This window comes from Cherax quadricarinatus, unplaced genomic scaffold (genome assembly GCF_038502225.1).
Source record: "Cherax quadricarinatus isolate ZL_2023a unplaced genomic scaffold, ASM3850222v1 Contig880, whole genome shotgun sequence".
In the NCBI taxonomy this organism is placed as follows: Eukaryota; Metazoa; Arthropoda; class Malacostraca; order Decapoda; family Parastacidae; genus Cherax; species Cherax quadricarinatus.
The window spans coordinates 43,015-115,103 of record NW_027195906.1 but is presented as its reverse complement, the minus strand read 5'-3'; the positions used below and the strand labels follow the sequence as shown (position 1 = coordinate 115,103).

The window sequence follows — 72,089 nt, the reverse complement described above, 5'->3', positions numbered from 1 at the left end:
TAGGTGTTTGAGGTAGAGGCAGGCCCCACTTATACAGCAGGTCAGGTGTTTGAGGTAGAGGCAGGCCCCACTTATACAGCAGGTTAGGTGTTTGAGGTAGAGGCAGGCCCCACTTATACAGCAGGTTAGGTGTTTGAGGTAGAGGCAGGCCCCACTTATACAGCAGGTTAGGTGTTTGAGGTAGAGGCAGGCCCCACTTATACAGCAGGTTAGGTGTTTGAGGTAGAGGCAGGCCCCACTTATACAGCAGGTTAGGTGTTTGAGGTAGAGGCAGGCCCCACTTATACAGCAGGTTAGGTGTTTGAGGTAGAGGCAGGCCCCACTTATACAGCAGGTTAGGTGTTTGAGGTAGAGGCAGGCCCCACTTATACAGCAGGTTAGGTGTTTGAGGTAGAGGCAGGCCCCACTTATACAGCAGGTTAGGTGTTTGAGGTAGAGGCAGGCCCCACTTATACAGCAGGTTAGGTGTTTGAGGTAGAGGCAGGCCCCACTTATACAGCAGGTTAGGTGTTTGAGGTAGAGGCAGGCCCCACTTATACAGCAGGTTAGGTGTTTGAGGTAGAGGCAGGCCCCACTTATACAGCAGGTTAGGTGTTTGAGGTAGAGGCAGGCCCCACTTATACAGCAGGTTAGGTGTTTGAGGTAGAGGCAGGCCCCACTTATACAGCAGGTTAGGTGTTTGAGGTAGAGGCAGGCCCCACTTATACAGCAGGTTAGGTGTTTGAGGTAGAGGCAGGCCCCACTTATACAGCAGGTTAGGTGTTTGAGGTAGAGGCAGGCCCCACTTATACAGCAGGTTAGGTGTTTGAGGTAGAGGCAGGCCCCACTTATACAGCAGGTTAGGTGTTTGAGGTAGAGGCAGGCCCCACTTATACAGCAGGTTAGGTGTTTGAGGTAGAGGCAGGCCCCACTTATACAGCAGGTTAGGTGTTTGAGGTAGAGGCAGGCCCCACTTATACAGCAGGTTAGGTGTTTGAGGTAGAGGCAGGCCCCACTTATACAGCAGGTTAGGTGTTTGAGGTAGAGGCAGGCCCCACTTATACAGCAGGTTAGGTGTTTGAGGTAGAGGCAGGCCCCACTTATACAGCAGGTTAGGTGTTTGAGGTAGAGGCAGGCCCCACTTATACAGCAGGTTAGGTGTTTGAGGTAGAGGCAGGCCCCACTTATACAGCAGGTTAGGTGTTTGAGGTAGAGGCAGGCCCCACTTATACAGCAGGTTAGGTGTTTGAGGTAGAGGCAGGCCCCACTTATACAGCAGGTTAGGTGTTTGAGGTAGAGGCAGGCCCCACTTATACAGCAGGTTAGGTGTTTGAGGTAGAGGCAGGCCCCACTTATACAGCAGGTTAGGTGTTTGAGGTAGAGGCAGGCCCCACTTATACAGCAGGTTAGGTGTTTGAGGTAGAGGCAGGCCCCACTTATACAGCAGGTTAGGTGTTTGAGGTAGAGGCAGGCCCCACTTATACAGCAGGTTAGGTGTTTGAGGTAGAGGCAGGCCCCACTTATACAGCAGGTTTGGTGTTTGAGGTAGAGGCAGGCCCCACTTATACAGCAGGTTAGGTGTTTGAGGTAGAGGCAGGCCCCACTTATACAGCAGGTTAGGTGTTTGAGGTAGAGGCAGGCCCCACTTATACAGCAGGTTAGGTGTTTGAGGTAGAGGCAGGCCCCACTTATACAGCAGGTTAGGTGTTTGAGGTAGAGGCAGGCCCCACTTATACAGCAGGTTAGGTGTTTGAGGTAGAGGCAGGCCCCACTTATACAGCAGGTTAGGTGTTTGAGGTAGAGGCAGGCCCCACTTATACAGCAGGTTAGGTGTTTGAGGTAGAGGCAGGCCCCACTTATACAGCAGGTTAGGTGTTTGAGGTAGAGGCAGGCCCCACTTATACAGCAGGTTAGGTGTTTGAGGTAGAGGCAGGCCCCACTTATACAGCAGGTTAGGTGTTTGAGGTAGAGGCAGGCCCCACTTATACAGCAGGTTAGGTGTTTGAGGTAGAGGCAGGCCCCACTTATACAGCAGGTTAGGTGTTTGAGGTAGAGGCAGGCCCCACTTATACAGCAGGTTAGGTGTTTGAGGTAGAGGCAGGCCCCACTTATACAGCAGGTTAGGTGTTTGAGGTAGAGGCAGGCCCCACTTATACAGCAGGTTAGGTGTTTGAGGTAGAGGCAGGCCCCACTTATACAGCAGGTTAGGTGTTTGAGGTAGAGGCAGGCCCCACTTATACAGCAGGTTAGGTGTTTGAGGTAGAGGCAGGCCCCACTTATACAGCAGGTTAGGTGTTTGAGGTAGAGGCAGGCCCCACTTATACAGCAGGTTAGGTGTTTGAGGTAGAGGCAGGCCCCACTTATACAGCAGGTTAGGTGTTTGAGGTAGAGGCAGGCCCCACTTATACAGCAGGTTAGGTGTTTGAGGTAGAGGCAGGCCCCACTTATACAGCAGGTTAGGTGTTTGAGGTAGAGGCAGGCCCCACTTATACAGCAGGTTAGGTGTTTGAGGTAGAGGCAGGCCCCACTTATACAGCAGGTTAGGTGTTTGAGGTAGAGGCAGGCCCCACTTATACAGCAGGTTAGGTGTTTGAGGTAGAGGCAGGCCCCACTTATACAGCAGGTTAGGTGTTTGAGGTAGAGGCAGGCCCCACTTATACAGCAGGTTAGGTGTTTGAGGTAGAGGCAGGCCCCACTTATACAGCAGGTTAGGTGTTTGAGGTAGAGGCAGGCCCCACTTATACAGCAGGTTAGGTGTTTGAGGTAGAGGCAGGCCCCACTTATACAGCAGGTTAGGTGTTTGAGGTAGAGGCAGGCCCCACTTATACAGCAGGTTAGGTGTTTGAGGTAGAGGCAGGCCCCACTTATACAGCAGGTTAGGTGTTTGAGGTAGAGGCAGGCCCCACTTATACAGCAGGTTAGGTGTTTGAGGTAGAGGCAGGCCCCACTTATACAGCAGGTTAGGTGTTTGAGGTAGAGGCAGGCCCCACTTATACAGCAGGTTAGGTGTTTGAGGTAGAGGCAGGCCCCACTTATACAGCAGGTTAGGTGTTTGAGGTAGAGGCAGGCCCCACTTATACAGCAGGTTAGGTGTTTGAGGTAGAGGCAGGCCCCACTTATACAGCAGGTTAGGTGTTTGAGGTAGAGGCAGGCCCCACTTATACAGCAGGTTAGGTGTTTGAGGTAGAGGCAGGCCCCACTTATACAGCAGGTTAGGTGTTTGAGGTAGAGGCAGGCCCCACTTATACAGCAGGTTAGGTGTTTGAGGTAGAGGCAGGCCCCACTTATACAGCAGGTTAGGTGTTTGAGGTAGAGGCAGGCCCCACTTATACAGCAGGTTAGGTGTTTGAGGTAGAGGCAGGCCCCACTTATACAGCAGGTTAGGTGTTTGAGGTAGAGGCAGGCCCCACTTATACAGCAGGTTAGGTGTTTGAGGTAGAGGCAGGCCCCACTTATACAGCAGGTTAGGTGTTTGAGGTAGAGGCAGGCCCCACTTATACAGCAGGTTAGGTGTTTGAGGTAGAGGCAGGCCCCACTTATACAGCAGGTTAGGTGTTTGAGGTAGAGGCAGGCCCCACTTATACAGCAGGTTAGGTGTTTGAGGTAGAGGCAGGCCCCACTTATACAGCAGGTTAGGTGTTTGAGGTAGAGGCAGGCCCCACTTATACAGCAGGTTAGGTGTTTGAGGTAGAGGCAGGCCCCACTTATACAGCAGGTTAGGTGTTTGAGGTAGAGGCAGGCCCCACTTATACAGCAGGTTAGGTGTTTGAGGTAGAGGCAGGCCCCACTTATACAGCAGGTTAGGTGTTTGAGGTAGAGGCAGGCCCCACTTATACAGCAGGTTAGGTGTTTGAGGTAGAGGCAGGCCCCACTTATACAGCAGGTTAGGTGTTTGAGGTAGAGGCAGGCCCCACTTATACAGCAGGTTAGGTGTTTGAGGTAGAGGCAGGCCCCACTTATACAGCAGGTTAGGTGTTTGAGGTAGAGGCAGGCCCCACTTATACAGCAGGTTAGGTGTTTGAGGTAGAGGCAGGCCCCACTTATACAGCAGGTTAGGTGTTTGAGGTAGAGGCAGGCCCCACTTATACAGCAGGTTAGGTGTTTGAGGTAGAGGCAGGCCCCACTTATACAGCAGGTTAGGTGTTTGAGGTAGAGGCAGGCCCCACTTATACAGCAGGTTAGGTGTTTGAGGTAGAGGCAGGCCCCACTTATACAGCAGGTTAGGTGTTTGAGGTAGAGGCAGGCCCCACTTATACAGCAGGTTAGGTGTTTGAGGTAGAGGCAGGCCCCACTTATACAGCAGGTTAGGTGTTTGAGGTAGAGGCAGGCCCCACTTATACAGCAGGTTAGGTGTTTGAGGTAGAGGCAGGCCCCACTTATACAGCAGGTTAGGTGTTTGAGGTAGAGGCAGGCCCCACTTATACAGCAGGTTAGGTGTTTGAGGTAGAGGCAGGCCCCACTTATACAGCAGGTTAGGTGTTTGAGGTAGAGGCAGGCCCCACTTATACAGCAGGTCAGGTGTTTGAGGTAGAGGCAGGCCCCACTTATACAGCAGGTTAGGTGTTTGAGGTAGAGGCAGGCCCCACTTATACAGCAGGTTAGGTGTTTGAGGTAGAGGCAGGCCCCACTTATACAGCAGGTTAGGTGTTTGAGGTAGAGGCAGGCCCCACTTATACAGCAGGTTAGGTGTTTGAGGTAGAGGCAGGCCCCACTTATACAGCAGGTTAGGTGTTTGAGGTAGAGGCAGGCCCCACTTATACAGCAGGTTAGGTGTTTGAGGTAGAGGCAGGCCCCACTTATACAGCAGGTTAGGTGTTTGAGGTAGAGGCAGGCCCCACTTATACAGCAGGTTAGGTGTTTGAGGTAGAGGCAGGCCCCACTTATACAGCAGGTTAGGTGTTTGAGGTAGAGGCAGGCCCCACTTATACAGCAGGTTAGGTGTTTGAGGTAGAGGCAGGCCCCACTTATACAGCAGGTTAGGTGTTTGAGGTAGAGGCAGGCCCCACTTATACAGCAGGTTAGGTGTTTGAGGTAGAGGCAGGCCCCACTTATACAGCAGGTTAGGTGTTTGAGGTAGAGGCAGGCCCCACTTATACAGCAGGTTAGGTGTTTGAGGTAGAGGCAGGCCCCACTTATACAGCAGGTTAGGTGTTTGAGGTAGAGGCAGGCCCCACTTATACAGCAGGTTAGGTGTTTGAGGTAGAGGCAGGCCCCACTTATACAGCAGGTTAGGTGTTTGAGGTAGAGGCAGGCCCCACTTATACAGCAGGTTAGGTGTTTGAGGTAGAGGCAGGCCCCACTTATACAGCAGGTTAGGTGTTTGAGGTAGAGGCAGGCCCCACTTATACAGCAGGTTAGGTGTTTGAGGTAGAGGCAGGCCCCACTTATACAGCAGGTTAGGTGTTTGAGGTAGAGGCAGGCCCCACTTATACAGCAGGTTAGGTGTTTGAGGTAGAGGCAGGCCCCACTTATACAGCAGGTTAGGTGTTTGAGGTAGAGGCAGGCCCCACTTATACAGCAGGTTAGGTGTTTGAGGTAGAGGCAGGCCCCACTTATACAGCAGGTTAGGTGTTTGAGGTAGAGGCAGGCCCCACTTATACAGCAGGTTAGGTGTTTGAGGTAGAGGCAGGCCCCACTTATACAGCAGGTTAGGTGTTTGAGGTAGAGGCAGGCCCCACTTATACAGCAGGTTAGGTGTTTGAGGTAGAGGCAGGCCCCACTTATACAGCAGGTTAGGTGTTTGAGGTAGAGGCAGGCCCCACTTATACAGCAGGTTAGGTGTTTGAGGTAGAGGCAGGCCCCACTTATACAGCAGGTTAGGTGTTTGAGGTAGAGGCAGGCCCCACTTATACAGCAGGTTAGGTGTTTGAGGTAGAGGCAGGCCCCACTTATACAGCAGGTTAGGTGTTTGAGGTAGAGGCAGGCCCCACTTATACAGCAGGTTAGGTGTTTGAGGTAGAGGCAGGCCCCACTTATACAGCAGGTTAGGTGTTTGAGGTAGAGGCAGGCCCCACTTATACAGCAGGTTAGGTGTTTGAGGTAGAGGCAGGCCCCACTTATACAGCAGGCCCCACTTATACAGCAGGTTAGGTGTTTGAGGTAGAGGCAGGCCCCACTTATACAGCAGGTCAGGTGTTTGAGGTAGAGGCAGGCCCCACTTATACAGCAGGTTAGGTGTTTGAGGTAGAGGCAGGCCCCACTTATACAGCAGGTTAGGTGTTTGAGGTAGAGGCAGGCCCCACTTATACAGCAGGTTAGGTGTTTGAGGTAGAGGCAGGCCCCACTTATACAGCAGGTTAGGTGTTTGAGGTAGAGGCAGGCCCCACTTATACAGCAGGTTAGGTGTTTGAGGTAGAGGCAGGCCCCACTTATACAGCAGGTTAGGTGTTTGAGGTAGAGGCAGGCCCCACTTATACAGCAGGTTAGGTGTTTGAGGTAGAGGCAGGCCCCACTTATACAGCAGGTTAGGTGTTTGAGGTAGAGGCAGGCCCCACTTATACAGCAGGTTAGGTGTTTGAGGTAGAGGCAGGCCCCACTTATACAGCAGGTTAGGTGTTTGAGGTAGAGGCAGGCCCCACTTATACAGCAGGTTAGGTGTTTGAGGTAGAGGCAGGCCCCACTTATACAGCAGGTTAGGTGTTTGAGGTAGAGGCAGGCCCCACTTATACAGCAGGTTAGGTGTTTGAGGTAGAGGCAGGCCCCACTTATACAGCAGGTTAGGTGTTTGAGGTAGAGGCAGGCCCCACTTATACAGCAGGTTAGGTGTTTGAGGTAGAGGCAGGCCCCACTTATACAGCAGGTTAGGTGTTTGAGGTAGAGGCAGGCCCCACTTATACAGCAGGTTAGGTGTTTGAGGTAGAGGCAGGCCCCACTTATACAGCAGGTTAGGTGTTTGAGGTAGAGGCAGGCCCCACTTATACAGCAGGTTAGGTGTTTGAGGTAGAGGCAGGCCCCACTTATACAGCAGGTTAGGTGTTTGAGGTAGAGGCAGGCCCCACTTATACAGCAGGTTAGGTGTTTGAGGTAGAGGCAGGCCCCACTTATACAGCAGGTTAGGTGTTTGAGGTAGAGGCAGGCCCCACTTATACAGCAGGTTAGGTGTTTGAGGTAGAGGCAGGCCCCACTTATACAGCAGGTTAGGTGTTTGAGGTAGAGGCAGGCCCCACTTATACAGCAGGTTAGGTGTTTGAGGTAGAGGCAGGCCCCACTTATACAGCAGGTTAGGTGTTTGAGGTAGAGGCAGGCCCCACTTATACAGCAGGTTAGGTGTTTGAGGTAGAGGCAGGCCCCACTTATACAGCAGGTTAGGTGTTTGAGGTAGAGGCAGGCCCCACTTATACAGCAGGTTAGGTGTTTGAGGTAGAGGCAGGCCCCACTTATACAGCAGGTTAGGTGTTTGAGGTAGAGGCAGGCCCCACTTATACAGCAGGTTAGGTGTTTGAGGTAGAGGCAGGCCCCACTTATACAGCAGGTTAGGTGTTTGAGGTAGAGGCAGGCCCCACTTATACAGCAGGTTAGGTGTTTGAGGTAGAGGCAGGCCCCACTTATACAGCAGGTTAGGTGTTTGAGGTAGAGGCAGGCCCCACTTATACAGCAGGTTAGGTGTTTGAGGTAGAGGCAGGCCCCACTTATACAGCAGGTTAGGTGTTTGAGGTAGAGGCAGGCCCCACTTATACAGCAGGTTAGGTGTTTGAGGTAGAGGCAGGCCCCACTTATACAGCAGGTTAGGTGTTTGAGGTAGAGGCAGGCCCCACTTATACAGCAGGTTAGGTGTTTGAGGTAGAGGCAGGCCCCACTTATACAGCAGGTTAGGTGTTTGAGGTAGAGGCAGGCCCCACTTATACAGCAGGTTAGGTGTTTGAGGTAGAGGCAGGCCCCACTTATACAGCAGGTTAGGTGTTTGAGGTAGAGGCAGGCCCCACTTATACAGCAGGTTAGGTGTTTGAGGTAGAGGCAGGCCCCACTTATACAGCAGGCCCCACTTATACAGCAGGTGAGGTGTTTGAGGTAGAGGCAGGCCCCACTTATACAGCAGGGTAGGTGTTTGAGGTAGAGGCAGGCCCCACTTATACAGCAGGTTAGGTGTTTGAGGTAGAGGCAGGCCCCACTTATACAGCAGGTTAGGTGTTTGAGGTAGAGGCAGGCCCCACTTATACAGCAGGTTAGGTGTTTGAGGTAGAGGCAGGCCCCACTTATACAGCAGGTTAGGTGTTTGAGGTAGAGGCAGGCCCCACTTATACAGCAGGTTAGGTGTTTGAGGTAGAGGCAGGCCCCACTTATACAGCAGGTTAGGTGTTTGAGGTAGAGGCAGGCCCCACTTATACAGCAGGTTAGGTGTTTGAGGTAGAGGCAGGCCCCACTTATACAGCAGGTTAGGTGTTTGAGGTAGAGGCAGGCCCCACTTATACAGCAGGTTAGGTGTTTGAGGTAGAGGCAGGCCCCACTTATACAGCAGGTTAGGTGTTTGAGGTAGAGGCAGGCCCCACTTATACAGCAGGTTAGGTGTTTGAGGTAGAGGCAGGCCCCACTTATACAGCAGGTTAGGTGTTTGAGGTAGAGGCAGGCCCCACTTATACAGCAGGTTAGGTGTTTGAGGTAGAGGCAGGCCCCACTTATACAGCAGGTTAGGTGTTTGAGGTAGAGGCAGGCCCCACTTATACAGCAGGTTAGGTGTTTGAGGTAGAGGCAGGCCCCACTTATACAGCAGGTTAGGTGTTTGAGGTAGAGGCAGGCCCCACTTATACAGCAGGTTAGGTGTTTGAGGTAGAGGCAGGCCCCACTTATACAGCAGGTTAGGTGTTTGAGGTAGAGGCAGGCCCCACTTATACAGCAGGTTAGGTGTTTGAGGTAGAGGCAGGCCCCACTTATACAGCAGGTTAGGTGTTTGAGGTAGAGGCAGGCCCCACTTATACAGCAGGTTAGGTGTTTGAGGTAGAGGCAGGCCCCACTTATACAGCAGGTTAGGTGTTTGAGGTAGAGGCAGGCCCCACTTATACAGCAGGTTAGGTGTTTGAGGTAGAGGCAGGCCCCACTTATACAGCAGGTTAGGTGTTTGAGGTAGAGGCAGGCCCCACTTATACAGCAGGTTAGGTGTTTGAGGTAGAGGCAGGCCCCACTTATACAGCAGGTTAGGTGTTTGAGGTAGAGGCAGGCCCCACTTATACAGCAGGTTAGGTGTTTGAGGTAGAGGCAGGCCCCACTTATACAGCAGGTTAGGTGTTTGAGGTTATACAGCAGGTTAGGTGTTTGAGGTAGAGGCAGGCCCCACTTATACAGCAGGTTAGGTGTTTGAGGTAGAGGCAGGCCCCACTTATACAGCAGGTTAGGTGTTTGAGGTAGAGGCAGGCCCCACTTATACAGCAGGTTAGGTGTTTGAGGTAGAGGCAGGCCCCACTTATACAGCAGGTTAGGTGTTTGAGGTAGAGGCAGGCCCCACTTATACAGCAGGTTAGGTGTTTGAGGTAGAGGCAGGCCCCACTTATACAGCAGGTTAGGTGTTTGAGGTAGAGGCAGGCCCCACTTATACAGCAGGTTAGGTGTTTGAGGTAGAGGCAGGCCCCACTTATACAGCAGGTTAGGTGTTTGAGGTAGAGGCAGGCCCCACTTATACAGCAGGTTAGGTGTTTGAGGTAGAGGCAGGCCCCACTTATACAGCAGGTTAGGTGTTTGAGGTAGAGGCAGGCCCCACTTATACAGCAGGTTAGGTGTTTGAGGTAGAGGCAGGCCCCACTTATACAGCAGGTTAGGTGTTTGAGGTAGAGGCAGGCCCCACTTATACAGCAGGTTAGGTGTTTGAGGTAGAGGCAGGCCCCACTTATACAGCAGGTTAGGTGTTTGAGGTAGAGGCAGGCCCCACTTATACAGCAGGTTAGGTGTTTGAGGTAGAGGCAGGCCCCACTTATACAGCAGGTTAGGTGTTTGAGGTAGAGGCAGGCCCCACTTATACAGCAGGTTAGGTGTTTGAGGTAGAGGCAGGCCCCACTTATACAGCAGGTTAGGTGTTTGAGGTAGAGGCAGGCCCCACTTATACAGCAGGTTAGGTGTTTGAGGTAGAGGCAGGCCCCACTTATACAGCAGGTTAGGTGTTTGAGGTAGAGGCAGGCCCCACTTATACAGCAGGTTAGGTGTTTGAGGTAGAGGCAGGCCCCACTTATACAGCAGGTTAGGTGTTTGAGGTAGAGGCAGGCCCCACTTATACAGCAGGTTAGGTGTTTGAGGTAGAGGCAGGCCCCACTTATACAGCAGGTTAGGTGTTTGAGGTAGAGGCAGGCCCCACTTATACAGCAGGTTAGGTGTTTGAGGTAGAGGCAGGCCCCACTTATACAGCAGGTTAGGTGTTTGAGGTAGAGGCAGGCCCCACTTATACAGCAGGTTAGGTGTTTGAGGTAGAGGCAGGCCCCACTTATACAGCAGGTTAGGTGTTTGAGGTAGAGGCAGGCCCCACTTATACAGCAGGTTAGGTGTTTGAGGTAGAGGCAGGCCCCACTTATACAGCAGGTTAGGTGTTTGAGGTAGAGGCAGGCCCCACTTATACAGCAGGTTAGGTGTTTGAGGTAGAGGCAGGCCCCACTTATACAGCAGGTTAGGTGTTTGAGGTAGAGGCAGGCCCCACTTATACAGCAGGTTAGGTGTTTGAGGTAGAGGCAGGCCCCACTTATACAGCAGGTTAGGTGTTTGAGGTAGAGGCAGGCCCCACTTATACAGCAGGTTAGGTGTTTGAGGTAGAGGCAGGCCCCACTTATACAGCAGGTTAGGTGTTTGAGGTAGAGGCAGGCCCCACTTATACAGCAGGTTAGGTGTTTGAGGTAGAGGCAGGCCCCACTTATACAGCAGGTTAGGTGTTTGAGGTAGAGGCAGGCCCCACTTATACAGCAGGTTAGGTGTTTGAGGTAGAGGCAGGCCCCACTTATACAGCAGGTTAGGTGTTTGAGGTAGAGGCAGGCCCCACTTATACAGCAGGTTAGGTGTTTGAGGTAGAGGCAGGCCCCACTTATACAGCAGGTTAGGTGTTTGAGGTAGAGGCAGGCCCCACTTATACAGCAGGTTAGGTGTTTGAGGTAGAGGCAGGCCCCACTTATACAGCAGGTTAGGTGTTTGAGGTAGAGGCAGGCCCCACTTATACAGCAGGTTAGGTGTTTGAGGTAGAGGCAGGCCCCACTTATACAGCAGGTTAGGTGTTTGAGGTAGAGGCAGGCCCCACTTATACAGCAGGTTAGGTGTTTGAGGTAGAGGCAGGCCCCACTTATACAGCAGGTCAGGTGTTTGAGGTAGAGGCAGGCCCCACTTATACAGCAGGTTAGGTGTTTGAGGTAGAGGCAGGCCCCACTTATACAGCAGGTTAGGTGTTTGAGGTAGAGGCAGGCCCCACTTATACAGCAGGTTAGGTGTTTGAGGTAGAGGCAGGCCCCACTTATACAGCAGGTTAGGTGTTTGAGGTAGAGGCAGGCCCCACTTATACAGCAGGTTAGGTGTTTGAGGTAGAGGCAGGCCCCACTTATACAGCAGGTTAGGTGTTTGAGGTAGAGGCAGGCCCCACTTATACAGCAGGTTAGGTGTTTGAGGTAGAGGCAGGCCCCACTTATACAGCAGGTTAGGTGTTTGAGGTAGAGGCAGGCCCCACTTATACAGCAGGTTAGGTGTTTGAGGTAGAGGCAGGCCCCACTTATACAGCAGGTTAGGTGTTTGAGGTAGAGGCAGGCCCCACTTATACAGCAGGTTAGGTGTTTGAGGTAGAGGCAGGCCCCACTTATACAGCAGGTTAGGTGTTTGAGGTAGAGGCAGGCCCCACTTATACAGCAGGTTAGGTGTTTGAGGTAGAGGCAGGCCCCACTTATACAGCAGGTTAGGTGTTTGAGGTAGAGGCAGGCCCCACTTATACAGCAGGTTAGGTGTTTGAGGTAGAGGCAGGCCCCACTTATACAGCAGGTTAGGTGTTTGAGGTAGAGGCAGGCCCCACTTATACAGCAGGTTAGGTGTTTGAGGTAGAGGCAGGCCCCACTTATACAGCAGGTTAGGTGTTTGAGGTAGAGGCAGGCCCCACTTATACAGCAGGTTAGGTGTTTGAGGTAGAGGCAGGCCCCACTTATACAGCAGGTTAGGTGTTTGAGGTAGAGGCAGGCCCCACTTATACAGCAGGTTAGGTGTTTGAGGTAGAGGCAGGCCCCACTTATACAGCAGGTTAGGTGTTTGAGGTAGAGGCAGGCCCCACTTATACAGCAGGTTAGGTGTTTGAGGTAGAGGCAGGCCCCACTTATACAGCAGGTTAGGTGTTTGAGGTAGAGGCAGGCCCCACTTATACAGCAGGTTAGGTGTTTGAGGTAGAGGCAGGCCCCACTTATACAGCAGGTTAGGTGTTTGAGGTAGAGGCAGGCCCCACTTATACAGCAGGTTAGGTGTTTGAGGTAGAGGCAGGCCCCACTTATACAGCAGGTCAGGTGTTTGAGGTAGAGGCAGGCCCCACTTATACAGCAGGTTAGGTGTTTGAGGTAGAGGCAGGCCCCACTTATACAGCAGGTTAGGTGTTTGAGGTAGAGGCAGGCCCCACTTATACAGCAGGTTAGGTGTTTGAGGTAGAGGCAGGCCCCACTTATACAGCAGGTTAGGTGTTTGAGGTAGAGGCAGGCCCCACTTATACAGCAGGTGAGGAGGTAGAGGCAGGCCCCACTTATACAGCAGGTTAGGTGTTTGAGGTAGAGGCAGGCCCCACTTATACAGCAGGTTAGGTGTTTGAGGTAGAGGCAGGCCCCACTTATACAGCAGGTTAGGTGTTTGAGGTAGAGGCAGGCCCCACTTATACAGCAGGTTAGGTGTTTGAGGTAGAGGCAGGCCCCACTTATACAGCAGGTTAGGTGTTTGAGGTAGAGGCAGGCCCCACTTATACAGCAGGTTAGGTGTTTGAGGTAGAGGCAGGCCCCACTTATACAGCAGGTTAGGTGTTTGAGGTAGAGGCAGGCCCCACTTATACAGCAGGTTAGGTGTTTGAGGTAGAGGCAGGCCCCACTTATACAGCAGGTTAGGTGTTTGAGGTAGAGGCAGGCCCCACTTATACAGCAGGTTAGGTGTTTGAGGTAGAGGCAGGCCCCACTTATACAGCAGGTTAGGTGTTTGAGGTAGAGGCAGGCCCCACTTATACAGCAGGTTAGGTGTTTGAGGTAGAGGCAGGCCCCACTTATACAGCAGGTTAGGTGTTTGAGGTAGAGGCAGGCCCCACTTATACAGCAGGTTAGGTGTTTGAGGTAGAGGCAGGCCCCACTTATACAGCAGGTTAGGTGTTTGAGGTAGAGGCAGGCCCCACTTATACAGCAGGTTTGAGGTAGAGGCAGGCCCCACTTATACAGCAGGTCAGGTGTTTGAGGTAGAGGCAGGCCCCACTTATACAGCAGGTTAGGTGTTTGAGGTAGAGGCAGGCCCCACTTATACAGCAGGTTAGGTGTTTGAGGTAGAGGCAGGCCCCACTTATACAGCAGGTTAGGTGTTTGAGGTAGAGGCAGGCCCCACTTATACAGCAGGTTAGGTGTTTGAGGTAGAGGCAGGCCCCACTTATACAGCAGGTTAGGTGTTTGAGGTAGAGGCAGGCCCCACTTATACAGCAGGTTAGGTGTTTGAGGTAGAGGCAGGCCCCACTTATACAGCAGGTTAGGTGTTTGAGGTAGAGGCAGGCCCCACTTATACAGCAGGTTAGGTGTTTGAGGTAGAGGCAGGCCCCACTTATACAGCAGGTTAGGTGTTTGAGGTAGAGGCAGGCCCCACTTATACAGCAGGTTAGGTGTTTGAGGTAGAGGCAGGCCCCACTTATACAGCAGGTTAGGTGTTTGAGGTAGAGGCAGGCCCCACTTATACAGCAGGTTAGGTGTTTGAGGTAGAGGCAGGCCCCACTTATACAGCAGGTTAGGTGTTTGAGGTAGAGGCAGGCCCCACTTATACAGCAGGTTAGGTGTTTGAGGTAGAGGCAGGCCCCACTTATACAGCAGGTTAGGTGTTTGAGGTAGAGGCAGGCCCCACTTATACAGCAGGTTAGGTGTTTGAGGTAGAGGCAGGCCCCACTTATACAGCAGGTTAGGTGTTTGAGGTAGAGGCAGGCCCCACTTATACAGCAGGTTAGGTGTTTGAGGTAGAGGCAGGCCCCACTTATACAGCAGGTTAGGTGTTTGAGGTAGAGGCAGGCCCCACTTATACAGCAGGTTAGGTGTTTGAGGTAGAGGCAGGCCCCACTTATACAGCAGGTTAGGTGTTTGAGGTAGAGGCAGGCCCCACTTATACAGCAGGTTAGGTGTTTGAGGTAGAGGCAGGCCCCACTTATACAGCAGGTTAGGTGTTTGAGGTAGAGGCAGGCCCCACTTATACAGCAGGTTAGGTGTTTGAGGTAGAGGCAGGCCCCACTTATACAGCAGGTTAGGTGTTTGAGGTAGAGGCAGGCCCCACTTATACAGCAGGTTAGGTGTTTGAGGTAGAGGCAGGCCCCACTTATACAGCAGGTTAGGTGTTTGAGGTAGAGGCAGGCCCCACTTATACAGCAGGTTAGGTGTTTGAGGTAGAGGCAGGCCCCACTTATACAGCAGGTTAGGTGTTTGAGGTAGAGGCAGGCCCCACTTATACAGCAGGTTAGGTGTTTGAGGTAGAGGCAGGCCCCACTTATACAGCAGGTTAGGTGTTTGAGGTAGAGGCAGGCCCCACTTATACAGCAGGTTAGGTGTTTGAGGTAGAGGCAGGCCCCACTTATACAGCAGGTTAGGTGTTTGAGGTAGAGGCAGGCCCCACTTATACAGCAGGTTAGGTGTTTGAGGTAGAGGCAGGCCCCACTTATACAGCAGGTTAGGTGTTTGAGGTAGAGGCAGGCCCCACTTATACAGCAGGTTAGGTGTTTGAGGTAGAGGCAGGCCCCACTTATACAGCAGGTTAGGTGTTTGAGGTAGAGGCAGGCCCCACTTATACAGCAGGTTAGGTGTTTGAGGTAGAGGCAGGCCCCACTTATACAGCAGGTTAGGTGTTTGAGGTAGAGGCAGGCCCCACTTATACAGCAGGTTAGGTGTTTGAGGTAGAGGCAGGCCCCACTTATACAGCAGGTCAGGTGTTTGAGGTAGAGGCAGGCCCCACTTATACAGCAGGCCCCACTTATACAGCAGGTTAGGTGTTTGAGGTAGAGGCAGGCCCCACTTATACAGCAGGTTAGGTGTTTGAGGTAGAGGCAGGCCCCACTTATACAGCAGGTTAGGTGTTTGAGGTAGAGGCAGGCCCCACTTATACAGCAGGTTAGGTGTTTGAGGTAGAGGCAGGCCCCACTTATACAGCAGGTTAGGTGTTTGAGGTAGAGGCAGGCCCCCTTCTTATACAGCAGGTCAGGTGTTTGAGGTAGAGACAGGCCCCACCATAGAAGGCACAGAAAAGCATAATTTATGTCGATTGCATTTATCAAACTTCCACTCTGTTGATAAGACCTTGTACATAATGTTTAAGAATAGCTAAAAAATTTCATATGAAGTCAAACAATGCATCAATCAAAAGGCAGGACAAGGGTAAATTCTTGGGACTACACCTGGACAGTAAACTAAAAATCACTGCACACCCAGAACATTTCTAAAAAAAAAAAAAAGTGGCATTCTTTTAAATATAGTGTTGTGTATCTTGGACATCCTGTTAAGTATCTCAACCATCCCTACTTGCCTTGTACTATTCTAATCTATTCCTACCTCACTTATGTTATTTGCATGGGGATCACCAACAGCTGATCACTTGAAACCTGTTGTTACTCAGCAGAAATCAGCTCTTAATATAATATTTATTTACCACAAGTACATGTATAAAGCTAGTTTGTCAGTTTTATCCCAGGATGCTACCCACACCAGTCTACTAACACTCAGGTTCCCATTTTACTGATTGGGAACATAAACAACCGGTGTAGAGAAACGTGCCCAAGGTTTCTACCCTCACTTGCTGTGGAAGAAAGAGTTTTAATTACCAGGCCATGGAGCACCCAAAGAATAATTACATTCAGGTTGCATCAGTGTACCCCTCCCCTATTTGAAGTTTAAATTTGCTTAATATTCAAAATATTTACTTTATACAGTACATGCTATGTATATAGGTCACTCAATACACTCTGGATAACTGCAACAGAACACATGAACATTACAAGAAACAAATATCTCTTCAACTATATACCACATGTAGAACTCGACCTGTTCAGTAACCCCATGCCAGTAAAAGGCCCTAAAATATGGAGCTCTTTGCCTGAAAATGCCAGTTCCCTATTTGTCCGTGGTTTTAATATTACTTAAATATATCCACTATATAATGATTGTAAATGCTGATGCCTTGTTGTCACCAGTTTAATTCAAATACTCCATAAAAAGCATCACATTGATCTGGTGTAACTCCATTTTGATTATTTAAAATTGTCCAGTCTTTCACATATAACCTGTCTCATTATACTTATGATCAGAATGAATTACTCGTGATGTACTGATATCCAGTGCCTAAAATAATATTCTAGGATTACAATTAGTACTTTATATCAAATTGTACTTGTAACAAAACTGTAACCAAACTGTAACCAAATGAAATGTTAATCTTAAGTAGCAGGATGACATCACAATAGAGATGGCCTTCCAAACTGCAACATCACCTACAATGAAGGAGGGGTGGAGATGTTGCAGTTCGGAAGGTATCAGACCTGTGATGTCGGAACACTTCTGGCAAGACACTAATTTAATGAGTGATGGTGAAATCGTTAATCTTTTTTTGGTCAGCCTACTTTAGTGGGAGATGGTTGTTGTACCAAAACAGAGAGAGATATAACATGGGCACTTTAAAAAGACAAGATGGTTGTTGAAGGGAGGGAGGGTAACGTGTAAGAGAATTATGATATATTATTTTATTTTGCACAAAAGTGGGAGGGTTTAGTGGGGATGTAAAGAAAGAAAAGATTTGATATTTTAATTTCTTAAATTGTCTTAGATACTGGGATGAGAGACCATATACCTTTGTATTAATTGCCCTAATGTGGGATACGGTATGTAATATTGATTTTCTTTCAGAATTTCATTTTAATGTACATATTAATTAATACTGTTTTTATTGCAGGTTCAGATTTGTATCCTGGAAAGAAGTTAGTACCTACAACCTACTGCATTCAGCAAAGTGCTGGCTACGATCTGCTCTCCCAGCAGCCATTTACTCCCAGTGTACTGAGTAGTTGAGTAACTCTCTTGGTGCTTGTTGTGACCGCAATGGGTTGGTGAATCAACTCCCTACCTAGCACTGCTGTTCCTTTCAACGGGTGAAAGCACCCAAGGGCTGTCCAAGCAGAAATTTAATCCCAGTTTATTGAGTAACTCTCGGTGCAGGTTGTAACCGCATTGAGTTAGTGAATCAACTCCCAAGCACCTTTGCTTCTTTCAACGTGTGAAGGCATACATGAGCTAAGCCAAAGTTTCCTCCCAGATCAATTAACTCGACTAGTTGCAGTGTTCGTAAAGATTTTGCTAAAATGGTTGCTTCATATGAAATTGGAGATGTTATGTGTTCCTTTGTTCGTGTCCGAGGAAGTGGAGCAGACAAAGCTGCAAAGCTTATTTGCTGGGACCTTGCTCGCTCTTCAACAGTTGCTGGAGCAGTACCTGTTCAGCCAACAATCCCATCAGCCATCCCAATAACTACATTGTTCAAGCCAGCAAAATCTGATGAAGAAAATAACAGACCTAACAGTGAAGAGCAAGGAGCTGTAGCTCAGGTTGATGAGCAAACGGAGGAAAGAGCATCAGCAAAATCCATCAGTAAGAATGCCTCTGCAAGCAAGCAGGAAAGCTCTGTGGCACAGGCAGCAAGACCAACTGAAGAACCATGTCCAAATATATCAAACTGTACACCTCTGAAGCCTGATGGTGGAGGACAATCTGCAGGTGCACGCAAAAGAAAGCACATCATTGAGTCTGGAAGATTAGAACAAGAGAGTGGACCTTCACTCACAAAGGTTCAGTGCGTGTCACAGGAAATGGAAGAAGACGGTAAAATTGCTACTACTATTGGTGCATTATCACAAGTACAGGAGGAAGTATCCAAACTGACTAAAGAACGTGATCAACTACGTAAAGAAAATGAAGAGCTCCGAAACAGGTTGACCCTGTTCCATGATCTCTTCAGGAACAAGAAGCGCCTTTCATTGCTTGTTAGGCGCATGGGCATAACAAACTAACTGTTGCACTCAGACGCAAGTGCCATTGAGTCTGGAAGATTAGAAGGCAGGGAACCTGTAAAAGTGTGTGTTACTTCTGTTACTGGCAGAATCATAACACGGATGAATTATCTAAACTCCAAGAGCAAGAAGTACCCAACATTTTTGAGTTGCTTTGGCATAAATTTAATTGCTGCATGCAAACATAAATGAAATTCAACATGGATGGCTAAAAAAGTGAGCTCATGTTCAGTATTATAAATCATATAACCTCAAATTATTAGTTCCATTTGTTTTAAATGTTACAAACATTCCTTTGCCGGTTTATAAGCAAAATTAATTTTTATATATTTTTAAATTATTTTGGCATATAGTTTATTGTACCTACATACAGAATTACACAAAGTAATTTTGTAGAAAAAAGATTAGATTGTGAGAGGTGTTATCTGGTCATTGAGAAACTGCACCATATATAGTTAAAGAAAAATTAAATAAAAACTTAGGTTTAAGTGCACTAATCTGAATGCCACTTTTGAAATAGTTTTGATAGTTCATGTTAAATAGTTTTGATAGTTCATGTTAAATAGTTTTGATAGTTCATGTTAAATAGTTTTGATAGTTCATGTTAAATAGTTTTGATAGTTCATGTTAAATAATGTCATAATTCTACCTTTTGATTCAGTGCCAGTTTATCTCAAGTGAATTTTTTTTCTCCGAATTGTAATTCTTGTTGCTCCAGTTATTCCTTGTGGCTAGGTGCCAGTTTATGGCTGGAGTGACTTGTTCCTCCAGTTATTCCTTGTGGCTAGGTGCCAGTTTATGGCTGGAGTGACTTGTTCCTCCAGTTATTCCTTGTGGCTAGGTGCCAGTTTATGGCTGGAGTGACTTGTTGCTCCAGTTATTCCTTGTGGCTAGGTGCCAGTTTATGGCTGGAGTGACTTGTTGCTCCAGTTATTCCTTGTGGCTAGGTGCCAGTTTATGGCTGGAGTGACTTTTGTTCCTCCAGTTATTCAATATGGCTAAGTGCCATTCCATATAAATAAAAAAATTTGTATACTGCTTCCTATGTTTAAAAATGGAAGCTTAAGTTACTTAACTAATGTGTGTTAAGCAAAGGAAATCTCTTCATTAAAAGTAGGCATACACTGAGGCCCATTATATTATAGTTTAATATCTGCATCTGAAAAATTTTATTTTGTATGATTTGTTCAGGAACGTTCTTTGTTTAACTTTCTCGTGAAGTACCCTTTTTTGATGCAGATTTTATAGCTGGGTCTTTGTATATTGCTAATTTGTGAAACTGACCCAATTGCTACAGTTGCTGGCAAGACTTTATGCTTCACTCCTCGGATGTGTTCTCTTCTGTCAAGTAATGTTGAAAGATTGTTGCAAGTTTTAGCTTGTGCTAATATTGTTACACTTAATGGAAAGTACATTGTTAAGTATATGTGTTATTTAATATATGGTTGGTATTAAATAACAGTGAATTGAGTATAATTATGTATGTAAGGGAAACATTGTATTTAACAAATATGGAATCTTTGATGACATCCGCCTAATTCTAAATACATGTATAGTAATAATTTGAAACTAACCCAAGAATTGAAAATGGAAGAGTTGTTTTTCACCGTGATAGTGGTTCTGGATGGATAAAAATATTTTCCAGACTAGTTTCCAGTTTTTGTCTTAAAAAAGTTTAGATATCAGTATTGTTGCTAGACTTATTCAAAATAGATACATGAATTGCACATATTAGAGGAGTTTTGTCCTTTTACTAGTCTCAAGTTAGAAGAATAGGATCAAATTAAATGTTAAGTAAGATTGCGTCAGGTAAAGTCGTGTGTGTTTTGAGAATAATTGAGAGGCATGCATCCACACACAAAAAGTAAAAAATTATGATTCCTCTTAGAATTGTTTTATATGAGGGAAAAGTTATCAAAATTGTATCTGATGGCATAAGTGAAAGAATTTTGGAAGAGAACCTCTTTTTTGCCATTGAATTATATGAGGGAAAGTTATCAAAATTGTATCTGATGGCATAAGTGAAAGAATTTTGGAAGAGAACCTCTTTTTTGCCATTGAATTAGGGTTAAATTTCAGTTTATTGTAAATAGTTATCTTCTATATTTGATCTTGTTTGTGTGTACAAGGTTTTTGTTGGTGGATCTTACTTTCAACATTGATTGAAAAACTGACCTTTGCTTTGTTTTTTCCGAAACTTTGTCAGTTCTATGTTAAAATAGATTATTCTGGTCAAGTTTCAATGTCTGAATGTCACTTAGCAATTGACTTTGGACTTTAAGGTATTAAAAGCATTTCACACATATTTTGCTTCGTAACAACATTTTTAATTAGTTAAATAAAATTTAATTGTTAATATGACGTCATTCAGCATTGAAACTGTCTAATTTTTTTTTAAAAATCGTTACATGGAATGTTGTAAGCAGTTTATCATGGCAGTTGCCTCGCCTCTCAATAGTTACATGGAATGTTGTAAGCAGTTTATCATGGCAGTTGCCTCGCCTCTCAATACAGGGGGTTTCCTACCTTCAATATTTTTGTTGTCATAGGATAATTAACCTATGATTCATTTAATTCTTATGCGTTCTCATTTGTTACCACCCTGTAATGGATTAACTCAGTTTTTTGCTTGACTCTGTAGATTAGTTACATTTCAAGAGTTCTCAAGATATTTATTACCCTGTAAAGGACTTTGTAAATCATATGGTTCTGCCGATATTATTACATGCTAAATAACCAACTTATTATAATCAAACAGCATTGTTTTTCAGTCTTTTACATTGTGGTAATATGTATTTTAAACAAAGTTTGAATATTTAGTTGCAAATGTTAATTCAAATCTATCATTTGTAAAAAAAAAAAAAAAACAAAGCCTGAGTGTCATTCAGTGATTCTTAGGCTTTATTAAAAGGCCACCAAAAAAAAAAAAAAAAAAAATTTTGAACGTTTGATAGTGTAGGGTTACAATATATTTTCTTAAGCGTGTGTTAAGAGTATATTCATGAATTAATAATTGAATACATTTTGTAGTACAATAATTAAGCAGCTTTTACCGTTACTGCTCCAGCATTTACAAAAGCTCTTTACAAAAATTATTTTGAAGTTGTCTGGTTAGTAGCTCCTAGATTTCAGATTATTAATTTATGATTGTTTTCAGTTAAGATATTATAAAGGATCATATAATGCTTTTTTTGATGTAATAAACAACAGTCTCCATTATTTCTGTCTGTTATTTCATCCTTTGTTTAGCTAGGTTAATACTGGAAAAATAAGCTATAATTGGAATTTAATAATGACTATGTAGGTTATAATTGGAATTTATACATACATGTTGACCCTTTTGGGTTAAACGCTTGGTTATGATTATAATAATCAGGTATAATTTAAAATTGCTTAAATGTTACTTAAAGGGAAGTTCATCGACAACTGTAACTGGCTTTGGTACAAGAAATTGGACCTAATTTCAATATTCTTGGATGGAACCAGTTTGCTACCCATACACTTCCCTTATTACAGGTGCTGTATGACATCTTGGGATGGGTTTAGCGCTTACTCCTATTTATTATGCGTAAATGTAATATTTGAAAGATAATTCTTACCTGAATTTAAGCATAAATACTCTTCGAGGCGCATTTGGCCACTGAGGGTTCTTGATCCAAACAATGGGAGCTACCCTTTTCTTAGATTCAGCGCTGTATGACCCTTTTGGGCTTAGTACTTAGTTATGATTATTTTTCTTGCACTGAATCTGATTGCTTCAAATTTTCCAGGTAGTGTATGACCCTTGTGGTTTTACCTGGTGGATCAGGGCCTGATCAACCAGGCTGTTACTGTTGGCCGCACGTAATCCAACGTACGACCCACAGCCCAGCTGGTGAGGTACTAACTTCAGGTACCTATCCAGTGCCTGCTTGAAGACAGCCTGATGTATGCTGGGAGACAGTTGAACAGTCTTGGGCCTCTGATACTTAGTGTTGTCTCTTATGCTAGTTGCACCCCTGCTTTTCATTGAGGGGATGTTGCATCGTCTGCCGAGTCTTTTTTTCTTAGGGAGTGATTTTCATGTACAAATTTGACACTGGTATTGTAATTTGTAGAGACGCGAGAAGTAATTAGGACTTTTTTCAGTGTCTTCGTTTCCCCCCAGTGGATTATGAACCATTTTCTGTTGGCTTTTTTTTCTCCTAAATAATTTACATAAGTTACTCTGTATGATAGTTGTTCTTATGTTTACCTGTGTTTAAATAAACTTAACTTCCTGTACCATCAAGGACCTAGGTGGAAATAAGTGGCTGACTTTTTTGTCTTATCTTAGGCTGCCCGAAATACAGTATGCTAGTGACTTTCTTTTGTGTTTAACGATATTTGATTACATGTAAACTACATTTTTATATACCACCTGTAAACTGCTATTGAGCCAGCAGCCATACTAGGACCACCAGTGATGTATTAATAAGGCTTGAGCATAATGTATATATTATTATTAGCCTACAGAAATAAGTACAATAGGTATGTCTGGTAATATAAATTAATGTTTGAAATTGAATTTTTAACAGTGCCGAGGTGACTGGGCACTACACTATACAGCAGCGCTATATATTATTATTATTATTATAATCAAAAAGAAGCGCTAAGCCACAAGGGCTATACAGCGCTGCAGGGTAGGGAAGGAAGCAAGGGAATTGGATGGCAGAAGGGAGGGGGGATGATCAGCAGGTTACAGAAAACAGCGGGGCAGGGGATAGTACGGGGGTAGAGGGTAGCAAGAGATTGAAGTAGAAAGGGCTGAAGGTATCAGAATTTGTGAAGTAAGTCAGTCGTTGTCAAAAAGTCAATGAGAGAGTCCGGATGAAAGGTGGGTCCATCAGCGAGAAGGGAAGGTAAAGAGAGAGCAGCGGAGCGAAGACGACGACAGAGGTAAATTCTGCGTGCTCGTTGATAAAGTGGGCAGTCTAACAGAATGTGGCTGACTGATAATGGAGCTTGGCAATTCTCACAGAGAGGAGCAAGACGCCTCTCCATGAGATATCCATGAGTAAGACGAGTATGGCCAATGCGAAGACGGGAGAGAGTAGTCTCCCAACCTCGACACTGGTGATAAGAAGACGGCCAGTAACCTATACTCGGTTTAATAGACTGAAGTTTGTTGCCGAGCATAGTAGACCAACGTTGTTGCCAACGGGTGTGAAGGTGGGAAGATATTGCAGCAAAATAGTCCGTAAATGGAATACCTCTATAAGAAACTGGTAGGTCATGTACTGCTGACCGCGCAGCAGTGTCTGCCTGTTCATTGCCCTGTACGTCAACATGACTAGGGACCCAACAAAAAACAATATCTTTATGCTTGGTAAAGATGCGGCGTAGCCAAAGTTGGATACGGAGGACTAAGGGGTGAGGTGTATCAAATTTTTGTATAGCCTGTAAAGCACTAAGGGAGTCTGAGACAACCACAAATGATGACACAGGCATAGATGCAATATGGATAAGTGCTGTAAGGATGGCATATAATTCAGCAGTAAAAATACTAGCCGAAGATAGTAAATGCCCTTGTACGACGCTGTCCGGAAACACTGCTGCGAATCCTACGCCGTCAGAAGACTTAGAGCCATCTGTGTACACAGCAATGGCATGAGAATGAGAGTGAAAGTGGTCAAGAAAAAGAGAGCGGGAAGCGACCGTAGACAGTTGGGCTTTCGAGCAAGGGAGGGAGAAAGAACAGACTCGAACAGCTGGAACTTCCCAGGGGGGTAGGGAAAAGTGAGATGCTACATGTACATAGAAAGGTGGTAGTTGAAGAGAAGACAAGAGCGAATGAAGGCGAAGAGAGAAGGGATGGAGTAAACAGGGGCGGCGAACAAATAAAGAATGTCTACTAATATCAGTGACCATTCTATAAATGGAAGGATTGCGGAGATCATGAGAGCGTACATAGTAGCGCAGGCAATGGGCATCATGGCGATCGGATAAGGATGGAACTTTCGCTTCTGCATAGAGGCTCTCGACAGGGGAAGAGCGGAAAGCACCAAGGCATAAACGTAATCCTTGGTGATGAATGGGGTTAAGGCTAGAGAGAGTAGCAGGAGATGCCGCTGAATAGATCTGGTCACCATAATCAAGTTTCGATAAAATAAGGGTGGAATGTAGGCGAAGGAGGGTTCGACGATCAGCTCCCCACGAAAGATGAGCAAGGGTTTTAAGAAGGTTCAGCCGGCTGTGACAAGTTGCCTTCAGAGAGGTAATGTGAGGTTTCCAGGATAACCTACGATCAAAGAGGAGGCCCAGAAACTTGACTGTATCACGTTCAGCAGCGCTATATAGCCCTTGTGGTTTAGCGCTTCTTTTTGATTATAATTTACACTATGCATCAGATATGAAGTAGTGAGCATACAGGTCTCCTATGCATCAACTAATTGTGTATGTTGGCATTCTGAGCACATCCTTGGACTTTTTTGTTTGTATTGTTCATAGAAAACTCAGTTAAAATTTTCACAAGTTTGGTGAAGCCAAAGGGTACACTTCCCACACCGAATAATTTTTCGTTCCCATTGTTAGGTAGTCTGCATCTTCAACTTGACCTTAGATTCATAAATTAATTTCTTAATCTACTCACTGAGTAGACCCTTGTCCCTTAACCTAGATAGGGACAGGATAAAAGGTTCATTAAGCTAATAATTCATTAAGAATGACTCAGGAAATCGTAATGCTTATTAAGCAAATTGCATTTTTCCCATAGAAGTCTGTTATAACTTTAGATGTGAACAGAGACAATGTCTAATGCCTATTATTTTTTTAATGGTAGAATTTTAACACATACTGCAGTATATTCAAATTCATAAGACATAAATAGCATAAGATGTTTAACTTTCAATATTGGTTGTTTTCCCTTAATACTTACTACTCAAAATGCTCATCATGAATTAGCAATAATATCATGAATTAACGATAATCCAACCAGCCAAACCCAACCTTAATGGCGTTTTTAAAGAAGTTGCAGGAATAATAAATATGTAGAGCCAACACCTGTGGCGGCTCATAGCTAAAATTAGTGGAGGTGCTTCTGTGAAGCTCACAGCTCCATACAAGGATTTTTGTAATTTTTTCATGTACTGACATTAAGCCCAAGGATTATATAATGTACAAGTATAAAGAAAGAATTTAAAGAAAAAACTCATTATATTGAATGTTATTGATAATATCGAGTGAAAATAGAGGGCGCTACAGTTAGGCAGTGCCTATACCCGAGCCACCACTGGCCAACACACAACTTGACCTGCAACTGAGTGCCTAAAAGTGCCTGATACTCAGTTAAATTGTATGAGATGGTACTCTTATATTACACACTATAACTTCTTTACTAAACATATTCCTTTTTTCTTCACTGATTTTTTTTCAGTTTGATGGAGGTTTGGCATTAGATGACGAGGCTGCCATCTCAAATAATCACTTACAAGGTGATGGTCAACAGGATGAAGCAAGGCAGAGCAATAGAGGAAGTGAAGGTAGAGTGTGTGGCGAACAAGAGCAGGTTACTCGTGGGCATGGTGGCAGGAGAGGGCACACTCACGTACCGGTGAGTATAGTTTAAATTTTATTTTGTGATTATGTATGATATGCGTATTAGGGTTGAAATGTTATTCACAAGTTTTTCAGACTTCCAGGCTTATAGTATCCCTGTGACTAGGGACGGAATGATACCAAATTTTACCAGTACCAGTACTCGCTTTTAGCCCAGTACCAATACCATCGATATTACTTGATGACAAAATTTGCTGATACATGCTAATATTAAGTTTTAAGCTGGTTACAGATACATGTACCTGCAAAATTAGCTGGTACTTGCCCATATCTATACATTGGCACACTCATAATTGTGACATAATTTGTCAAGATTTGTGCAATACAGATGTTTAGAAAGCCTCTTGAGGTGAAGATTTTTAGAAGCCAGGAATATTTATTCTTCTCCTTTAAAATCTGGCCCCAGTTATAGTATACGGTACCACCCATTAGACGTGACCCACATCAATTTATTAACACCTGGATAGTACCTGTTTACTGCTAAATGGATATTTTCAGTATATGCAAGGAGATATGCCTGTGTATCATGCTTTGCCCAGGAATCTTGCCTAAGATGTTTTGGTTGTGATGCAATCACTTTGACCACTGAACTACAGGTCAACGTTAGTTAGTAGCTGTTCACAGAAGGGGTATGCTTTAAAAATAAAATTGGCTTTATTTTGTGAAGGAATGTTATTGGGGTGTACCAAAGTATTGGTATAGGTTAATTTTGATGGTATCAGTTTCAGCCTAAAATTATCGGTATCTGCTTAAATTTTGGAAACGCAGTAGTCTGGAAAGTCGACACTTTTTCACGTGATTTTCACCATATCTAAATTAGATCCTAACCTTATGAAAAAGATGTTATAGGATGAGTTACAGTGAACCCTCTCATTAACAGGAATAGGGGGAAGGGGGTATATTGCTAATTATCTGAATCTTCTGAATTATGAAATTAATTTTTCATGATCGTCCAGTTGTCCTTTGCGCTAACAGTTTTGGTCCATTGACGCAAAAGGCAGCTGAAGATTAAGAATATGAGCATTATAACCTGTAGTATTACAGTATTGTGCTGTATAGTAATTTTATAGTACAGTACTGTATGTAATTTACAGTTATTTTACTTCTTTCTTTGGTGGAGAAACGAGGTGTAAACTGCCATGATTGACAGTGGAGACTCAGAATAACTTTTATTCTGAGTCAGGAGAGCTGTAAAACTCCACTAACATCTATGCCAATTTTAAGAGCATAGTCTGAAAGTTTGTCCTCGCTTCACTGCATGTCAGCATAGTCTGAAAGTTTGTCCTCGCTTCACTGCATGTCAGCATAGTCTGAAAGTTTGTCCTCGCTTCACTGCATGTCAGCATAGTCTGAAAGTTTGTCCTCGCTTCACTGCATGTCAGCATAGTCTGAAAGTTTGTCCTCGCTTCACTGCATGTCAGCATAGTCTGAAAGTTTGTCCTCGCTTCACTGCATGTCAGACATTGTTTCTTAACACCATATGCCTCTCATACCCATGCTGCTGAGATGCCAGACTCAACCTTCATTAGTTCAAGTTACTGCTTAACACTGAGAACCACATGTTTTCTATGGCACAACCACTTGCTTTAGAAGCCAGTGTTATTTGCACTTAATATGCTAATCTCTTTCTTCTTCCAGCACACCGGCCGTATCCCACCAAGGCAGGGTGGCCCAAAAAGAAAAACAAAAGCTTCTCTTTTTAAATTTAGTAATTTATACAGAAGGGGTTATTAGCCCCTTGCTCCTGGCATTCTAGTCTCCTCCTATGACACGCATAGCTTACAGAGGAAGAATTCTGTTCCACTTCCCCATGGAGATAATATGCTAATCTTTCTTTCAACACACCGGCTGCATCCCACCGAGGTGGGGTGGCCCAAAAGGAAAAACGAAAGTTTCTCCTTTCAAATTTAGTAATATATACAGGAGAAGGGGTTACCAGCCCCTTGCTCCCGGCATTTCAGTCGCCTCTTATGACACGCATGGCTTATGGAGGAAGAATTCTGTTCCACTTCCCCATGGAGATAATATGCTAATAGTCACACAAAATTATCTAAATCCTGGGTAAATTAGAGACTGATGAGTGTTTGAGTGAGCACAGACAATAAGCTGGCATGGCTGGCCTGTGGCTCAAGGAACAGTGAAAACATCAGGTCCTGGACGTGACTGCTCTGGCCCAAATTAGACAAATGTCCGATTCGTTTAGCTTGGTCCAATACTTCAGAAGACCACTGGACACTTGCTACACAGTTCAAAATTACAGAGTTTCATCCGTTGTCTGACATTTCCAGTGTTTATCCAGCCAGTTTTTTTTGTCTGAAATTGGCATGGTTGGTTATATTATTATTATTATAATCAAGGGGGAAGCGCTAAACCCGGAGGATTATACAGCGCCTGGGGGGGGATGTGGAAGGCATTCAGGCTTAATTCGGGGAACTGGAGCACAGATCCAATTCCCTAAATCAAGAGCCCCTCACCAACATCAAGGAACCTTCCTTGAGGGGGGTTGGTTATAGAATTTAGTCTAAAGCACTAAAAGCATTGGTGTATGTAATACAGTACAATATGTAAATTATTTTTCAAAAACACATATCTTGTTTTTGCATTTTTTTTTTTTTTTTTTTTTTTTTTTAGATGAGATACAATGCCTTTGTTTAATCAGATGCTGAGTATTTTAAATAACACTTCTTATTTTATTTTCTAGGAACCTGGAGAAAATTCTCAATCAGCTGGAGAGTGGAAAGAGGGAGAGGAAGAAGAGGAGCTCAAATATGGTGCACAACATGTAATAAAGGTGTTCATCCCTGTGTCTCTGTGTATGTTAGTGGTGGTTGCCACTGTATCTTCAGTTACATTTTACACAGAAAAAGGAGCATACCTGTAAGTACTGTATTTTAACTGTCAGATTTCAAACTACATTTTAAGTATTTATGAAACCCTATTAAACAAGGTCCCTTATAATTAATACCAAGAGGGCATACAACTTAGAAAAAAGATATGAAAAGGAATCTGTCTGTTAAGAGTGAAATATATGAAATTATGGACAAGGAGTTAGAGAGGTATTAAGAATCATGGAAACAATGAAAAGAAATAATTGAATGTAAATGATGAAATAATGCAAGAAATTTCATTTACAAATTAAATGAGATGTATTAAAAAGATTGACGAGCCTTGAGGGTATCTCGTAGCTTGATCACTAGCACACACTGCTCGCACACTGGTCTGGGGGTCGATCCCTGGTATGGCTGAAAACATCAGGATGTGTTTCCTTAAGATAGTAGTATGTCATTGATGTCAGCTAGGCTTGTATACCTTGTACATGTACTTGTAGAAACAAAGATAATTATTATTATCATTGAATATGAATGGAGTAAAATGGTAAGAGTTTAAAGCTTGAACAGCAGCAAGCGTCAGTGAACCCTTTTACAAAATCAACTGGATGGTCAATGATTATATATTTTTTCCTCTTGGTCAACTGCTTTGACACTTGATTCATTTTGAAAGTGAAGCATTTTTGGTTGAGGAGCAATAGAGCATTATGACTCATGCATATATATGTATACAAACGATGTTTTTTTTTCCTTCCAACTACATATCTACCACTAAATGATCTGATATGATATTTCACTTAAAAAAACTTGCATGTTCACAAGCCGCTCTTACGTACAGCCTCTCCTCACTTAATGACATACTCGTTTACCAACACCTTGGACTTACAACAGGCTCTCTGACCAACATACATACCTAAATAATGTGTGTGCTAGAGTTGATTTCCTCTATTCTTTTTATTACAATATACAGTACGCTACTGTATAAACATTTAAAAATATACCAGAAATTTTATAAATGATGCAAAGGTGACATTAAAACAATATGAAAGATAGTTGACACAAACCCACTACCATTATAGTATGCTCCTCACTTATCAACAAATTCGTTTACTGACGTGGTCTTAGGAACAGTTGTTAAGTGAGGAGAGGCTGTACTTTATTGTACTTGTAAATTTATTACAATCAGCATTAAACTCTTCTGTTACAATTTTTTGTAAATGCAATTAGAAAAATGCAACAAAAATTTAAGAACACATACCACGAAGGTGTTTATATGCGCTATATAGTTTTAGATGTACTTCAGTTGCAGTTAGGAAAAATTGCATCCTTTTTTTGAAAGACACATGGCATTGACTGTTACCAAACCTCATTCATGATGCATTATACTAGTTAAGTCTCCTGTTTTCAGTTAACTCTTGGCACTCCAAACTTTCCTACTATGCTCTTTATAACCATTTCTCCCATATTAACATTATGGGCTCCCAAAACAAATGCTTTCTCTGAATAAAAACTCCCTAAACATTCACATTGCTATCTTCTCTTATCTCATCTTTAGGTACAGAACCCAATTTTCACATCCTGCTTTCATTCTAAATTGTATAACTCTTATATTTAAATATTTGTACCCATTTTTTCTTCCATAATTGTTCATTTCATATTACTTCTGCTCTTCTTTGAGCTCTTGTTCTTTTAGATAATCCTGACTTTAGCCCATTTACTAATTGTCATTCAAATTTCCCCATCTCTTTAAACCTTGTTTCATTTAGTATTATAACATCCAGTTTCTCATTCATAATATAAACACACTGCTCTTTCCTAATATCTGTCTTCTGGTACATCCTCACACAGTGGCCATTTCAACCCTAAAATTTCCTTTTTCTTTAGTAATTGCACACAGAAAATATGTTTGATTGTTTTTTTTTTATTTTACAGATTGTACACCCCATTTCATGAGGAATCTCAGAGTATTGGGGATAAAGTGTATGATGCACTATGTAATGCTCTAATTCTCCTGTGTGTAGTGGTTGTTTTAACCATTGTGCTTATATTACTTTACAAGAAACTCTGCTATAAGGTGAGACCATTAGTGACTAATAGATCTACAGAGTTTCATGTGTGTATTGTAATACGAGTGTTATTAATTACTTCAGCATGTTATTAAATAGTTCAAAATATTGTATTTTAAAAGTTAATTAGTAATTGGTAATAAGATATGGAGATATGAAAGTTTAGCAGTTAATATTAGAGAATGTAGCTAATATACCTTCAGTACAGTGGACCCCCGCATAACGATCACCTCCGAATGCGACCAATTATGTAAGTGTATTTATGTAAGTGCGTTTGTACGTGTATGTTTGGGAGTCTGAAATGGACTAATCTACTTCACAATATTCCTTATGGGAACAAATTCAGTCACTACTGGCACCTGAACATACTTCTGGAGTGAAAAAATATCGTTAACCGGGGGTCCACTGTATCTCGCCAAATGGTTGTTTATTCATTACAGTTTATCCAACTTTTAATTCTCTCATTATTTCTGTGGCTAAAAGAGATATTAAAATATACAGCAGGGCACTGATTGTATGATGGGTTAGGCTCCAGGCTACTGATGTAAAATGAAAATTGCCCAAAAGTTAATCGCCTTTTTTCACATTTAAATACGTATAAAGGCCTCACAACGTGTTTACAATGTCATGTATTAAGTGGACAATAGAGCTAGGCCTAAAAAAAATTATGAAAGTAAAATGAAGCTTTGGAAAATTGCCAGAATACTAAGACAGAGCTCACAAATTCCGTAAACACTGAAATACTGACAACCCATCCTGGATCATGCAAACTGTTATGCAAACTTCTGCATTAATGTGAAGACAATTTGTATATAATGTAAGGTATATTGTAGGGATAATGCTCCATAAATGTATATATAATGTCTGATTTGGGTGGACACTAATAGATGGTCTGATGGACATGTGTTAAATGGCCAGTTGGACATATATTAGACGTCCAGCTTGGAGTGACTAATGACACTAGACACTAAACAGATTATGTATACTTTCTTTCTTTCAACACACCAGCCGTATCCCACTGAGGCGGGGTGGCCGAAAAGGAAAAACTAAAGTTTCTCCTTTTACATTTAGCAATATATACAAGAGAAGAGGTTACTAGCCCCTTGCTCCCGGCATTTTAGTCGCCTCTTACAACACGCATGGCTTACGGAGGAAGAATTCTGTTCCACTTCCCCATTTAGATAAGAGGAAATAAACAAGAATAAGAACTAGAAAGAAAATAGAAGAAAACCCAGAGGGGTGTGTATATATGTGCTTGTACATGTATGTGTAGTGTGACCTAAGTGTAAGTAGAAGTAGCAAGACATACCTGAAATCTTGCATGTTCATGAGACAGAAAAAAAGGACATCCTACCATCATGTAAAACAATTACAGGTTTTCGTTTTACACTCACTTGGCAGGACGGTAGTACCTCCCTGGGCGGTTGCTGTCTACCAACCTACTACCTATGTGATTATGTATACATAACAGCAAAATTATACATACATAACAGCAAAACACCCAGGCTCACAGCAACACACCCAGGCTCAATCACTCCCAGTTAATCGTTTAAATGGTCTAATGTGTGTCCAGCTGGCCATTTAATACATGCCCATCAGACTATTTATTACAAGATATATAGCATGTTTATGTAATTTTCCCAAACATGTCATAGACGTATTATTAAAAACGTCTGATAGCATAAATATACGACATTTTTAGCGCCCCAGAGCAACATTCTTCCAGTGTTATTGCGTCTTCAACACAAGTGAGACACTCTTAGCTACTCCCTCGCCTGACTTAGCTCCTACTTTGTAACTTGGAACTTACCACTCTTCTTTTTATCATCACAACTACCCTTAGATGCTATTGTAATGCAAATAGCATAATATATGTGATTACTTTAAAATGCTGGAAACTTTGGAGAGTTTCCAGACAGAATTGAGAGACGTGGAGCTCAAAGAGGATGTAAACAAATAGTGCTGCTCAGATGCCAGCATAGCGAATCAGGAGCTGCATAAACGAATTTTTGAGCGTGATTTGAAATATCTACATTAGCAAAGTGCCCTGTATTTATAGAACACTTGTGTATAATCCCAGTCTTATGTGTGTGCGTAATCACAAATCCTATACAGTGGGACCTCGGTACTCGAACAGCTCCATACTCGAACAACTCAGTATTTGAACGCTTTGTTTGGTAAACAAATCACTTAGTAATCGACCGTTTGCTCAGCACTCGACCAAACAAACATGATCTGCCAGAGCTTCTCTGTAAACTATTTTGTGTTTTTGTATTTTTTGGTGTTTTTTATATTTGCCTAAATGCCACCATGGGGCTTAAGAGAGTTAGTGATAACAGCCAACCAAAAAGAAAATTGGTTGTAAAAAATGTGTTCTGTACTCGAACAACCTTCTGGAACCAATTAAGTTCGAGTGCCGAGGTTCCACTGTACTTGTGCACACTCTGGTCATGTAGGATTCTTTCTCTGATCCCACTGTTAGTTATTTCCAGCAAACTTCACAGTGCAGTTTAATGGCATTTTCATATGTTGCACATCATCTTGAATATTTTACAACTGCAAGAAAGTATCTAGCACTAAATACTGAGGATTGGCCAGCACTACTAAGAATGAAATAATTGCATGTGTACATACAATTAGTGCTTAAGTACCACTTCTGTACTGAATTTCATAGTTTTTCTTCATTTACACTTTATCAGTTCTTAACAAGAATGATATGGTAATTAAAATCCTGGTATTGGTGTATAATTCTTGATTTGCAGCAGAAAGGCTCAAACAGCATCTTCAGCTGTTGCATGGTAGTTGGGTATATAAAATCATCATAATCATTCCAGGCGTGTGGGCTGTTTCCAACATCTTTACCAGAGCACTTCTTGCTCACATTAGAAACCTGGGTAATCAGTCTTCGAAATCTTGTAAATTCTGTTGATAAATTCCGTTACTAGTGTAAAGAATTTATCATTTTTCCATTAATCCCTGCTTATTAAATATGACAATATCATTATGGGCTTGTTCCAGATCATCCATGGATGGCTGCTTATGTCCTCTCTACTGTTGCTCTTCATTTTTACCATTATGTACATGATGTGAGTATTATCAGTGATTATTCCAGCCTTTCCAAGACCTTTTACAAACTTCCTTGCTCTAATTCATTGTTGCTAAACCTGTTCGAGGTCATACAGTGCCTGGGGATGGGAAGCAATTGGCTTTGATCTAAGTAAAGAGAATGTAAAGTCTAATTCCATCAAGAGCCCTTCACTGGGATTTCAATAAAGCTTTTGTGTGATTGGCATCATATAGACTTTGAACAGATTGACAGATTTAAATAAAATGTGAGTTGCCATATATACACAAAGTGAAAAAATTGTATAGGCATATTATTTTCCCTCTTCACGGGAAGCGTTCCTGGATATGCCTTGCATATCCAAGAGTGCTGAGTGATCTACAAATTTCAAAACTGCCTTTGTATTCCTCAGATCAAATCTGATTGACTCCCATTTCTTAAGCACAGTATGACCCTTATGAGTTGACCCCCTATGGGTTAAGCACTTTCCTACAAGTATAATACTAATTCACAATGTATGAAATTAGAGAAGGTATCCATAACTTGGCAGCTAGCCATTTTGGATTCTTTAACCCTTTCAGGGTGGACAGGCCCTCTCCTAAATGTGTTGTCAGGGTTGGAAATTTAAAAAAAAAAATTTATTTTTTCTTATGAAATGATAGAGAATCTTTTCCCGATCATAATGACACCAAAAGTATGAAATTTGATGAAAAACTTACGGAATTATGCTCTCGTGAAGTTAGCGATCTTAACGATGTTTACACATCGGCGATTTCACCCACTTTGAGCCCTATTTTTGGCCAATTCCAATGTACCAGTCAACAAAAATCATAACTATTTTGCTAGAACTCCATTTTCTCTATCGAATGAGTACAAGAAACCACCCATTTACTGATTTCAACTATCCAATAAAGTGGTCAGAAATTGGGAATTTTGCCAATTTCACACAAATTTCGAAAGATGCCAATTTCCAAATAGGGTCCAGAATAAACAAGACAGACATTCCTGGCAGTAAACATTTTTTCTGTTCATTAGTCATGTCCCCAGGCCTCTCTTACATTTCTTTTGCTTTCCACTTTGAATTTTTATTCTCACAAAAAAATAGATTTACTGTTATGCAGACTACTCCATTAGTGTAGAAATGGTATAAACAATATCAGCACACTTGTGAAAGAATATTAGGCTCACCAGTATTGGATGCGTGACATGATTTGTTTACTTTTGAACTTTGGCAAAAATTGAACATTTCTGCTACTTTGAGCTCAATTTCAAGGTACTTTTCATTGTGAAACCACTCAAAATAATCTCAATTTCTGTAATATGTCTTCCATTCTATAAAATGAGACCAGGAAAACTAGAATACAACCATAAATAGCATATGAAAATACACTGCAAAGTCGTTGTTTTTAAAGCAAAAACAGTCAGTTTTTTTCTCATTATGCACTGTGTGCTGCAGGATTTTTTTTTATACTGTGCACACTGACCACATAGACCCATTCTTTCATATGTAGGCCTACCTGAAAGGGTTAAGAGAGGAGACAAGAGAAAGGATAGCATTTGCAAGTGAATGCATTTAAGCATACCAGATAATGTGTGATAATTATGACTTGACAGTGATTAGAAAGAAATTATTATTTCAGGAATTATTTCACATTGTTCTATGGCATTAATTTGGCTGTATCAACTGTCTCTTTCTTGAATTGCCACCAAAACTTTCAAAATCACCGACAGTTACCTTTAGAAATCATTTGTTAGCCCTTACAAGGAGGCTGTATTTTATGCCATGTATCCTTCAGAGTAAAAGTATACTAGAAATGATGTTCTTAACTTCTGTATAACAGTAATTGCTTCTTGATCCAGCAGCATAATTTTGGAATTTTAGGTAGCCTGCTTTTTTTTTTTACACACACCTGAAGGAACGTGCCTTGATGCTGATGAGGGACCCTTAATCCAAGGAACTAGATTTACCTTCTTTTTTGGATCAGACCTAATTTCCTCGCAATTCTCAGTTGCTATATGACCCTCTGATTAACAGACAAATAGTGGGAAGGGGGTATACTGTATTGCCAATTGTCCAGAACTTCCAAATTATGAAATTAATTTTTCAAAAAAAGCCATCTAGTGGCCTTGTGAACAAGTGAACTTGGTCCAGTACTTCAGAAGGCAACCCAACACTAAGAATGCAGGTAGTGTAACCTGTAGTACTTCACTACAAAATTGTGCTGTAGACTAATTTTATGGTACTGTGTGTAATTTGCAGTAATTATACTTGCGTTTTAGTGGTGAAAAGATGGTGTAAACTGCGATGACTTGTAAAAACTTTAATTCTGAGTCAAAGGAGCTTTAGTTAATTCTGAGTCAGAGGAGCTGTACAGTACTACTAATAAAAATGTAGATGGCTTGTACAGATATCACACACTTCATTTTCTAATGCCATATTCCTCTCAGTCTTTCCAATGAGATTCCAGATTCAACCTTTGTCATTAGTTCAAATTTCTGCTTAAGACCGTGAACCACATTTTCTCTTGGTACCACTACCACTTGCTTTAAAAGTCATTGTTAATTGCACTTTACTTAATATATTAATAGTCACATGAAACATTGAATCCAGGGAAAATTGGTAACTAAATGACAGGTGTATGTGCAAGTGTGCACAAGCAGTAAACTAGCATGGGTGACCATTGGCTCAGGAAACGAGAAAAACAGATGGGTCCTGGACGTGGTGGCTACTTTGGTCTGTACCCGAGAAATGTTGGAGTCATCGAATTTGGTTCAATACTTCTGAAGGCAACCAAACACTATACAGACAAAATCTGGAATTAGGCATTTTTCCATTTTGTCTGTTACTCCTAATGTTTATCTGGCCAATTCTTCTTATCCAAATTGTTGAAATCTGTTACTGAGAGGTCCATTAATAAGACTTCTTTAGCTATTTATTGGCAAGATTTTGTAATCTACTTTTTTTTTTTTTTGTGCTGGCCGTCTCCCACCAAGGCAGGGTGACCCCCCCCCAAAAAAAAAAAAAAACCCTCCATCATTCACACTATCACTGTCTTTGCAGAGGCATGCAGATACAACAGTTAATATCCCAAACTCCACTTCCAGGACTCCAGTACTTTCTGTTTGACTCAAATAACTGGCAAAATTTGTATACCCTTGAGTGCACATGGATGTGCGCTTGTACGAATCGGTAGTTTGCATTTGTGTGCCATTGGCTTTTGTACCATTTGTACAGTTTTCTCATTTGAATTTAATAGCATTACTCTATCTCTATCTATCTATCTCTCTATCTCTATCTCTCTCATTGTTATTCTTTTAAATTGAGGTCTTTCTGTATATTAAATAAAAATGCAAGTATTATTTCTTAAAGGGAACTACTCCGTGGCTATAATATTAGAATTGACTGGATTACTGTATCCATATGTGTGTGGAACTTCGGTGTAATGGGCATGGTGAGCATCCACTGGCATGGTCCTTTACGCCTTCAGCAAGCCTACCTCATATTCATTGCCTCGCTTATGTCCTTGATGTTTATCAAGTACCTCCCTGAGTACACACTCTGGATGGTCTTGGCAGTCATCTCCATCTGGGGTAAATATGTTCTACATGGATGCAATTGTTTTTCAGGTTTGGATTATAAATTATGAAGGAAATAAGAGGTCTAAAAAATGAAAAAGGGAGGGTGTTTGTTGTTAAGTAGACTTGTACAGTATAATGCATACAGAAAAGTTTTTTGTACTAACTGTTAATTTGATAGTTGTGCCCGTGTCTTCCACCCTTATTATTTCTTCTACTTGTATTAATTGAAGGAGTGTGTGTGAGTGTGTGTGTGTGTGTGTGTGTGTGTGTGTAAGTGTGTGTGTGTGTGTGTGTGTGTGAGTGTGTGTGTGTGAGTGTGTAAGTGTGTGAGTGAGTGTGTGAGTGTGTGAGTGAGTGTGTGAGTGAGTGTGTGAGTGTGTGAGTGTGTGAGTGAGTGTGTGTGTGTGAGTGTGTAAGTGTGTGAGTGAGTGTGTGAGTGTGTGTGTGTGAGTGTGTGTGTGTGTGTGTGTGTGTGTGTGTGTGTGTGTGTGTGTGTGTGTGTGTGTGTGTGTGTGTGTGTGTGTGTGTGTGTGTGTGTAAGTGTGTGTGAGTGTGTGTGTGTGAGTGTGTAAGTGTGTGAGTGAGTGTGTGAGTGTATGAGTGTGTGAGTGAGTGTGTGAGTGTGTGAGTGTGTGAGTGAGTGTGTGAGTGTGTGTGTGTGAGAGTGTGTGTGAGTGTGTACTCACCTAGTTGTACTCACCTAGTTGAGGTTGCAGGGGTCGAGTCCAAGCTCCTGGCCCCGCCTCTTCACTGGTCGCTACTAGGTCACTCTCCCTGAACCATGAGCTTTATCGTACCTCTGCTTAAAGCTATGTATGGATCCTGACTCCACTACATCGCTTCCCAAACTATTCCACTTCCTGACTACTCTGTGGCTGAAGAAATACTTCCTAACATCCCTTTGATTCATCTGTGTCTTCAACTTCCAACTGTGTCCCCTTGTTACTGTGTCCAGTCTCTGGAACATCCTGTCTTTGTCCACCTTGTCAATTCCTCTCAGTATTTTGTAAGTCGTTATCATGTCCCCCCTATCTCTCCTGTCCTCCAGTGTCGTCAGGTTGATTTCCCTTAACCTCTCCTCATAGGACATACCTCTTAGCTCTGGGACTAGTCTTGTTGCAAACCTTTGCACTTTCTCTAGTTTCTTTACATGCTTGGCTAGGTGTGGGTTCCAAACTGGTGCCGCATACTCCAATATGGGCCTAACGTACACGGTGTACAGGGTCCTGCACGATTCCTTATTAAGATGTCGGAATGCTGTTCTGAGGTTTGCCAGGCGCCCATATGCTGCAGCAGTTATTTGGTTGATGTGCGCTTCAGGAGATGTGCCTGGTGTTATACTCACCCCAAGATCTTTTTCCTTGAGTGGTTTGTAGTCTCTGACCCCCTAGACTGTACTCCATCTGCGGTCTTCTTTGCCCTTCCCCAATCCTCATGACTTTGCACTTGGTGGGATTGAACTCCAGGAGCCAGTTGCTGGACCAGGTCTGCAGCCTATCCAGATCCCTTTGTAGTTCTGCCTGGTCTTCGATCGAATGAACTCTTCTCATCAACTTCACGTCATCTGCAAACAGTGACACCTCGGAGTTTATTCCTTCCGTCATGTCGTTCACAAATACCAGAAACAGCACTGGTCCTAGGACTGACCCCTGTGGGACCCCACTGGTCACAGGTGCCCACTCTGACACCTCACCTCGTACCATTACTCGCTGCTGTCTTCCTGACAAGTATTCCCTGATCCATTGCAGTGCCTTCCCTGTTATTCCTGCTTGGTCCTCCAGTTTTTGCACTAATCTCTTGTGTGGTACTGTGTCAAACGCCTTCTTGCAGTCTAAGAAAATGCAATCCACCCACCCCTCTCTCTCTTCTCTTACTGCTGTCACCATGTCATAGAACTCCAGTAGGTTTGTGACACAGGATTTCCTGTCTCTGAAACCATGTTGTCTGCTGGTGATGAGATCATTCCTTTCTAGATGTTCCACCATTCTTCTCCTGACAATCTTTTCCATGATTTTGCATGCTATACATGTCAGTGACACTGGTCTGTAGTTTAGTGCTTCATGTCTGTCTCCTTTTTTAAAGATTAGTACCACATTTGCTGTCTTCCATGCCTCAGGCAATCTCCCTGTTTCGATAGATGTATTGAATATTGTTGTTAGGGGTACACATAGCGCCTCTGCTCCCTCTCTCAGGACCCATGGAGAGATGTTATCTGGCCCCATTGCCTTTGAGGTATCTAGCTCACTCAGAAGCCTCTTCACTTCTTCCTCGGTTGTGTGTACTGTGTCCAGCACATGGTGGTGTACCCCACCTCTCCGTCTTTCTGGAGCCCCTTCTGTCTCCTCTGTGAACACTTCTTTGAATCTCTTGTTGAGTTCCTCACATACTTCACTGTCATTTCTTGTTGTCTCTCCTCCTTCCTTCCTTAGCCTGATTACCTGGTCTTTGACGGTTGTTTTCTTCCTGATGTGGCTGTATAACAGCTTTGGGTCAGATTTGGCTTTTGCTGCTATGTCGTTTTCATATTGACGTTGGGCCTCCCTTCTTATCTGTGCATATTCGTTTCTGGCTCTACGACTGCTCTCCTTATTCTCCTGGGTCCTTTGCCTTCTATATTTCTTCCATTCCCTAGCACACTTGGTTTTTGCCTCCCTGCACGTTTGGGTAAACCATGGGCTCATCCTGGCTTTTTCATTATTCCTGTTACCCTTGGGTACAAACCTCTCCTCAGCCTCCTTGCACATTGTGACTACATATTCCATCATCTCATTAACTGGTTTCCCTGCCAGTTCTCTGTCCCACTGAACCTCATTCAGGAAGTTCCTCATTCCTGTGTAGTCCCCTTTCCTGTAGTTTGGTTTCATTCGTCCTGGCCTTCCTGCTTCTCCCTCCACTTGTAGCTCTACTGTGTATTCGAAGCTCAAAACCACATGATCGCTGGCTCCAAGGGGTCTTTCATATGTGATGTCCTCAATATCTGCACTACTCAAGGTGAATACTAAGTCCAGTCTTGCTGGTTCATCCTCTCCTCTCTCTCTTGTAGTGTCCCTTACGTGTTGGTACATGAAGTTTTCCAGTACCACCTCCATCATCTTAGCCCTCCATGTATCTTGGCCCCCATGTGGCTCCAAGTTCTCCCATTCGATCTCCTTGTGGTTAAAGTCGCCCATGATCAGGAGCTTTGCCCTGCATGTATGAGCTCTTCTGGCCACTGCAGCCAGTGTGTCACCCATCTCTCTATTGCTCTCGTCATACTCTTGCCTTGGCCTCCTGCTGTTCTGTGGTGGGTTATACATCACTGCAATTATCACCTTGGGACCTCCAGAGTGAAGCGTTCCCGCTATGCAATCACTTTCTTCTCCGCTGTCTCCTCTCTCCAGCTCATCAAAATTCCATTGGTGTTTGATCAGCAATGCCACTCCTCCCCCCCCCTGTTCCTTCTGTCTTTCCTCAGGATCTGGTATCCCGTTGGGAAGATGGCATCTGTTATCATACCTGTAAGCTTGGTTTCTGTGATTGCTATGATGTCTGGTGATGCCTCTTTGACTCTTTCGTGCCACTCCTCCCACTTATTTGTTATTCCATCAGCGTTTGTGTACCATACCTTCAGTTTCCTTTCCAACACTGTGGTTTGGGGGGCCTGTGGGGGTGGGAGACCTGGTAGCATACTGTGGGATTCTATGGTTGGGGGTTGGGTGGAAGCTGTGGGTATGGATTGTATTGTGTGTTGGGATGGTGTGATAGGTTGTGGGGTTCTGAGGATAGTTGTGTGTGTGCTTGCTCTTGCTGCTCTGTTCTGCTCTGACTGACCTCTGCTGGTTCCATCCTTGTCTCCTTTCCTAGCTCCTTTCGCTTTTTTGTCCTCTCCCTCAGCTGCTGTCTCTCTTTTTGTGTTCTGTCTCTGTCTAGGAACACCTTCTTGTACTCTTCCGAGCTTCTCAACCGTGGTTTTTCTTGGAGGATCCTGTTCTGCACTGTTTCTGTCCTGAGAATCAGCTTGATCGGTCGGTTTCTCCCCTTCAAGTACCCCCCTATTCTCTGAAAATTTACAATCTCGTCCATGTCTTCTCCCCCTATTTCCGTGATGATTTTCTCAATCTCCTTTCTTTCTTCCTGCCGTCTTTCAGTGTGTGTCCTTTCCTCTCTCTCCCGAAGCCCATGGATAAACACTGATTTTGCCCTTTCCTCCTCCTATTGCCTCTCCCTCTGTGACTCTGGTTCCTGTCTGTATGTGGCCATTTTCTCCCTTGATTTTTCCAGTGGCTCTTGGTAGCATGGTTGTGCCTCAGCATTTGACTTATCTCCCTCTCCATCTGCACCCATCTGCTCTTCCCTTCCACTCCCTGGCCCTTCTTTGCAGGCTGATAGGACCTTAGCATATTTCATATCTCCTTCCTTCCTGTTCAGCCTCTCAGCTTCGTATGGTGTGTCTTCTCTGGTCACTACCCCTGAGACTTGCTTCAGCCTGTTTACCTCAAATTCTAGGACCTTTACCCTGGCTACTGCAGTTTCGACTTGTGCCTCCCAATTCTTCGTCTCCTTCTCCAACCTCTTTTCCCATTTCACAGAGAGCTCTTTCTCCATTTTTTCAGAAAGCTCTCCTAATTTTCTCTCCCATTCTTGCTCTATCCTTTTCCACTGCTCCTCCATCCATTCCTCCCTACCAGTACCATTGTCATCTCATCCCTGATTCCTGCAAGTCCCAACCTTTTTTTTTTTTTTTTTTTTTTTTTAGTAAAAGAGAAAGTGAAAAAGAAAAAGGGGGAGAGAGTGAGAGAGAGGGAGAAAGAGAGAGAAGGGGAGGGTAGAAGGAGGGGAAAAGGGGGAGAAAGTGAGAGAGAGAGGGAAAAGGTAAGAGAGAGGGGGGAGTGACAAGGGAAGAGAGGGAGAGAGAGAATAGGAAGAGAGAGAGAAAGAGAGGAAGAGAGGGGGAGAGAGAGAGGGAAAGGGAGGGAGAGGGAGAGAGAGGAAGAGAGAGGAAGAGAGAGAGTGAGAGGAAGAGAGAGAGGAAGAGAGAGAGGAAGAGGGAGAGGAAGAGAGGATGAGAGAAAGGGGAAAGAGAGAGAGAGAGAGAGAGAGAGAGAGAGAGAGAGAGGGAGAGAGAGAGAGAGAGAGAGGAAGAGAGAGGAGAGGAGAGGGAGGCAGGGGGGGAAGGAAGGGTTAGAGGATCACTTCATAGGAGTGTGTGACATACTGTATATGGGTGTGTGTGTGTGTGTGTGTGTGTGTGTGTGTGTGTGTGTGTGTGTGTGTGTGTGTGTGTGTGTGTGTGTGTGTGTGTGTGTGTGTGTATGTGTGTGCATGTGTGTGTGTGTGTGTGTGTGTGTGTGTGTGTGTGTGTGTGTGTTTATGTGTGTGCATGTGTGTGTGTGTGTGTGTGTGTGTGTGTGTGTGTGTGTGTGTGTGTGTGTGAGTGTGTGTGTGTGTGTGTGTGTGTGTGTGTGTGTGTGTGTGTGTGTGTGTGTGTGTGTGTGCTCGTGTGTATGTGTACCCCCACTTCTAAGTATTCATACTGCTAATAAATATCAGTAGTAATACCCGTATTTCTAAAACTACCAACAGTGATTCTAGCACTTATCACTTCTACTTATAAAACACAGAAAGTAATTAGGTTGTAAAATTTAGCTTGTCTGAGCTTCTAGGAGTGTCTGACGTCACCCTCACTAGGCTTCCCCTCGCTAGGCTTCCCCTCGCTAGGCTGCTCCTCGCTAGTCAACACTATCTTCACCTTATCTATGCTATTTCTGCTCTAATTCTGGTAATAGCTTGCAGGAGTGAGTGACCAGTATCTAACAGTGATGCAAGGCAGGATTCAGAACCCCCAAAACAACCCCAACAGGTGAGTGATACTTAAGCTGGCAGTGATGCGATGACAAGTTGCCAGATGCTGATGACGTAGTCGCCATACACACGCCTTCTATCACTATTTTGAAAATTCTTCACCCGTGATCTTTATAACCGTATATGCTCATGCATCCCGCGTCCCTCAATGTCACTTATGATAGAATACACTTCACTTATATTGGAATACACTTCACATTCGGTGTTACACTTTATATGTATAATGTCACACAAGTGTTGTGACGTCACTGTTTCAGCAGGCCTACTGCCACCTTCCCTTGTTATATATTATATTTTTCCTTTCTACTTTTGCTTATTAACTTTTTCACTCTCACTGTATGGTGCCCCACATTTCACTTGTTATCCAATCTCTCGAAATTCTTGAACACCCGCTTCCACACTCACTTGAATCTTTGTATATTTGAATCTGTGTAGCAACAGAAGCCTACTAGCCACTAACGGTTTGACACTTTGAAATATTAAAGATTTCAGGCTTCCTCTCGACTTTTTTTAGCTAATAACTCTGGTTATCACTCGTAGGATTGTTCACTGACGTTGTCACTACCACTTATTACTGCTAGCAGTTACTGCACGACTTAAAAACCACTAAAGTTCTCGGAGCCTTGTGACCCACGTCTGCTGACTGTGTGTGTGTGTGTGTGTGTGTGTGTGTGTGTGTGTGTGTGTGTGTGTGTGTGTGTGTGTGTGTGTGTGTGTGTGTGTGTGTGTGTGTGTGCTTGCGTGTGTGTGAAGGTGAAGTAGTGTGGATGCACATGGAAGGAGTATGGGAAATAAGTTAGGGGTGAGTTGATGTCTTATTACAAAATTTGCTACAGTTGAAAACTTAAATAGCATTTTTTAAAGATTGAAAAAACTTTTGGTGTGCTCTTTCTTTATTTTTTAAAATCTAGTCTTACAGGTTTTGCTTAAAATCCGGACAGCATCATACAGTTCTTTGGTTTGTAGACTTCTGCTTATTTTATAAAAGTTTTTATGCAAATTGTTAACTTTTTTTATATTTAATTTTTTTTTTTTGCTCAGAAAAGTATGTGAGAGTGAAAGGAAAACATGTTTGTCTATTGTACAGTCTACTGTGGGTCTTCATTTTCTGTTCGCACTGCAAATATTCTTATCATCTTAAGTCATTATTAAATTATTGGTGTTATGGTATATATTTGCCTATAGACTACAATCTAACCTAACTAAACAGAGCCTAACCTAAATAACGTGTAAAGAGAAAATTGATGAAAATCGTATGTAAGAAATTAGTGTGTTTTAGGAGAACAGGTTACATCTACACATTCAGAATGTCAAGTTTATTTCAAGCTTTTCTCTTGTAAAAACTATAATTGAGACTAGCATATTTTTCCTTGAGGAATGTGTCATGCTCGTCTAACACTTACTTGCTTTCTCATCCATCTATTTCCATGCTACAAATTTATATGCCTTTGTATTTATTCTAATTTGTCAATGTACACATGTCTTATCAAACTGTACATTATTTTTTCTATGGAAGAAGACTGGGATGAGTTAGTTAATTTTTTTAATGTCAAGCTATAAACGTTTAATGTATTCTCTTCTTGCCAGATTTGATTGCAGTGTTATCTCCAAAGGTCCACTACGTATACTGGTGGAAACAGCTCACCAAAGAAATGAACCCATATTTCCTGCACTTATCTATTCTTGTAAGTATTTATACAAAAGCATGACAAGTATGGTATTTAATTTTTAATAACTCTATTTGCTTTTTTAATTTAAGAATTCCTTGAGTAACATTTTTGGTGAAAGTCCTCATTACAATTAGTGTAGTTTTGACTTGTAATATTTGTTCTAGCTTGTGATGAAAAGAAATAATAAACATACACAAATAACATGTTTGTCTTTCTTTTGGTAGTGTGTATATGTAAAGTAACATACAAGACTGGGCCATGGGGGTATTGACCCCTGGAACACTATCCAGGTAGGCTCCAGGTAGCAAGTATTGATGACTTTCACTCAGATTGGATTGTCTTCCATTTGTCCCTAGGAACTCCTCAGGAGTACGGTGGTAATGGCAGTGTTTCCTTAGGCCATCTTCAAACTCTCATTGGGTAATTTCTCTGTAGTGCTCTTTTTTTTTCTTTTTTTTTTAAAATGTCTTGGCAATCTCATCCATAATCCTCTCCATTCATCAATACAATATCATTAAAACTTGTATCCTTACTCAGTGCAAAACATGAAGCTATACAGTACATTTCTTAAGAGCATGAGTTGGTTAAAGTTGATTGCAGAATTTCTTTAAATTTGTACCTTGTAATATATTGTTTCTTTTAGTTTTGCTGATAGTTTTTTCAGATCAGCATTTTTTTTTTTTTTTTTGTGACCAATCATGATAGCTTCACTTTTTCTGTCTTGTATTACAATATACAGTAGAATGTTGCATATCATTCAGGTTGTTTCTGAATTACATAAAATTGTCTTATGCTAAGGGAAGAACAGATTTTTTTTTTATTAATTTTTTTTTATTTTGTCAAAAATAGCTTTTTATAGATTGTAGCAGTCGTTGCTTGTAGACCTGTAAGTGTGTAGTGAGGGCAGGTGTGGCCCTGTATAGGAACACACCACACCTCAGTCAAACATGCACTAAAAGTGAATGAATTTAAGAAAGATTTTTTTTTCTCTCTCAACAAGTCGGCCGTCTCCCACCGAGGCAGGGTGACCCAAAAAGAAAGAAAATCCCCAAAAAGAAAATACTTTCATCATCATTCAACACTTTCACCTCACACATAATCATTGTTTTTGCAGGGGTGCTCAGAACACAACAGTTTAGAAGCATATACGTATAAAGATACACAACGGTAATAAAATGGTGTAAGAGTTGGCTTATGGGGCCACCGAAGCTTATACTGCTTGAGTCAGCAACCAGGTTTTCGCCAAGGCTGTAGAAATCCCAAAACTGAAAAGTTTCTGTGGCTGAGCCATGAATGTGTTTCTGATCAGTCTTTTTTTTTTTTTTTTTTTTTTTTCCCCAACTAGACAAGGATGTCAGCCACAGCACCGTGTCTTCCTTTGCAGATGACACCCAAATCTGCATGACAGTGTCCTCCATTGCAGACACTGCAAGGCTCCAGGCGGACATCAACCAAATCTTTCAGTGGGCTGCAGAAAACAATATGAAGTTCAACGATGAGAAATTTCAATTACTCAGATATGGTAAACATGAGGAAATTAAATCTTCATCAGAGTACAAAACAAATTCTGGCCACAAAATAGAGCGAAACACCAACGTCAAAGACCTGGGAGTGATCATGTCGGAGGATCTCACCTTCAAGGACCATAACATTGTATCAATCGCATCTGCTAGAAAAATGACAGGATGGATAATGAGAACCTTCAAAACTAGGGAGGCCAAGCCCATGATGACACTCTTCAGGTCACTTGTTCTATCTAGGCTGGAATATTGCTGCACTCTAACAGCACCTTTCAAGGCAGGTGAAATTGCTGACCTAGAAAATGTACAGAGAACCTTCACGGCGCACATAACGGAGATAAAACACCTCAATTACTGGGAGCGCTTGAGGTTCCTAAACCTGTATTCCCTGGAATGCAGGCGGGAGAGATACATGATTATATACACCTGGAAAATCCTAGAGGGACTAGTACTGAACTTGCACACGAAAATCACTCGCTACGAAAGCAAAAACTTGGCAGACGATGCAACATCCCCCCAATGAAAAGCAGGGGTGTCACTAGCACGTTAAGAGACCATACAATAAGTGTCAGGGGCCCGAGACTGTTCAACTGCCTCCCAGCACACATAAGGGGGATTACCAACAGACCCCTGGCAGTCTTCAAGCTGGCACTGGACAAGCACCTAAAGTCGGTTCCTGATCAGCCGGGCTGTGGCTCGTACGTTGGTTTGCATGCAGCCAGCAGCAACAGCCTGGTTGATCAGGCTCTGATCCACCAGGCGGCCTGGTCACAGACCGGGCCGCGGGGGTGTTGACCCCCGGAACTCTCTCCAGGTAAACTCCAGTTATAAACAGCTCAATCATTTCCCATGATTTGTTAACATTGGAAATGATTTCAAATAGTAATACATTAATAACGCAATATGTCATCACTTGAAGTGACATATAACCACTTTTACCAAATAGGGTTTAGTAATTTATAAGGATTTTTTTTTTTTTAGTAAAGACAAGACCTAGTGCATACTGTTATCTTCTTAAGATTGCTTTTTTGGCATGCTAATGCTTAGAAAATGTCATCACGTCAAGTAATTTTATTTAACCCTTTGAGGGTCCGTCCCATAGTTCTACGGCTTTGAAGCCAGGATCCAAGCCATAGTTCTACGGCTTTGAAGCCAGGATCCAAGCCATAGTTCTACGCCATTAGCTCAGCTCACTCAGATAAGCTGTGAGTGGTAACTTTGGGCCTAGATGTGAGAGAATACATCTGTGGTGTGCACCACATAAAACAAATCCTGCAGCACGTAGTGCATAATGAGGAAAAAAAAACTTGTATTGTATTTTTCCATTAAAACCGACTTTGTGGTGTTTTTTCGTATGTTTTTTACAGTTGTATTCGCAGTTTCTTGGTCTCATTTGATAGAATGGAAGATATGTTACAGAAATAGAGATGATTTTGATTGGTTTTAGTACTGAAAATGGCTTGAAACTGTGCTCAAAGTAGCGAAAATGTTCGATTTTTGCTGATGTTCATGAGTAAACAAATGATGTCACATGTCCAATACACGTCAGCTGGTGGGTCTGATGTGCGTTCACAAATGCACTGATATTATTTATACAATTATTACAATATTGCATAACAGTAAATCTTCTATTTTTTGGTGTGAATAAAAAATCAAAATGAAATTCATTTGTAAAGCCTGGAAACATAGCTGATAATCAGAGGAAATGTTATTTTAGTGCCAGAAATGCCTGCATTGTTTATTCTGGACCCTATTTTGAAATTAGAATATTTTGAATTTTGTGTGAAATTGGCCAAATTACCAATTTCTGATAATTTTACTGGGTGGTTGAAACAGTTGACTGGGTGATTTCTTGTGCTCATTCGATAAAATAGAAGTAATACTAGTGAAATAGCTAAGAATTTGGTCGACTGGAATAATGTAATTAACCTAAAATGGGTGTCAAAGTGGGCAAAGTTGTCGATACGTAAATATTGCTGATGCAGCAAAATTCGCGAGAGCGTAATTTTGTCAATTTTCCATCAAATTTTGTACATTTTGTTTTATGACCTTCAGAAAAACATTCTCTACCAAGTTTCAGATTGGGGGTCTGGACCCTGAAAGGGTTAACCATTTGTCTTGCCTTCTAGCCTCATTATCCATGCAGTTTGTTAACTTATAATTATATTTTCCTATTACATTGGTTTATTTTCATGGTAAATTTAATATACTAGTTAAAACTTTTTTAGCATTTCTACTACAGATTGTGATAGTTTGCATATTTATATACTTTAGTTTTACTAATGTTTCTGTTCCTCCATCCTTTTTCCAGCTTTTCCCTTCATACTGAGTATGTCTATCTGTTAATGCATTTTTATCACCCGCAGTCATTGCTCTGCCACCCAGTTTTAAATTGGAAAGGAAATATTACAGGAAGAACTTAATAAGAAAAACAGTAGAGAAAAGCAAAGCTTATAGTGAATATAAATTGTCAAAGTGGGATGTCTGAATGTGTGTGGAGGTTGTGCGAATGATAAGAAAGAGATGATTGTGGATGCTATGAATGAGAAGAAGCTGGATGTCCTGGCTTTAAGTGAAACAAAGCTGAATGGGGGTGGGAGAGCTCCAGTGGAGAAAAGTAAATGGGATTAGGTCAGGGGTTTCAAATAGAGCTAAAGAAGGAGTAGCAATAATGTTGAAGGATAAGCTATGGCAGGAAAAGAGGGAGTATAAATGTATTAATTAAAGGATTATGTGGAGTAAAATAAAGGTTGGATGTGAAAAGTGGGTTATAGTAAGTGTATATGCACCTGGAGAAGAGAGAAGTGTAGAGGAGAGAGAGAGAGAGAGAGAGGGAATTGTTGAGTGAGTGTGTGGGGAGTTTTAAACCAAGTGTGAGAGTACTTGTGGTTGGGGATTTCAATGCTAAAGTGGGTAAAAATGTTGTGGAGGGAGTAGTAGGTAAATTTGGGGGGCCAGGGTAAATGAAAATGGGGAGCCTTTAATTGAGCTATGTGTAGAAAGAGGCTTGGTAATAAGTAATGCATATTTTATGAAAAAGAGGAAAAATAAATATACAAGGTATGATATAGCATGTAATGAAAGTAGTTTTAGATTATATATTGGTGGATAAAAGGTTGATGGGTAGGCTTCAGGATGTACATGTTTATAGAGGGGCAACTGATATATTGGATCATTATTTAGTTGTAGCTGCAGTTAGAGTAAGAGGTAGATGGGACAAAAGGAAAATGGCAACAAGAAGTAAGAGGTGAAAGTGTATAAACTAAGAGAGGAGGAAGTTCGGGTGAGATATAAGCAACTATTGGCAGAAAGGTGGGCTAGTGCAAGTATGAGTAGTGGGGGGTGTTGAAGAGGGTTGGAATAGTTTTAAAAATGCAGTATTAGAATGCGGGGCAGAAGTTTGTGGCTATAGGAGGGTGGGTGCAGGAGGAAAGAGGATTGATCGGTGGAATAATGAAGTAAAGGGTGTGATAAAACAGAAAAAGGTAGCTTATGAGGGGTTTTTACAAAGCAGAAGTGTTATAAGAAGAGCAGAGTATATGGAGAGTAAAAGAAAGGTGAAGTTAGTGGTGAGAGAGTGTAAAAGGAGAGCTTGATAAAGCTCCTGGAGAGCGAAACGTTGCCACAATAAATGTCACATTAGTTGCACTTGTGTCCTTTTACTTTACAGACTTGGACCTGCCTCGCATGGGCCAGTAGGCCTGCTGCAGTGTTCCTTCGTTCTTATGTTCTTATGTTCTTAGATGATAGTGACACAGCCATACACAACTGTAGGCCAGATCAACAAGGGGGTGGCACAGCCATATACTACTCAGACCAACTAGAATGTATCACTAATACTTGCACAAGGGATGAACATGGGGAATATATAATAGCTAAATTCAAATCAAAGTACCTACAAAAACCTCTCACATTGATAAACATCTACAGAGTTCCACAGTCAAACATTAGCCAATTTAGTCAAAATCTAGGAAGTATGATAACTGATGCACGCATGAACAAAGATCACTTACTACTCTCAGGTGACTTCAATATAAATCTCCTGCAAGACCAGGACCCACACGTTACTGAATTCACAAACACAATGAGTAACTGTATGTTACTACCAACAGTAACAAAACCTACAAGAGTTACAGAGACTAGTGTTTCCCTACTTGACCACATCTGGACCAACACCATATCCCCTTTAAAATCAGGCATAATTACAGATAATACCACAGACCACTACCCTACTTTCCTCATAACAACTCTTGGTAAACTACCCCAAGACACTACTAAAGTCACCTTCAGACTTCACAATGAGGCAGCCATTAATAACTTCACAACAGCAATAGCAAACATTGATTGGCACACTGAGCTAGAAACCTATACAGATATTGACGAATGTATTAATAATTTTCTAAAAAAAACCCAATACCTCTATAACAAGCACTGCCCTAAAAAAACTAAACAGATGACAGCAAAGAGACTGAACAGTCCCTGGCTAACACCCAGCATTCTCAAATCCATAAATACAAAACACCAATATGAAAAACAGTACAGAATGGGTCACATAACCAGAGACCAAACAAAACGTTACTCGTGAATCCTAACCAGCCTGATAAGAAGGGCAAAAAAATTGTATTATGAGAACAGATTATCCAACTTACGAGGTGATATAAAAAAGACCTGGAAAACCCTATCAGAAATTCTGGGAACAAAAAAGATATCACGAAGTAGCGAAATAAAATTAGCAAAAACAGATGAACCCCAACTCCCACCAACAGAAACAGCAAACAGACTCAATGATTTCTTCTCCACTATAGGACAAAACCTTGCCAATAAAATCCCAAGCTCAGATACCCCACCAAATGACTACCTCACCGGCAACTACCCGAACACACTGTTCCTAGCTCCGACTAACCCATACGAAGTCTCCCTTATTATCAACGCACTAAAAAACAAGGCAGGAGATTTAAATACCTTACCACCCCTTATATACAAAAAAGTGTCACAAGTGCTATCACCAATCATTGCAACACTCTTTAACAAATCCATTGAATCCTCCACCTTCCCTACAGTACTCAAAATAGCAAGGGTCACCCCGATCCACAAAGGAGGAGACCAAACAGAGTTGAATAACTATAGGCCAATATCCAACTTACACCCTCTCTCAAAAATCTTCGAAAAATTAATTCATAAACGAATCTACTCCTACCTTATCTCCCAAAACATACTCAACCCCTGCCAATTTGGATTCAGGCCTAATAAAAATACTAATGATGCTGGAGAGGCACTGTCAAGAAATTTTGATGAAAATAAGAAAAAATTTTGGAGTGAGATAAACAAGTTAAGAAAGCCTTGGGAATGAATGGATTTGTCAGTTAAAAACAGAGTAGTGGAGTTAGATGGGGAGATGAAGGTACTGGGTAGATGGCAGAAATATTTTGAGGAACTTTTAAATGTCAACGAAGAAAGGGAGGCGGTAATTTCATGCACTGGCCAGGGAGGTATACCATCTTTTAGGTGTGAAGAAGAGCAGGATGTGAGTGTGGGGAGGTGCATGAGGCATTATGCAGAATGAAAGGGGGTAAAGCAGCTGGAACTGATGGGATCATGACAGAAATATTAAAAGCAGGGGGCGATATAGTGTAGGAGTGGTTGGTACTTTTCTTTAATGAATGTATGAAAGAGGAGAGGGTACCTAGGGATTGGCAGAGAGTATGTATAATTCCTTTATATAAAGGGAAGGGGAACAAAAGAGATAGTAAATTTATTCCTCTATAATTTTTATAGAGCATACCAGGAAAAGTGTATAGTAGGGTTATTATTGAAAGAATTAGAGGCAAGATAGAATGTAGGATTGTGGATGAGCAAGGAGGTTTTAAAGTGGTTAGGGGATGCATTGATCAAGTGTTTACATTGAAGCATATATGTGAACAGTATTTAGATAAAGGTGGGGAAGTTTTCATTGCATTTATGGATTTAGAAAAGGCATATGATAGAGTGGATAGAGGAGCAATGTGGCAGATGTTGCAAGTATATGGAATAGGTGGTAAGTTACTAAATGCTGTTAAGAGTTTTTATGAGGATAGTGAGGCTCAGGTTAGGGTATGTAGAAGAGAGGGAGAATACTTCCCGGTAAAAGTAGGTCTTAGACAGGGATGTGTAATGTCACCATGGTTGTTAAATATATTTATAGATGGGGTTGTAAACGAAGTAAATGCTTGGGTTGTAAATGCTGCAGAGAGGAGGCAGTTGGAGGCAGTGGAGATGTTCTGTCTAAGGGCAATGTGTGGTGTAAATATTATGCAGAGAATTCGGAGTGTGGAAATTAGGAGAAGGTGTGGAGTTAATAAAAGTATTAGCAATGGGCTAGTAACCCCTTCTCCTGTATACAATTACTAAAAAAGAGAAGAAGAAAAACTTTATAAAACTGGGTTGCTTAAATGTGCGTGGATGTAGTGCGGATGACAAGAAACAGATGATTGCTGATGTTATGAATGAAAAGAAGTTGGATGTCCTGGCCCTAAGCGAAACAAAGCTGAAGGGGGAAGGAGAGTTTCAGTGGGGGGAAATAAATGGGATTAAATCTGGAGTATCTGAGAGAGTTAGAGCAAAGGAAGGGGTAGCAGTAATGTTAAATGATCAGTTATGGAAGGAGAAAAGAGAATATGAATGTGTAAATTCAAGAATTATGTGGATTAAAGTAAAGGTTGGATGCGAGAAGTGGGTCATAATAAGCGTGTATGCACCTGGAGAAGAGAGGAATGCAGAGGAGAGAGAGAGATTTTGGGAGATGTTAAGTGAATGTATAGGAGCCTTTGAACCAAGTGAGAGAGTAATTGTGGTAGGGGACTTGAATGCTAAAGTAGGAGAAACTTTTAGAGAGGGTGTGGTAGGTAAGTTTGGGTTGCCAGGTGTAAATGATAATGGGAGCCCTTTGATTGAACTTTGTATAGAAAGGGGTTTAGTTATAGGTAATACATATTTTAAGAAAAAGAGGATAAATAAGTATACACGATATGATGTAGGGCGAAATGACAGTAGTTTGTTGGATTATGTATTGGTAGATAAAAGACTGTTGAGTAGACTTCAGGATGTACATGTTTATAGAGGGGCCACAGATATATCAGATCACTTTCTAGTTGTAGCTACACTGAGAGTAAAAGGTAGATGGGATACAAGGAGAATAGAAGCATCAGGGAAGAGAGAGGTGAAGGTTTATAAACTAAAAGAGGAGGCAGTTAGGGTAAGATATAAACAGCTATTGGAGGATAGATGGGCTAATGAGAGCATAGGCAATGGGGTCGAAGAGGTATGGGGTAGGTTTAAAAATGTAGTGTTAGAGTGTTCAGCAGAAGTTTGTGGTTACAGGAAAGTGGGTGCAGGAGGGAAGAGGAGCGATTGGTGGAATGATGATGTAAAGAGAGTAGTAAGGGAGAAAAAGTTAGCATATGAGAAGTTTTTACAAAGTAGAAGTGATGCAAGGAGGGAAGAGTATATGGAGAAAAAGAGAGAAGTTAAGAGAGTGGTGAAGCAATGTAAAAAGAGAGCAAATGAGAGAGTGGGTGAGATGTTATCAACAAATTTTGTTGAAAATAAGAAAAAGTTTTGGAGTGAGATTAACAAGTTAAGAAAGCCTAGAGAACAAATGGATTTGTCAGTTAAAAATAGGAGAGGAGAGTTATTAAATGGAGAGTTAGAGGTATTGGGAAGATGGAGGGAATATTTTGAGGAATTGTTAAATGTTGATGAAGATAGGGAAGCTGTGATTTCGTGTATAGGGCAAGGAGGAATAACATCTTGTAGGAGTGAGGAAGAGCCAGTTGTGAGTGTGGGGGAAGTTCGTGAGGCAGTAGGTAAAATGAAAGGGGGTAAGGCAGCCGGGATTTATGGGATAAAGATAGAAATGTTAAAAGCAGGTGGGGATATAGTTTTGGAGTGGTTGGTGCAATTATTTAATAAATGTATGGAAGAGGGTAAGGTACCTAGGGATTGGCAGAGAGCATGCATAGTTCCTTTGTATAAAGGCAAAGGGGATAAAAGAGAGTGCAAAAATTATAGGGGGATAAGTCTGTTGAGTGTACCTGGTAAAGTGTATGGTAGAGTTATAATTGAAAGAATTAAGAGTAAGACGGAGAATAGGATAGCAGATGAACAAGGAGGCTTTAGGAAAGGTAGGGGGTGTGTGGACCAGGTGTTTACAGTGAAACATATAAGTGAACAGTATTTAGATAAGGCTAAAGAGGTCTTTGTGGCATTTATGGATTTGGAAAAGGCGTATGACAGGGTGGATAGGGGGGCAATGTGGCAGATGTTGCAAGTGTATGGTGTAGGAGGTAGGTTACTGAAAGCAGTGAAGAGTTTTTACGAGGATAGTGAGGCTCAAGTTAGAGTATGTAGGAAAGAGGGAAATTTTTTCCCAGTAAAAGTAGGCCTTAGACAAGGATGTGTGATGTCACCGTGGTTGTTTAATATATTTATAGATGGGGTTGTAAGAGAAGTAAATGCGAGGGTCTTGGCAAGAGGCGTGGAGTTAAAAGATAAAGAATCACACACAAAGTGGGAGTTGTCACAGCTGCTCTTTGCTGATGACACTGTGCTCTTGGGAGATTCTGAAGAGAAGTTGCAGAGATTGGTGGATGAATTTGGTAGGGTGTGCAAAAGAAGAAAATTAAAGGTGAATACAGGAAAGAGTAAGGTTATGAGGATAACAAAAAGATTAGGTGATGAAAGATTGAATATCAGATTGGAGGGAGAGAGTATGGAGGAGGTGAACGTATTCAGATATTTGGGAGTGGACGTGTCAGCGGATGGGTCTATGAAAGATGAGGTGAATCATAGAATTGATGAGGGAAAAAGAGTGAGTGGTGCACTTAGGAGTCTGTGGAGACAAAGAACTTTGTCCTTGGAGGCAAAGAGGGGAATGTATGAGAGTATAGTTTTACCAACGCTCTTATATGGGTGTGAAGCGTGGGTGATGAATGTTGCAGCGAGGAGAAGGCTGGAGGCAGTGGAGATGTCATGTCTGAGGGCAATGTGTGGTGTGAATATAATGCAGAGAATTCGTAGTTTGGAAGTTAGGAGGAGGTGCGGGATTACCAAAACTGTTGTCCAGAGGGCTGAGGAAGGGTTGTTGAGGTGGTTCGGACATGTAGAGAGAATGGAGCGAAACAGAATGACTTCAAGAGTGTATCAGTCTGTAGTGGAAGGAAGGCGGGGTAGGGGTCGGCCTAGGAAGGGTTGGAGGGAGGGGGTAAAGGAGGTTTTGTGTGCGAGGGGCTTGGACTTCCAGCAGGCATGCGTGAGCGTGTTTGATAGGAGTGAATGGAGACAAATGGTTTTTAATACTTGACGTGCTGTTGGAGTGTGAGCAAAGTAACATTTATGAAGGGATTCAGGGAAACCGGCAGGCCGGACTTGAGTCCTGGAGATGGGAAGTACAGTGCCTGCACTCTGAAGGAGGGGTGTTAATGTTGCAGTTTAAAAACTGTAGTGTAAAGCACCCTTCTGGCAAGACAGTGATGGAGTGAATGATGGTGAAAGTTTTTCTTTTTCGGGCCACCCTGCCTTGGTGGGAATCGGCCAGTGTGATAATAAAAAAAAAAAAAATAATGTAGTCAGAGGACTGAAGAGGGGTTGTTGAGGTGGTTTGGTCATTTAGAGAGAATGGATCAAAGTAGAATGACATGGAGAGCATGTAAATCTGTAGGGGAAGGAAGGTGGGGTAGGGGTCGTCCTCGAGAATGTTGGAGGGAGGGAGTAAAGGAGGTTATGTGGGCGAGGGGCTTGGACTTCCAGCAGTCATGCGTGAGCGTGTTTCATAGGAGTGAATGGTGACAAATGGTATTTGGGACCTGATGAGCTGTTGGAGTGTGAGCAGGGTAATATTTAGTGAAGGGATTCAGGGAAACTGGTTATTTTTATATAGCCAGACTTGAGTACTGGAAATGGGAAGTACAATGCCTGCACTTTAAAGGAGGGGTTTGGGATATTGGCAGTTTGGAGGGATATGTTGTGTATCTTTATATGTACAGTAGACCGTCATTTAGCACCATTTTACTTGGCACGATTTGGGTATAGCACAATTGAAGAATTGCGGCACAATTCTGTGACACGTCATAAGATGAATTAAACACGGGTCAGTTTGCGGGAAGGAAAAAAAAATTAATTTTTTCTCGAGGGGCTGCCTTGTTGTGGATCAGCAGGGGAGATGTCCCGCTGTCCCCAGCCACCCCCTGACACCACCCCACCATCCCAGCATTCCAACTTCTCTGCTACAAGCTTGTGATTGTGAATTGTGTTTTGATCTTTTAATTGCTATATCTTGTATCTGCCAAGCAATCATGACACCCAGTAGGCATACCAGTGTTGCTCAAAGTGGCAAGAAAAGGTGTAAGCATTTAAGTCTTAGAATTAACAAAGGAAACAGAGATATTAGACAAGACATAATCTGTGGCCATAATGAAGTGTTACTTTGTGCACATAAAAAAAGAGGTAAACATAAGTTTGTGACTGGCTGACTTATTGAATGACTGATTTACTCACTGAATGACCTGACTGACTTACTGAATGACTTGACTGACTTACTGAATGACGTGGACTGAATGACAAAGTTAGATACTCAAGTACAAACACTAACTTCAGTACCAGAACATCTACCATCCACCTCAGCCCAGTAAAACCATCAACTTCAGTACCAGTACCTCTACCATCCACCTCAGTCCAGTACAACCATCAACTTCAGTACCAGAACCTCTACCATCCACCTCAGCCCAGTACAACCATCAACTACAGTACCAGAACCTCTACCATCCACCTCAGTCCAGTACAACCATCAACTTCAGTACCAGAACCTCTACCATCCACCTCAGTCCAGTACAACCATCAACTTCAGTACCAGTACATCTACCATCCACCTCAGTCCAGTACAACCATCAACTTCAGTACCAGAACCTCTACCATCCACCTCAGTCCAGTACAACCATCAACTTCAGTACCAGTACCTCTACCATCCACCTCAGTCCAGTACAACCATCAACTTCAGTACCAGAACCTCTACCATCCACCTCAGCCCAGTACAACCATCAACTTCAGTACCAGAACCTCTACCATCCACCTCAGCCCAGTACAACCATCAACTTCAGTACCAGAACCTCTACCATCCACCTCAGTCCAGTACAAACATCAACTTCAGTACCAGAACCTCTACCATCCACCTCAGTCCAGTACAACCATCAACTTCAGTACCAGAACCTCTACCATCCACCTCAGTCCAGTACAACCATCAACTTCAGTACCAGAACCTCTACCATCCACCTAAGCCCAGTACAACCATCAACTTCAGTACCAGAACTTCTACCATCCACCTCAGTCCAGTACAACCATCAACTTCAGTACCAGAACCTCTACCATCCACCTCAGTCCAGTACAACCATCAACTTCAGTACCAGAACTTCTACCATCCACCTCAGTCCAGTACAACCATCAACTTCAGTACCAGTACCTCTACCATCCACCTCAGTCCAGTACAACCATCAACTTCAGTACCAGTACATCTACCATCCACCTCAGTCAAGTACAACCATCAACTTCAGTACCAGAACCTCTACCATCCACCTCAGTCCAGTACAACCATCAACTTCAGTACCAGAACCTCTACCATCCACCTCAGTCCAGTACAACCATCAACTTCAGTACCAGAACCTCTACCATCCACCTCAGTCCAGTACAACCATCAACTTCAGTACCAGAACCTCTACCATCCACCTCAGTCCAGTACAACCATCAACTTCAGTACCAGAACCTCTACCATCCACCTCAGCCCAGTACAACCATCAACTTCAGTACCAGGACCTCTACCATCCACCTCAGCCCAGTACAACCATCAACTTCAGTACCAGTACCTCTACCATCCACCTCAGTCCAGTACAACCATCAACTTCAGTACCAGTACCTCTACCATCCACCTCAGTCCAGTAGGACCACAACATAACTCACCACTCTCTTCACAACCATCCACAAACACCAGCAGCCACAATTTAAGGTAAGAAGTACTATTATTTCTGTTACATTTGTAGTCTTAAGCAGTAAAAACAACATAATACATCACAACAATGAACTACAATTACATATTCACTTGTATTTTTGTAAGCTGTGGAGGCCTTAAAGAAAGTTGTTTGGCTTTTTTGGGGCTCTCAGGAACATAACTCTATTTTTCCCCCTAAATTCTTCAGTTCATCTGACACGGTTTTACCTAACATGATGTTTTCAGGAACGTAACTATCATGTTAAATAACAGACTACTGTATATGCTTCTAAACTGTTGTGTTCTGGGCTCCTCTGCAAAAACAGTGATTATGTATGAGTGAGGTGAAAGTGTTGAATGATGATGAAAATATTTTCTTTTTGGGAATTTTCTTTTTGGGTCACCCTGCCTCGGTGGGAGACAGCCAACTTGTTAAAAAAAAAAAAAAAAAAAAGTGTTTTTAAGATTATCTGCCATCTTGCATATTGATGATGCAGAAAGAAAAGACCAGTTAATCTGCTGCATACAAAACGTTTAACATATTTATATACAAAAATAACTTGCATGTAGCAGAAAGAAATTTTATGATGTTTCCGTTAGACTTGGACCATTAACTAGTGTGACTAGTTAAGATAAGATAAGATAAGATTTCGTTCGGATTTTTAACCCCGGAGGGTTAGCCACCCAGGATAACCCAAGAAAGTCAGTGCATCATCGAGGACTGTCTAACTTATTTCCATTGGGGTCCTTAATCTTGTCCCCCAGGATGCGACCCACACCAGTCGACTAACACCCAGGTACCTATTTGCTGCTAGGTGAACAGGACAACAGGTGTAAGGAAACTTGTCGAAATGTTTCCACCTGCCGGGAATCGAACCCGGGCCCTCCGTGTGTGAAGCGGGAGCTTTAGCCACCAGGCCACCGGGCCACTAGTTAATGGTTGAAGTTGGACCAAAATGTCGTCATAGTTTTTTTTCCTATCTGGGGGTGGGTTATTTGTGTATTCCAATCACGATATTGTGCCCTTGTGTTCTTAACCCTTTCAGGGTCAAGAAGCCCTCTCCTAAACTTTTTCTCAGGGTTGAAAATTTCTCGGGGAAATTTTTTTTTTCATGTGAAAAGATAGAGAATCTTTTCCTGATCATAATGACACCAAAAGTATGAAATTTGATGGAAAACTTACGGAATTATGCTCTCGTGAAGTTAACAGTCTCGACAATGTTTACTCATCGGCGATTTCACCCACTTTGAGCCCTATTTTTGGCCAAATCCAGTGTACTAGTCCACAAAAATCATAGCTATTTCACTAGAACTCCATTTTTTCTATCGAATGAGTACAAGAAATGATGCATTTACCGATCTCAACTATCCAATAAAGTGGTCAGAAATTAGCAATTTTGCCAATATCTCACAAATTTCAAAAGATGCCAATTTCCAAATAGGGTCCAGAATAAACAAGACAGACATTCCTGGCACTAAAATAACATTTCCTCAGTTCATTAGTCACATCCCCAGGCCCCTCTTACATTTCATTTGCTTTCCACTTTGAATTTTTATTCTCAAAAAATCGAACATTTCTGCTACTTTGAGCTCAGTTTCAAGGTACTTTTCATTGTGGAACCAATCAAAATCATCTCAATACAACCATAAATAGCATATGAAAATACAGTGCAAAATCGCTGTTTTAAACCAAAAACATGGTACAAGTTTTTTTTTTCTCATTACACACTGTGTGCTTCAGGATTTTTTTTATTCTGTGCATACTGACCACATAGACCCATTCTTTCATATGTAGGCCTACAAGCTTTCTCTTGCTAGATTTGAAGGCGCTAGAATTTAGGTGTACTAGTACGTCAATAACCCTGGTGCGTAAGCCATACTAGTACAGTGGACCCCCGGTTAACGATATTTTTTCACTCCAGAAGTATGTTCAGGTGCCAGTACTGACCGAATTTGTTCCCATAAGGAATATTGTGAAGTAGATTAGTCCATTTCAGACCCCCAAACATACACGTACAAACGCACTTACATAAATACACTTACATAATTGGTTGCATTCGGAGGTGATCGTTATGCGGGGGTCCACTGTATGTCAGAAACCCTGAAAGGGTTAACACACTTCCATTGTGTACTCTTATGACAGGTCAGTAGTACTTCATTGGATGTTTGATGTCTACCAACCTACTAATATATATATATATATATATATATATATATATACATATATATATATATATATATATATATATATATATATATATATATATATATATATATATATATATATATATTTATTATTATTATTATTATTATTATCATCACACTGGCCGATTCCCACCAAGGCAGGGTGGCCCGAAAAAGAAAAACTTTCACCATCATTCACTCCATCACTGTCTTGCCAGAAGGGTGCTTTACACTACAGTTTTTAAACTGTAACATTAACACCCCTCCTTCAGAGTGCAGGCACTGTACTTCCCATCTCCAGGACTCAAGTCCGGCCTGCCGGTTTCCCTGAACCCCTTCATAAATGTTACTTTGCTCACACTCCAACAGCACGTCAAGTATTAAAAACCATTTGTCTCCATTCACTCCTATCAAACACGCTCACGCATGCCTGCTGGAAGTCCAAGCCCCTCGCACACAAAACCTCCTTTACCCCCTCCCTCCAACCTTTCCTAGGCCGACCCCTACCATGCCTTCCTTCCACTACAGACTGATACACTCTTGAAGTTATTCTGTTTCGCTCCATTCTCTCCACATGTCCGAACCACCTCAACAACCCTTCCTCAGCCCTCTGGACAACAGTTTTGGTAATCCCGCACCTCCTCCTAACTTCCAAACTACGAATTCTCTGCATTATATTCACACCACACATTGCTCTCAGACATGACATCTCCACTGCCTCCAGCCTTCTCCTCGCTGCAACATTCATCACCCATGCTTCACACCCATATAAGAGCGTTGGTAAAACTATACTCTCATACATTCCCCTCTTTGCCTCCAAGGACAAAGTTCTTTGTCTCCACAGACTCCTAAGTGCACCACTCACCCTTTTCCCCTCATCAATTCTATGATTCACCTCATCTTTCATAGACCCATCCGCTGACACGTCCACTCCCAAATATCTGAATACATTCATCACCTTCTCTATACTCTCTCCCTCCAATCTGATATCCAATCTTTCATCACCTAATCTTTTTGTTATCCTTATAACCTTACTCTTTCCTGTATTCACTTTCAATTTTCTTCTTTTGCACACCCTACCAAATTCATCCACCAATCTCTGCAACTTCTCTTCAGAATCTCCCAAGAGCACAGTGTCATCAGCAAAGAGCAACTGTGACAACTCCCACTTTATGTGTGATTCTTTATCTTTTAACTCCACGCCTCTTGCCAAGACCCTCGCATTTACTTCTCTTACAACCCCATCTATAAATATATTAAACAACCACGGTGACATCACACATCCTTGTCTAAGGCCTACTTTTACTGGGAAATAATTTCCCTCTTTCCTACATACTCTAACTTGAGCCTCACTATCCTCGTAAAAACTCTTCACTGCTTTCAGTAACCTACCTCCTACACCATACACCTGCAACATCTGCCACATTGCCCCCCTATCCACCCTGTCATATGCCTTTTCCAAATCCATAAATGCCACAAAGACCTCTTTAGCCTTATCTAAATACTGTTCACTAATATCTTTCACTGTAAACACCTGGTCCACACACCCCCTTCCTTTCCTAAAGCCTCTTTGTTCATCTGCTATCCTATTCTCCGTCTTGCTCTTAATTCTTTCAATAATAACTCTACCATACACTTTGCCAGGTATACTCAACAGACTTATCCCCCTATAATTTTTGCACTCTCTTTTATCCCCTTTGCCTTTATACAAAGGAACTATGCATACTCTCTGCCAATCCCTAGGTACCTTACCCTCTTCCATACATTTATTAAATAATTACACCAACCACTCCAAAACTATATCCCCACCTGCTTTTAACATTTCTATCTTTATCCCATCAATCCCGGCTGCCTTACCCCCTTTCATTTTACCTACTGCCTCACGAACTTCCCCCACACTCACAACTGGCTCTTCCTCACTCCTACAAGATGTTGTTCCTCCTTGCCCTATACACGAAATCACAGCTTCCCTATCTTCATCAACATTTAACAATTCCTCAAAATATTCCCTCCATCTTCCCAATACCTCTAACTTTCCATTTAATAACTCTCCTATTTTTAGCTGACAAATCCATTTGTTCTCTAGGCTTTCTTAATTTGTTAATCTCACTCCAAAACTTTTTCTTATTTTCAACAAAATTTGTTGATAACATCTCACCCACTCTCTCATTTGCTCTCTTTTTACATTGCTTCACCACTCTCTTAACCTCTCTCTTTTTCTCCATATACTCTTCCCTCCTTGCATCACTTCTACTTTGTAAAAACTTCTCATATGCTAACTTTTCTCCCTTACTACTCTCTTCACATCATCATTCCACCAATCGCTCCTCTTTCCTCCCGCACCCACTTTCCTGTAACCACAAACTTCTGCTGAACACTCTAACACTACATTTTTAAACCTACCCCATACCTCTTCGACCCATTGCCTATGCTCTCATTAGCCCATCTATCCTCCAATAGCTGTTTATATCTTACCCTAACTGCCTCCTCTTTTAGTTTATAAACCTTCACCTCTCTCTTCCCTGATGCTTCTGTTCTCCTTGTATCCCATCTATCTTTTACTCTCAGTGTAGCTACAACTAGAAAGTGATCTGATATATCTGTGGCCCCTCTATAAACATGTATATTGTCAAGGAACTCCTTGACAATATGAGTAGTCACGAAAGCGCTTGGAATTTCACTATTCTTTCACAGTGGTTGTTTTGCATATATATATATATATATATATATATATATATATATATATATATATATATATATATATATATATATATATATATATATATATATATATATATATATATATATATATATATATATATATATATATATATATATATATATATATGTATATATATTTATATATATATTTCTATATATTTATATATCTATATATATCTATATATATATATATATATATATATATATATGTATATATATATATATATATATGTATATATATATATATATGTATATATATGTATATATATATATATATATATATATATATATATATATATATATATATATATATATATATATATATATATATAAGCCTGTAATTGTTTTACATGATGGTAGGATTGCTGGTGTCTTTTGTCTGTCTCATAAATATGCAAGATTACAGGTACGTCTTGCTACTTCTGCTTACACTTAGGTCACACTACACATACATGTACACGTTTATTTATAAACACTCATCTGAGTTTTCTTTGATTTTATCTTAATAGTTCTTGGTCTTATTACTTTTCCTTTTATATCCATGGGGAAGTGGAATAAGAATCTTTCCTCCGTAAGCCATGCGTGTTGTAAAAGTCAACTAAAATGCCGGGAACAATGGGCTAGTAACCCCTTTTCCTGTAAAGATTACTAAAAAGAATAAGAAGAAGAAAATTGTCAAAGTGGGAAGTCTGAATGTGCGTGGATGTTGTGCAAATGATAAGAAAGAGATGATTGTGGATGTTATGAATGAGAAGAAACTGGATGTCCTGGCTTTAAGTGAAACAAAGCTGAAGGGGGTGGGAGAGTTTCAATGGAGAGGAATAAATGGGATTAGGTCAGGGGTTTCAAATAGAGTTAGAGCTAAAGAAGGAGTAGCAATAATGTTGAAGGATAAGCTATGGCAGGAAAAGAGGGACTACAAATGTATAAATTCAAGGATTATGTGGAGTAAAATAAAGATTGGATGTGAAAAGTGGGTTATAGTAAGCGTGTATGCACCTTTAGAAGAGAAAAGTGTAGAGGAGAGAGAGAGATTCTGGGAAATGTTGAGTGAATGCGTGGGGAGTTTTGGATCAAGTGTGAGAGTAATGGTGGTTGGGGATTTCAATGCTAAAGTGGGTAAAAATGTTATGGAGGGAGTAGTAGGTAATTTTGGGGTGCCAGGGGTAAATGTAAATTTTTTTTTTTTTTTATTATCACACTGGCCGATTCCCACCAAGGCAGGGTGGCCCGAAAAAGAAAAACTTTCACCATCATTCACTCCATCACTGTCTTGCCAGAAGGGTGCTTTACACTACAGTTTTTAAACTGCAACATTAACACCCCTCCTTCAGAGTGCAGGCACTGTACTTCCCATCTCCAGGACTCAAGTCCGGCCTGCCGGTTTCCCTGAATCCCTTCATAAATGTTACTTTGCTCACACTCCAACAGCACGTCAAGTATTAAAAACCATTTGTCTCCATTCACTCCTATCAAACACGCTCACGCATGCCTGCTGGAAGTCCAAGCCCCTCGCACACAAAACCTCCTTTACCCCCTCCCTCCAACCCTTCCTATGTAAATGGGGAGCCTTTAATTGAGCTATGTGTAGAAAGAAATTTGGTAATAAGTAATACATATTTTATGAAAAAGAGGATTAATAAATATACAAGGTATGATGTAGCACGTAATGAAAGTAGTTTGTTAGATTATGTATTGGTGGATAAAAGGTTGATGGGTAGGCTCCAGGATGTACATGTTTATAGAGGGGCAACTGATATATCGGATCATTATTTAGTTGTAGCTACAGTTAGAGTAAGAGGTAGATGGGAAAAGAGGAAGGTGGCAACAACAAGTAAGAGGGAGGTGAAAGTGTATAAACTAAGGGAGGAGGAAGTTCGGGCGAGATATAAGCGACTATTGGCAGAAAGGTGGGCTAGTGCAAAGATGAGTAGTGGGGGGGTTGAAGAGGGTTGGAATAGTTTTAAAAATGCAGTATTAGAATGTGGGGCAGAAGTTTGTGGTTATAGGAGGGTGGGGGCAGGAGGCAAGAGGAGTGATTGGTGGAATGATGAAGTAAAGGGTGTGATAAAAGAGAAAAAGGTAGCTTACGAGAGGTTTTTACAAAGCAGAAGTGTTATAAGAAGAGCAGAGTATATGGAGAGTAAAAGAAAGGTGAAGAGAGTGGTGAGAGAGTGCAAAAGGAGAGCAGATGAAAGAGTGGGAGAGGCACTGTCAAGAAATTTTAATGAAAATAAGAAAAAATTTTGGAGGGAGTTAAACAAGTTAAGAAAGCCTAGGGAAAGTATGGATTTGTCAGTTAAAAACTTTTAAATGTTGACGAAGAAAGGGAGGCGGTAATTTCATGCACTGGCCAGGGAGGTATACCATCTTTTAGGAGTGAAGAAGAGCAGAATGTAAGTGTGGTGGAGGTACGTGAGGCATTACGTAGAATGAAAGGGGGTAAAGCAGCTGGAACTGATGGGATCATGACAGAAATGTTAAAAGCAGGAGGGGATATAGTGTTGGAGTGGTTGGTACTTTTGTTTAATAAATGTATGAAAGAGGGGAAGGTACCTAGGGATTGGCAGAGAGCATGTATAGTCCCTTTATATAAAGGGAAAGGGGACAAAAGAGATTGTAAAAATTATAGAGGAATAAGTTTACTGAGTATACCAGGAAAAGTATACAGTAGGGTTATAATTGAAAGAATTAGAGGTAAGACAGAATGTAGAATTGCGGACGAGCAAGGAGGTTTCAGAGTGGGTAGGGGATGTGTAGATCAAGTGTTTACATTGAAGCATATATGTGAACAGTATTTAGATAAAGGTAGGGAAGTTTTTATTGCATTTATGGATTTAGAAAAGGCATATGATAGAGTGGATAGAAGAGCAATGTGGCAGATGTTGCAAGTATATGGAATAGGTGGTAAGTTACTAAATGCTGTAAAGAGCTTTTATGAGGATAGTGAGGCTCAGGTTAGGGTGTGTAGAAGAGAGGGAGAATACTTCCCGGTAAAAGTAGGTCTTAGACAGGGATGTGTAATGTCACCATGGTTGTTTAATATATTTATAGATGGGGTTGTAAAAGAAGTAAATGCTAGGGTGTTCGGGAGAGGAGTGGAATTAAATTATGGGGAATCAAATTCAAAATGGGAATTGACACAGTTACTTTTTGCTGATGATACTGTGCTTATGGGAGATTCTAAAGAAAAATTGCAAAGGTTAGTGGATGAGTTTGAGAATGTGTGTAAAGGTAGAAAGTTGAAAGTGAACATAGAAAAGAGTAAGGTGATGAGGGTATCAAATGAGTTAGATAAAGAAAAATTGGATATCAAATTGGGGAGGAGTATGGAAGAAGTAAATGTTTTCAGATACTTGGGAGTTGACGTGTCGGCGGATGGATTTATGAAGGATGAGGTTAATCATAGAATTGATGAGGGAAAAAAGGTGAGTGGTGCGTTGAGGTCTATGTGGAGTCAAAAAACGTTATCTATGGAGGCAAAGAAGGGAATGTATGAAAGTATAGTAGTACCAACACTCTTATATGGATGTGAAGCTTCGGTGGTAAATGCAGCAGCGAGGAGACGGTTGGAGGCAGTGGAGATGTCCTGTCTAAGGGCAATGTGTGGTGTAAATATTATGCAGAAAATTCGGAGTGTGGAAATTAGGAGAAGGTGTGGAGTTTATAAAAGCATTAGTCAGAGGGCAGAAGAGGGGTTGTTGAGGTGGTTTGGTCATTTAGAGAGAATGGATCAAAGTAGAATGACATGGAAAGCATATAAATCTATAGGGGAAGGAAAGAGGGGTAGGGGTCGTCCTCGAAAGGGTTGGAAAGAGTGGGTAAAGGAGGTTTTGTGGGTGAGGGGCTTGGACTTCCAGGAAGCGTGCATGAGCGTGTTAGATAGGAGTGAATGGAGACGAATGATACTTGGGACCTGACGATCTGTTGGAGTGTGAGCAGGGTAATATTTAGTGAAGGGATTCAGGGAAACCGGTTATTTTCATATAGTCGGACTCGAGTCCTGGAAATGGGAAGTACAATGCCTGCACTTTAAAGGAGGGGTTTGGGATATTGGCAGTTTGGAGGGATATGTTGTGTATCTCTATACATATATGCTTCTAAACTGTTATATTCTGAGCACCTCTGCAAAAGCAGTGATAATGTGTGAGTGTGGTGAAAGTGTTGAATGATGATGAAAGTATTTTCTTTTTGGGGATTTTCTTTCTTTTTTTTTGGGTCACCCTGCCTCGGTGGGAGACGGCCGACTTGTTGAATATATATATATATATATATATATATATATATATATATATATATATATATATATATATATATATATATATATATATATATATATATATATTATTATTTATTATCACACTGGCCGATTCCCACCAAGGCAGGGTGGCCCGAAAAAGAAAAACTTTCACCATCATTCACTCCATCACTGTCTTGCCAGAAGGGTGCTTTACACTACAGTTTTTAAACTGCAACATTAACACCCCTCCTTCAGAGTGCAGGCACTGTACTTCCCATCTCCAGGACTCAAGTCCGGCCTGCCGGTTTCCCTGAATCCCTTCATAAATGTTACTTTGCTCTCACTCCAACAGCAGTATTAAAAACCATTTGTCTCCATTCACTCCTATCAAACACGCTCATGCATGCCTGCTGGAAGTCCAAGCCCCTCGCACACAAAACCTCCTTTACCCCCTCTCTCCAACCTTTCCTAGGCCGACCCCTACCCCGCCTTCCTTCCACTACAGACTGATACACTCTTGAAGTCATTCTGTTTTGCTCCATTCTCTCTACATGTCCGAACCACCTCAACAACCCTTCCTCAGCCCTCTGGACAACAGTTTTGGTAATCCCGCACCTCCTCCTAACTTCCAAACTACGAATTCTCTGCATTATATTCACACCACACATTGCTCTCAGACATGACATCTCCACTGCCTCCAGCCTTCTCCTCGCTGCAACATTCATCACCCATGCTTCACACCCATATAAGAGCGTTGGTAAAACTATACTCTCATACATTCCCCTCTTTGCCTCCAAGGACAAAGTTCTTTGTCTCCACAGACTCCTAAGTGCACCACTCACTCTTTTCCCCTCATCAATTCTATGATTCACCTCATCTTTCATAGACCCATCCGCTGACACGTCCACTCCCAAATATCTGAATACGTTCACCTCCTCCATACTCTCTCCCTCCAATCTGATATCCAATCTTTCATCACCTAATCTTTTTGTTATCCTCATAACCTTACTCTTTCCTGTATTCACCTTTAATTTTCTTCTTTTGCACACCCTACCAAATACAATGTTATTATAATAATAAAAAAGAATTATTGTATATATGACCCACAAGGTCAGATATACAATAATTTAGGAATTACTACAGATAATGTTGTAAATTTCCCCTCACATAGGCCTCCAAGAGGCCTATGTGAGGTAAATATCTAATACAATTTTGATGGCTGACCCAAGTGTAAATCAAGGACTCTAATGGAAATAAGTCACTTTTATGGGCTATCCTGGGTAATTTACACTGTGATAAGATAAGATTTCGTTCGGATTTTTAACCCAGGAGGGTTAGCCACCCAGGATAACCCAAGAAAGTCAGTGCGTCATCGAGGACTGTCTAACTTATTTCCATTGGGGTCCTTAATCTTGTCCCCCAGGATGCGACCCACACCAGTCGACTAACACCCAGGTACCTATTTGCTGCTAGGTGAACAGGACAACAGGTGTAAGGAAACGTGTCGGAATGTTTCCACCCGCCGGGAATCGAACCCGGGCCCTCCGTGTGTGAAGCGGGAGCTTTAGCCACCAGGCCACCTAACTAAAGTTAACTAAAGTTGTACCTAAATAAAGTTACACAAGTTGGGGAAACTGTCATAAAGCAGCTAACAAACTTGAATAAAGTTGAACTGCACACACACCATCTAATTCTAGCACCTCAACTATAAGTATGCAAGTATTTTTGAAACTATTTGATAAATGCTCTTCACTACTGCTGCTGCTGCTTCTGGCAGCCATGTTTGTTGTTGTTGTTAAGGGTCACCATGGCTCAAGTTTTAATAATATGGACATAAATAAAGCAGATAACTAGAGGCTATCCCTTCAAGAAATAACTGGAAATAATGTATTAAAATTGGATAAAGTTAGATCTAGAGAAGTTATAGAATAGTACTTATTTGATGTGACAAGGACCCCATTGGAAATAAGTAGCTTCTGACTTTTCTGGGTTATCCTATGTAATATATTAAATTCAATTCAAAGTTTATTCTCTATAAGGATTACAATGCTGAGTTTACAGAATTTGGTTATTGTGTGGTTTACATGTAGTAAAATAATAATTACAGAGTGTACCACTAGAACACCTAGGCATTTTGGGCAGACTTAGATTAAATCTTAAGTTTAAAATATATTAAAAAATTATGAGGTAAGTTGGTATTATGGCTAAGTGACTAAATACTAGTTTGTGAGTTTAGCAATGTGAATGCTTTTGTTTTGGCACTATACATAGTTTCAGTATTGGAGTATCACAGGCCAACGTATGACTAGTTAGGATTCATTATTTTGAGATTGAGATTGATATTTCTGTTTATGGTCAAATGGGTGAGTGAGGTGGTATTCATATAATTAGTTGACAGGGTTTATCACGGAGATAAGATGTTTTCTGATGGTAGTTTTGAAGGTGATGAATGTGTCTGCAGTTTTAGAATTTTCAGGTAGGGTGTTCCAGATTTTAGGGCCTTTGACATACATTGAATTTTTGTAAAGGTTTAGTCGGACACGGGGAATGTCAGAGATGTTTTTGTCTGGTGTTGTGCCTGTGGGTTCTGTCACAACTATCAAGAAAGCATTTTAGGTCAAAGTTAATATTGGAATTTAAGGTCTTGTAGATGTAGATTGCACAGTAGTAAGTGTGGATGTACTGAACAGGGAGTAAGTTTAGATCTATGAAGAGTGGGGGGGGGGTGTTGCCAGGGATGGGATTTAGTGATTATTCTTAATGCGGCTTTTTGTTGGGTTATTATTGGCTTTAGGTGTGTTGCTGCAGTTGAACCCCAAGCACAGATAGCATAGGTGAGGTATGGATATATAAGTGAATGGTATAGTGTGAGAAGGGCAGTTTGCGGCACATAGTATCGCATCTTAGAGAGGATCCCAACTGTTTTGGATACTTTTTTGGTTACGTGTTGGATATGGGTGCTGAAGTTCAGGTTGTTGTCGAGGTATAGACCTAGGAATTTGCCCTCACTATCCCTGGCAATTAGAGTGTTGTCGATCTTAATGTTAATTTGCGCATCTCCTGCTCTGCTAGCAAACATAATACCTGTCGGTATTTTATACCATTTTAATGTTCATTCTGTCAGACACTGCAACATAATGTAGTAGGTTTTGTCAGCGTTAAGCGTAAGTTTATTGGCTGTCATCCAAGTCGATATTTTGATCAGCTCCTCATTAACAATGGTGTTGAGGGTGGCAAGATTAGGGTGAGAGATGACATAAGTCGTGTCGTCAGCAAAGAGAATGGGGTTCAGGTGTTGAGATATGTTTGGAAGATCGTTGATGTATATGAGGAAGAGCAGGGGACAAAGGACACTTCCCTGCGGAACTCCAGTATCAAGTGGCTGTGTTGTTGATGCTGTGTCTTTAATGGTGACATACTGATACCTATTAGTAAGGTAAGATTTGAAATATGCAAGCGCATGGCCTCTTATACCATAATGGTCAAGTTTGTGGAGTAGGATGCCATGGTCTACTGTGTCAAAAGCTTTTCTTAGGTCAATAAAAATTCCTAATGGATATTTCTTATTTTCCAATGCTGTGTAAAGCAGATCTATCATTTTTATGATTGCATCGTTAGTGCTTTTATTTTTCCTGAATCCAGATTGGCAGGGGTTGAGTATGTTTTGTGCCGTTATAAATGAATATAGTCTCCTGTGCACGAGTTTCTCAAAGATTTTGGATAGCAATGGTAAGTTTGATATTGGCCTATAGTTGTTTAAATCTGTAAATATGTATTGGTGTAACCCTTGCCGTCTTGAGTAGTTTCTGGAAGGTGCTAGTTTCTAGTGACTTGTTAAAAAGTAATGAGATAGTATGCAAGAGGACATGGGCCACTCTCTTGTACAATAATGGTGGGACATGAGACACATTCCCTGAGTTATTTTTAAGTGACTTTGTAATCTCGGTGACTTCCGTGGGCTCAGTTGGAGCAAGATAGAAGGAATTGCATCAGCCATGGACATTAAGGCTCGATTTCCATGTGTCTGCGGCTAGACCCTGGGGCCCTGCAGGGAGGTCAGAGCAAGCAAGACTTATAGGGTAAAATCCTTACACTGCTAAGCTAGTGGAGCCGGGTAACATGGCTGCCAGTACTCTATAATGGCGCTCACGCCCTATGAAGGCTCGATTTCCACATGTCTGCGGCTGGACCGGGGGAGCCCTGCAGGCAGGTCAGAGCAAGCAAGACTATAGGGTAAATCCTTACACTGCAAACCTATGCTAGTGGAGCTATAATTAAGGAAGGCTAGGGAGGTTATCCAGAAATCCTTCTCCTACTTTAGATGGGGAACAGGCCCATGTTCCTGTGTAGGCATTCAGTATCCTGTTGAAGGTCGGAGCAAGCGAGACTTAGGGTACAATCCTTACACTGCATCCCCATGCTAGTGGAGCTCTGTGGCTAGGCTGCCTAGGTCCTACAAAATGGCGCTCATGTCCTATGAAGGCTCGATTTCCACATGTCTTTCTGCTAGACCCTGGGGCCCTGCAGGGAGGTCAGAGCAAGCAAGACTTATAGGGTAAAATCCTTACACTGCAAGCTAGTGGAGCCGGGTAACATGGCTGCCAGTACTCTATAATGGCGCT

General features: G+C 42.2%; 1 protein-coding gene across 1 annotated transcript; it reads left to right on the top strand.

Annotated features, from left to right (window-relative positions):
- The first annotated feature begins 20,601 nt into the window (after positions 1 to 20,601).
- On the top strand, positions 20,602 to 48,800 carry LOC138851527 (presenilin homolog). The gene is made up of 7 exons (XM_070080734.1): positions 20,602 to 20,641; positions 25,489 to 25,739; positions 28,446 to 28,621; positions 30,505 to 30,646; positions 33,657 to 33,724; positions 37,073 to 37,293; positions 48,679 to 48,800. The coding sequence occupies exons 1-7, from the start codon at positions 20,602 to 20,604 to the stop codon at positions 48,798 to 48,800; spliced, it is 1,020 nt and encodes a 339-aa protein (XP_069936835.1).
- Positions 48,801 to 72,089: the final 23,289 nt, after the last annotated feature.

What these genes read in the sequence shown, in the direction of transcription:
- LOC138851527 (XM_070080734.1), top strand. Translation starts at nt 20,602, where the DNA reads ATGGCAGTTGCCTCGCCTCTCAATAGTTACATGGAATGTT. An exon ending in TTTACCATTATGTACATGAT is followed by an intron (nt 33,725 to 37,072) that starts GTGAGTATTATC and finishes TATTTCTTAAAG; the next exon opens with GGAACTACTCCGTGGCTATA. An exon ending in GGCAGTCATCTCCATCTGGG is followed by an intron (nt 37,294 to 48,678) that starts GTAAATATGTTC and finishes TATCACCCGCAG; the next exon opens with TCATTGCTCTGCCACCCAGT.